This window comes from Zea mays, chromosome 9 (genome assembly GCF_902167145.1).
Source record: "Zea mays cultivar B73 chromosome 9, Zm-B73-REFERENCE-NAM-5.0, whole genome shotgun sequence".
In the NCBI taxonomy this organism is placed as follows: domain Eukaryota; kingdom Viridiplantae; phylum Streptophyta; class Magnoliopsida; order Poales; family Poaceae; genus Zea; species Zea mays.
Genome location: NC_050104.1, coordinates 127020734 through 127092822, shown reverse-complemented (window position 1 = coordinate 127092822; position 72089 = coordinate 127020734). Strand labels below are relative to the sequence as shown.

Below are 72089 nucleotides of genomic sequence, written 5' to 3'. Positions count from 1 at the left end.
TCAGTGCCATGGGGTATGAGAATGGCGATGTTAGTCTTGATGGGCAAGTGGTACCCAAGAAAGACACTTTTCGTTACTTAGGATCAACGCTTCAGAAGGAGGGAGACATCGATGAGGATGTCAGTCATAGAATTAAAGCTGGATGGTTGAAGTGGCGGCAAGCTGCGGGTGTCTTATACGACCCCAGGTGCCACACAAACTAAAAGGCAAATTCTACAGGACAGCAATCCGACCGGCTATGTTGTATGGAGCAGAATGTTGGCCCACTAAAAGACGACATGTCCAACAACTAAGTGTGGCAGAGATGCGTATGTTGCGCTGGATATGTGGCCACACAAGGAGAGATCGAGTCTGGAATGATGATATACGAGAGAGAGTAGGAGTGGCGCCAATTGAGGAGAAGCTTATGCAACATCGTTTGAGATGGTTTGGACATATCCAACGAAGACCTGAAGAGGCACCAGTGCATATCGGAATAATTAGGTGTCCCGAGAATGTGAAGAGAGGTAGAGGTCGACCAACCTTGACATGGACAGAGGCTGTGAAGAGGGACCTGAAGGAGTGGAATATTGATAAAGAGCTCGACGTGGATAGGAAGGTGTGGAAGTGTGCAATTCACATGCCAGAACCCTGATTTGTAGTTTTGCTTTTCCTCCTTAATCGTTTGACCTTTTCTTGTGCCCCTTTAGATCTTGCTGGTTCTTGTGGGTTTTATCTCTTTTTATGTGTTTCCCTTTGCCTTTGTCTCCCTTTTCTTTTCTTTGGGGGTTGAGCTCTGGGGTTTTTATATGGGGTTTCATCTCTAGCCTACCCCAACGTGCTTGGGACAAAAAGGCTTTGTTGTTGTTCACTACAAGAAACGCCTAAATTTTCGTGGGCCTAGATATTTTCGTTGGTCGGCCCACAAAAATACATAGTTATTTTCGTCGGCCCTTGGAACCGACGAAAATACACCTTATTTTCGTGGGCCAGTACATATTTTCGTCGGCCTGCCCACGAAAATAGGAACGATATTTTCGTGGGCCCCGAGACCGACGAAAATAAAGTTTATTTTCGTCGGCCTTCTCCCGGCCGACGAAAATAAGGCATTAACTGACCACTATTTTCGTCGGCCTCACTGAGGCCGACGAAAATAGAGGCCCGTTAATCGGCCTCAGCGCGCAGTTTCTCTCTCTCGCTCGTCAATCTCATTTTGCACCGCCGCCCGCCCGCCCTCCGTCGCCGCGCCGCCGTCGGCGCCCGCCCCCCGTCCTCCCTCGCCGCAACGCCGCCCGTCCTCACGCGCCCTCGCCGCTGCGCGCCCGCCTCGCGCCCTCGCCGCTGCGCGCCCGCCGCGCGCCCTTCCCTCCACTGGCGATCAGGCGGCCTGCCCCATCGCGCCCCGGCCCCCTGCAGCTCCGGCGACACGGGCCCCCACTGCGCGGCAGCCTCGCCCCCACCACCGCCCTCGGCCCGAGAGCCTCGGACACCGGCTCTCTCCACCGCCGTCCCCCGCCGCAGCCGCATCGAGCTCCGCCTCGCCTCCTAGTTCGACAGGTAAAATTTTAAATGTTTTTAGTTACTTAGCACATGGTAAAGTATATTGTTTAACATAGCATTATGTTAAACTAACCATATAGTGATTATATAGTTAGGAAATTGTTAGTATATTTGATGAAGGAAAGTTAGTGAGTATATAGTTAGCATATACTTGTAGCATATTGTTTAGCATATACTTGTAGCATATTGTTAAGCTTATACTGGTCAACATATTGTTTATTATGTAGCTATCGTGTAGTTTTCTGTGTTGGCAACCATCGTGTTGTCGTTTATTTGCAGGTTTTAGAAACATCAGTTTATAGGGGAGGTGCTGCCGAATTTTTTATTGACAATAATATTTTTTGTACATAGGTGTTCTTCCGACTTGACCTTCTCCACCGTTAGCTAGACTCGTACATTATTCTCAGGTATACATTGTTTTCGTAATTTCTCAGGTATACATTTATTCTCAGTTTTAATCGTTAACCGTAGCGAACCGTATGCGTCACCCGTTCGGGAACGCGCGAACGTCACATTGGCTTGTGAGGTTCGCCGTTCCGGAATTGTCCACGTATTTTGGACAGCCTGAGAGTGTAAGCCGATGCTTGTGATTTGTGACATGTGCCTTACGATTGACGCAGAATTTCGGTTGTGTAACCCAGTTGTTCTCCAACACACCATGTTCAGGCGTGTGCTTGGAGAGCAGCGGGGTTATGCTGCCGAAATTTAGCGACAATCGTAGGCTACACGTCATAAATCACAAGCATCAGCCTACACTCTTGGGTGGGTTTAGGGCCTTTACCTAATAGGGAGTTCACCTAATTAAGCCACGGACGATCGTTGATGTTCTTTGACTTTTGTTTAGCCTTTAAAATGGACGGTGATCGGAGGGTGATGTATGACGGGTGGAGAAAGGATGGGGCACATTCGAATGAATGGATGGGTGTAACAAAGGCTTTTCTTGAGCACGCTTTCAAAGATGCAACTGGTCGTCTAGTGAAGTGTCCTTGCAATCGCTGCGAGAACAAGTGGCCTCAGAAGAAGGAAGAAATGGAGAAACACCTTTGCAAAAGTGGGTTTATGCCGAACTACCTTGTATGGTACCGGCATGGAGAGTCTATTAGACATGTTGACGCGGAGGTGGAGCTTGATGACGATCATCATAGGATGGACGATATGTTGCATGATCTTGGTAGGGAGGTTGAAATGAACGCTGAGGAGCCGGGGCAGCTTCCACGCGATGCTCAAGAATTCTTCCGGCTACTCGCCGCGGGAGAAGAGAGACTGCACGAGCACACTCAGATGTCAGTTCTTGGGACTCTCACAAGACTAATGGCGATAAAGTCAAAGCACAACATTTCAAACAGTGCTTACAATGACATCGTCCAACTTATGGGCGAGGTTCTCCCGGAGAATCATAAGTTGCCAAAGAATATGTACTTCGCAAAGAATATGTTGGCTGGTCTTGGGATGACATATGAGAAGATCGATGTGTGTCCCAACAGTTGCATGCTATTCTTTGAGGAGGATGACAAGCTGGACCGTTGTAAGCATTGTGAAGCTTCTAGATATGTCGAGGTGACAAATGATGAGGGTGAATTGGTAGTTACGAAGGTCGCAGCTAAGCAACTTCGTCGGTTGCCCATCATTCCTCGGCTTTCAAGGTTGTTCCTCAACAAGGAAATAGCTCTGCATATGACGTGGCCAAAGAATGGTGTACGTCTCGTCACTGATCCAGACATAATGGTCCATCCGTCGGACGGTGATGCGTGGAAGGCATTTGACGAGTTTGATCCCGAATTTGCAAACGACCCTAGGAGTGTATGGCTTGGTCTATCGACGGACGGATTCACACCTTTCAATACCAGTGCAAGCCCTTACTCGTGTTGGCCTGTCTTCATTGTGCCATATAATCTTCCTCCTGAGTTGGTCAATAAAGAAGAGTTCATGTTCCTTGCACTAGTCATCCCAGGCCCCGAGCATCCAGGGCCAAAGCTGAATATGTTTGTTCGCCCTTTAATTGAAGAGCTGAAACAATTGTGGAGAGGTGTGAAGGCTTATGACAGCCATACTGAAAAGGAGTTTACCATGCGCGCTGCTTATTTGTGGTCAGTGCATGATCTGCTGGCGTATGGAGATTGGTCTGGATGGTGTGTCCATGGTCGGTTGTGCTGTCCCATATGTATGAATGATACGGATGCATTCAGATTGAAGCATGGTGGGAAAGTGTCATTCTTTGATGCTCATCGACGTTGGACTCCATTCAAGCATGATTTCAGGAATTCGCTTACTGCATTCAGAGGTGGAGCCAAAATCAGAAATGGGCCACCAAAGAGGCAAACTGCACCGCAGATAATGGCATGGCATGCTTGTCTGAAGCAAGGAGAAAATGATAGGTTCCAAGGCTACGGGGAGGACCATAACTGGACCCATATTTCATCAATATGGGAGCTTCCGTATGCAAAAGCCTTGATCATGCCGCACAACATAGACTTGATGCACCAAGAGCGTAACGTTGCTGAAAGCATCATAAGCACATGTTTCGATGTGACTGATAAAACGAAAGATAATATGAAGGCAAGAAAAGACATGGCTGAAATTTGTAAGAGGCCGATGCTCGAGTTGAAAGTAAGCGATAAAGGGCATGAAAGTAGGCCGCGAGCTGATTACTGCCTCAAGCCGGATGAAAGGAAAGAAATATTTAAGTGGTTGAAGAATCTGAAATTTCCAGATCGGTATGCGGCAAATCTGAAACGGGCAGTCAATCTGAAGACCGGTAAATTGATCGGTTTGAAAAGCCATGACTACCATATTATTATGGAGAGGCTGATGCCCGTGATGTTTCGAGGCTATTTTAAGGATGAGCTTTGGAGCATATTTGCAGAGTTGAGTTACTTCTATAGGGAAGTATGCGCAAAGACGGTATTGAAGAGGTTGATGCAGAAATTTGAGAAAGAAATTCCAATTCTTATTTGTAAATTTGAAAAGGTTTTCCCGCCAGGATTCTTCAATGTGATGCAACATCTAATTGTGCATTTGCCTTGGGAAGCTTTGGTAGGCGGACCAGTGCAATTCAGGTGGATGTATCCTATAGAAAGGGCGTTGAAAAAGCTCAGGGCGTCTGTTCGGAACAAGGCTAGAGTCGAAGGGTGTATTGCGGAGGCTTTTGCCCTTAAGGAGATATCTCAATTCTCAACCAGGTATTTCGCTCGAGCCAACAATGTGTTTGCGCCTTCAGTGCGACTTCATGTCGAAAATGAATCACCCCAAAGCACCCTTCAAATTTTTGCGAATCCGGGTAAAGCAGTTGGAAAAGGGAGTGTACGTCACATTGAAGCATCATATTTGAACACGCTAATGCTATATATGTATAGCAATATTGACAGCACACAGGAGGCGTTCGAGTAAGTTTTCCTCATAGTTACGTCCATTTTCTCATCTCATAATTTCTATAGTGTGTAATCTCCATGTTTGTAATATGTCCAGCATGTTTGATGAAGAATGTTGGAAATCTACTAGTAAACCTACGACCATCCAATTAGAAAATCTTCGACGTGATGGGTTGAAAGGTGGACCAAACTTCGTGCAGTGGTTTCGTAATTATGTTAGTAATTGTCGTTCTCTCATTGTCCATACTTAATCTTTGAATTTTGGACTTGGAAGATATAATGCATATACTAATTACTTGTATAGGTTTCCAAAAACTCTGTGCACCCGGACTTGCAGCAAATGGCACATACCTCTGTGTCCGTCCGAAACTATACTCGCTATGATGTAAATGGATATCGCTTCCGAACCGCGAAATTGGAGAAGAGTCGACCATTGGCAGCCACCACCAATAGTGGTGTGTTGGCAAGTTCATATGTTGACGATGACAAAGTAGTGGACTATTACGGTGTTCTTCAAAACATTGTAGAGTTGATTTTCGATGGCCCCAAAGAACTTAAAGTCGTGTTTTTCGAGTGCGACTGGTTTGATGCTCATAGTGGGACTCGTGTCGACAAGTATGGTAATGTCGAGGTGAAGCATAGCTCTAGGATTCCGAGCAGTATGAGCAATGTTGTCCTTGCAAATCAGGCAAAACAGGTGTACTACCTGCCATATCCTCACCCAAGCCTTAGGGCTTGGTGGGTTGCAATCAAAGTCAACCCACAAGTCGTCGCTCCAGAGAGTGCTGACTACGTGAGTACGAGCAGGGACAACGATGATGCTGTTTTTCAACCAGAAGCGGCGTCGAATCAAGACATAGCTCACCGATTCCATGTGACCAATGGAGAAGGACTTGAAAATCTCTGTTGCAATTCAAGCGACTTAATTGAAGAACCTAGGTCAAAGCGCAAACGACCTGTCGTCGTTAGAAGATCAGTAAGGATCCAACGAAATCAAGAGCGTATGAATAAACAACGAGCCGAAGAAGCACCATCGGATGCAGATGACTTTTAATTAGTATGTTTCTTTTAGTTAATCAATTAAGCTATGTATTCCAATTTCCACATTATTAATTTTCATATTATTTGTTTCATATACTGTGGTTTGACATTAATTTATCTACAGTTGAACATGTTCAAGCATAGGAGATCGAGGAGGAGTGGGGGCAGCGCGGCCAGCGAGGACAGCTCAGGCAGTGGGCTTTTTCAGGGCACCTCACAGAGCCGACAGAGGCAGCAGCAACTTCTCGACTATCTAGACGAAGTGCAGGGTGAGGAGGGTGAGCAGGAGACTCCTCAGCAGGATGCTCATGTGCAGGGTGAGGAGGGTGAGCAGGATGAGGAGGTTGACCCAATGGGGGCAGGCAGCGCGGGCGACGCGTCAGATGGTTCTACGTCCTTCAGGTATTATTATGCATATTAGTTTAATTGATATTAGTTTCTAATCATTTCATCATATTGAATTTACTTGTATACTTAGGTATAAGAAGAGCAATGCGCTTGGTCCGAGACCTGCCGAGAGGAGGCTCATCCGGCCGCATGGAGAATGGTGGGGCTTATTTCTGTTGTGTTAATTTTTTAATGTGAACGTGATTGCACTAGTTTACTTGTTTTATTAATTTTTGTAGGTCATGGGAAGACTTGACTTGGGACGGTACAGGCAGACGTCCCAAGGTGAACGCGGTGTTGGGTAGCCTCTGTCGCTTCTACTACCCTGGCATGGTGGAGCTAAATGGCGAGAGGTTCGCGGCTATGCAGTGGGCTGACTGGGGTCTAAAGGACTATGTTGAGCCAGGGGAGTCAGAGGAAAGCAGTAGCGGAGGGGGAAGTTCGGAAAAAAAACGAAGGACTTGTCAGGTGGCTGTGTGGGACGAGTTCTGGGTGAGTTTACTTTCGTATATAAGCAATTCATTGAATTATTGCTTCTCCTAATCTTACTTTAACTTAACTTCTACATTGATATGTAGGGGAGGTTCCAATTGCCGGATGACATCGAGGAGGATCAGGCTCAGTGGACACGTGTGAAGAGGCACTTTTGGAAGTGTGCTGATAAGATAATCAAGGATGCCATGTACAATGCTCGCATCGCAGCCGTCAACTACTACTACAAGAAGATAAAGGGGCAGAAAATGAGCAAAGCATTAGGGGCCAATGAGATCTACCTCACAGAGGAGCAGTACCTGCAGAGCGTTGTGGATTGGCTGGCGAAGGACATGGAAGCCTGGAGGTGGTTGGCTAAGAGATGGGCGTCGCCTGAGTGGATTGCAGAGTCCAACAAGCACCGTGCCAACCGTGGCACTGAAGGACCGGGGCACAGGTACGGCGCCGATGGACACTGATAGTCGCCTAGAGGGGGGGTGAATAGGGCGAAACTGAAATTTACAAATATAAACACAACTACAAGCCGGGTTAGCGTTAGAAATATAAACGAGTCCGAGAGAGAGGGCGCAAAATAAATCCCAAGCAAATAAGCAAGTGAGACACGGAGATTTGTTTTACCGAGGTTCGGTTCTTGCAAACCTACTCCCCGTTGAGGAGGCCACAAAGGCCGGGTCTCTTTCAACCCTTCCCTCTCTCAAACGGTCCCTCGGACCGAGTGAGCTTCTCTTCTCTAATCAAAGCCGGGAACAAAACTTCCCCGCAAGGGCCACCACACAATTGGTGCCTCTTGCCTTGATTACAATGGAGTTGTGATCTCAAGAACAAGTGAGAAAGAAAAGAAGCAATCCAAGCGCAAGAGTTCAAATGAACACGGCAAATCACTCTCACTAGTCACTAGGGCTTTGTGTGGAATTGGAGAGGATTTGATCTCTTTAGTGTGTCTAGAATTGAATGCTAGAGCTCTTGTAGTAGTTGAGAAGTGGAAAACTTGGATGCAATGAATGGTGGGGTGGTTGGGGTATTTATAGCCCCAACCACCAAACTTGACCGTTGGCTGGAGGCGTCTGCTTGATGGCGCACCGGACAGTCCGGTGCACACCGGACAGTCCGGTGCCCCTGCCACGTCATCACTGCCGTTGGATTCTGACCGTTGGAGCTTCTGACTTGTGGGCCCGCCTGGGTGTCCGGTGCACACCGGACATGTACTGTTTGAAGTCCGGTGCACCGGTATGGGCGATTCTGACTTCTGCGCGCGCTGTGCGCGCATTAAATGTTCCGCAGGGAGCCGTTGGCGCCGAAAAGAGCCGTTGCTCCGCTGGTACACCGGACAGTCCGGTGCACACCGGACAGTCCGGTGAATTTTAGCGGAGCGGCTGCCGCGCGAACCCGAGGCTGGCGAGTTCCGGAGACCGCGCTTCCTTGGAGCACCGGACATGTCCGGTGCACACCGGACAGTCCGGTGAATTATAGCGCGTCGGCTTCCGAGAAATCCCGAGGGCGAAGAGTTTGAGTCTGAGTCCCCTGGTGCACCGGACAGGTACTGTTCACTGTCCGGTGGCACACCGGACAGTCCGGTGCGCCAGACCAGGGGTGCCTTCGGTTGCCCCTTTGCTCCTTTATTGAATCCAAAACTTGGTCTTTTTATTGGCTGAGTGTGAACCTTGTACACCTGTATAATCTATACACTTGGGCAAACTAGTTAGTCCAAAGATTTGTGTTGGACAATTCAACCACCAAAATTATATAGGAACTAGGTGTAAGCCTAATTCCCTTTCAATCTCCCCCTTTTTGGTGATTGATGCCAACACAAACCAAAGCAAATAGAGAAGTGCATAATTTAACTAGTTTGCATAAAGTAAGTGTAAAGGTTGCTTGGAATTGAGCCAATATAACTACTTTACAAGATATGCATGGAATGTTTCTTTCTTTATTTAGCATTTTGGACCACGTTTGCACCACGAGTTTTGTTTTTGCAAATTCTTTTGTAAATCCTTTTCAAAGATCTTTTGCAAGTAGTCAAAGGTAAATGAATAAGAGTTTGTAGAGCATTTTCAAGATTTGAAATTTTCTCCCCCTGTTTCAAATGCTTTTCCTTTGACTAAACAAAACTCCCCCTAAAAGAGATCCACCTCTTAGTGTTCAAGAGGGTTTTGATATACCATTTTTGAAATACTACTTTCTCCCCCTTTTGAACACAATAGGATACCAAATGATAAATACTTTTGGAAAGCACTAAGTTTTTGAATTTGGTGGTGGTGGTGCGGTCCTTTTGCTTTGGGCTCATTTCTCCCCCTTTTTGGCATGAATCGCCAAAAACGGAATCATTAGAGCCCTCGAAGTAATTTCTTCCTCTTTGGTCATAAATGAATGAGTTAAGATTATACCAAAGACGAAGTCCGGTCCTTTTGCTTTTGAGCTTTTACTCTCTCCCCCAAGGATGAAGTCCTTTTCTTTGATGCTCATTTCTCCCCCAAAGAATAGAGAGTTGCTCGGAGTGATGGCGAAGTATGAGTTACGGAGTGGAAGCCTTTTTCTTCGCCGAAGACTCCAATTCCCTTTCAATATACCTATGACTTGGTTTGAAATAGACTTGAAAACACATTAGTCATAGCATATAAAAGAGATATGATCAAAGGTATTCAAATGAGCTATGTGTGCAAGCTAGCAAAAGAAATTTCTAGAATCAAGAATATTGAGCTCATGCCTAAGTCTGGTAAAAGATTGTTCATCAAGAGGCTTGGTAAAGATATCGGCTAATTGATCTTTAGTATTAATGTAAGAAATCTCGATATCCCCCTTTTGTTGGTGATCCCTAAGAAAATGATACCGAATGGCTATGTGCTTAGTGCGGCTATGCTCGACGGGATTGTCGGCCATTTTGATTGCACTCTCATTATCACATAGCAAAGGGACTTTGGTTAATTTGTAACCATAGTCCCGCAGGGTTTGCCTCATCCAAAGCAATTGCGCGCAACAATGACCTGCGGCAATGTACTCGGCTTCGGCGGTGGAAAGAGCGACCGAATTTTGCTTCTTTGAAGCCCAAGACACCAAGGATCTTCCCAAGAACTGACAAGTCCCCGATGTGCTCTTCCTATTAATTTTACACCCCGCCCAATCGGCATCCGAATAACCAATCAAATCAAATGTGGATCCCCGAGGGTACCAAAGCCCAAACTTAGGTGTGAAAGCCAAATATCTCAAGATTCGTTTTACGGCCGTAAGGTGGGATTCCTTAGGGTCGGATTGGAATCTTGCACACATGCAAACGGAAAGCATAATGTCCGGTCGAGATGCACATAAATAAAGCAATGAACCAATCATCGACCGATATACCTTTTGATCGACGGATTTACCTCCCGTGTCGAGGTCGAGATGCCCATTGGTTCCCATGGGTGTCTTGATGGGTTTGGCATCCTTCATCCCAAACTTGGTTAGAATGTCTTGAGTGTACTTCGTTTGGCTAATGAAGGTGCCCTCTTGGAGTTGCTTGACTTGGAATCCTAGAAAATACTTCAACTCCCCCATCATTGACATCTCGAATTTCTGTGTCATGATCCTACTAAACTCTTCACATGTAGACTCGTTAGTAGACCCAAATATAATATCATCAACATAAATTTGGCATACAAACAAGTCATTTTCAAGAGTTTTAGTAAAGAGTGTAGGATCGGCCTTGCCAACTTTGAAGCCATTAGCAATAAGGAAATCTCTTAGGCATTCATACCATGCTCTTGGGGCTTGCTTGAGCCCATAAAGCGCCTTAGAGAGCCTATAGACATGGTTAGGGTACTCACTGTCTTCAAAGCCGGGAGGTTGCTCAACGTAGACCTCTTCCTTGATTGGTCCGTTGAGGAAGGCACTTTTCACGTCCATTTGATAGAGCTTAAAGCCATGGTAAGTAGCATAGGCCAATAATATGCGAATTGACTCAAGCCTAGCTACGGGTGCATAGGTTTCACCGAAATCCAAACCTTCGACTTGTGAATACCCTTTGGCCACGAGTCGAGCTTTGTTCCTTGTCACCACACCATGCTCATCTTGCTTGTTGCGGAAGACCCATTTGGTTCCTACAACATTTTGGTTAGGACGTGGAACTAAATGCCATACCTCATTTCTCGTGAAATTGTTGAGCTCCTCTTGCATCGCCACCACCCAATCCGAATCTTGAAGTGCTTCCTCCACCCTGTGTGGCTCAATAGAGGAAATGAAAGAGTAATGTTCACAAAAATGTGCAACACGAGATCGAGTGGTTACCCCCTTATGAATGTCGCCGAGGATGGTGTCGACGGGGTGATCTCGTTGGATTGCTTGGTGGACTCTTGGGTGAGGCGGTCTTGGCTCTTCCTCATCCTCCTTTTCTTGATTATTTTCATCTCCCCCTTGATCATTGCCATTATCTTGAGGTGGCTCATCTTCTTGATTTTGCCCTTCATCAATTTGAGCCTCATCCTCATTTTGAGTTGGTGGAGATGCTTGCATGGAGGAGGATGGTTGATCTTGTGCATTTGGAGGCTCTTCGGATTCTTTAGGACACACATCCCCAATGGACATGTTCCTTAGCGCGATGCATGGAGCCTCTTCATTACCTATCTCATCAAGATCAACTTGCTCTACTTGAGAGCCGTTAGTTTCATCAAACACAACGTCACATGAGACTTCAACTAGTCCAGTGGACTTGTTAAAGACCCTATATGCCCTTGTGTTTGAGTCATAACCAAGTAAAAAGCCTTCTACAGTTTTAGGAGCAAATTTAGATTTTCTACCTCTTTTAACAAGAATAAAGCATTTGCTACCAAAAACTCTAAAGTATGAAATGTTGGGCTTTTTACCGGTTAGGAGTTCATATGATGTCTTCTTGAGGATTCGGTGAAGATATAACCGGTTGATGGCGTAGCAGGCGGTGTTGACCGCTTCGGCCCAAAACCGGTCCGGTGTCTTGTACTCATCAAGCATGGTTCTTGCCATGTCCAATAGAGTTCGATTCTTCCTCTCCACTACACCATTTTGTTGTGGCGTGTAGGGAGAGGAGAACTCATGCTTGATGCCCTCCTCCTCAAGGAAGCCTTCAATTTGAGAGTTCTTGAACTCCGTCCCGTTGTCGCTTCTTATTTTCTTGATCCTTAAGGCGAACTCATTTTGAGCCCGTCTCAAGAATCCCTTTAGGGTCTCTTGGGTTTGAGATTTTTCCTGTAAAAAGAATACCCAAGTGAAGCGAGAATAATCATCCACTATTACAAGACAATACTTACTCCCGCCGATGCTTATGTAAGCAATCGGGCCGAATAGATCCATGTGGAGTAGCTCAAGCGGCCTGTCGGTCGTCATGATGTTCTTGTGTGGATGATGGACTCCAACTTGCTTCCCCGCCTGGCATGCGCTACAAATCCTGTCTTTCTCAAAATGAACATTTGTTAATCCTAAAATGTGCTCTCCCTTTAGAAGCTTGTGAAGATTCTTCATCCCAACATGGGCTAGTCGGCGGTGCCAGAGCCAACCCATGTTAGTCTTAGCAATTAAGCAAGTGTCGAATTCAGCTCTATCAAAATCTACCAAGTATAGCTGACCCTCTAACACTCCCTAAAAAGCTATTGAATCATCACATCTTCTAAAGACAGTGACACCTATATCAGTAAAAAGACAGTTGTAGCCCATTTGACATAATTGGGAAACAGAAAGCAAGTTGTAATCTAAAGAATCTACAAGAAAAACATTGGAAATAGAATGGTCAGGAGATATAGCAATTTTACCCAATCCTTTGACCAAACCTTGATTTCCATCCCCGAATGTGATAGCTCGTTGGGGATCTTGGTTTTTCTCATATGAGGAGAACATCCTTTTCTCCCCTGTCATGTGGTTTGTGCACCCGCTGTCGAGTATCCAACTTGAGCCCCCGGATGCATAAACCTACAAAACAAATTTAGTTCTTGACTTTAGGTACCCAAACTGTTTTGGGTCCTTTGGCATTAGATACAAGAACTTTGGGTACCCAAACACAAGTCTTGGAACCCTTGTGTTTGCCCCCAACAAACTTGGCAACTACCTTGCCAGATTTGTTAGTAAGCACATAAGAAGCATCAAAAGTTTTAAATGAAATGGCATGATCATTTGATGCATTAGGAGTTTTCTTTCTAGGCAACTTGGCATGGGTTGGTTGCCTAGAGCTAGATGTCTCACCCCTATACATAAAAGCATGGTTAGGGCCAGAGTGAGACTTCCTAGAGTGAATCTTTCTAATTTTGCTCTCAGGATAACCAGCAGGGTACAAAATGTAGCCCTCGTTATCCTGAGGCATGGGAGCCTTGCCCTTAACAAAGTTAGACAAGTTCTTAGGAGGGGCATTAAGTTTGACATTGTCTCCCCTTTGGAAGCCAATGCCATCCTTAATGCCAGGGCGTCTCCCATTATAAAGCATGCTACGAGCAAATTTAAATTTCTCATTCTCTAGGTTGTGCTCGGCAATTTTAGCATCTAATTTTGCTATATGATCATTTTGTTGTTTAATTAAAGCCATATGATCAAGAATAGCATTAACATCAACATCTCTACATCTAGTGCAAATAGAAACATGCTCAACATTAGATGTAGAGGGTTTGCAAGATTTAAGTTCTACAACCTTAGCATGCAACATTTCATTCTTAGTTCTAAGGTCGGAAATGGTAGTATTGCAAACATCAAAATCTCTAGCCTTAGCAATCAAATTTTCATTCTCTAATCTAAGACTAGTAAGAGAAATGTTTAATTCTTCAATCCTAGCAAGCAAATCATCATTATTATTTCTAGGATTGGGAATTGAAACATTACAAACATGAGTATCAACCTTAGCACTTAAAATAGCATTTTCATTTCTAAGGTTGTCAATCATCTCACGGCATGTGCTTAGCTCACTAGACAATTTTTCACATTTTTCTACTTCTAGAGCATAAGCCTTTTTAACCTTAACATGTTTCTTGTTTTCTTTAATTAGACAATCCTCTTGGGAGTCCAAAAGGTCATCCTTTTCATGAATAGCACTAATTAATTCATTTAGTTTTTCTTTTTGCTCCATGTTAAGATTGGCAAAGAGAATACGCAAATTATCCTCCTCATCACTAGCATTATCATCACTAGAAGATTCATATTTAGTGGAGGAGTTAGATTTAACCTTTTTCCGTTTGCCGTCCTTTGCCATGAGGCACTTGTGGCCGACGTTGGGGAAGAGGAGTCCCTTGGTGACGGCGATGTTGGCGGCGTCCTCGTCGTCGGAGGAGTCGCTTGAGCTTTCGTCGGAATCCCATTCTCGACAAACATGGGCATCGCCGCCCTTCTTCCTGTAGTACCTCTTCTTCTCCTTTCTTCTTCCCTTCTTGTCGTCGCCTCGGTCACTGTCACTAGACATAGGACATTTAGCAATAAAATGACCGGGCTTACCACATTTGTAGCAAACCTTCTTGGAGCGGGACTTGTAGTCTTTCCCCCTCCTTTGTTTGAGGATTTGGCGGAAGCTCTTGATGACGAGCGCCATCTCCTCATTGTCAAGCTTGGAGGCGTCGATTGGTTGTCGACTTGGTGTAGACTCCTCCTTCTTCTCTTCCGTCGCCTTGAATGCAACGGGTTGAGCTTCGGATGGGTCGCCAAGCTCGTTGATTTTCCTCGAGCCTTCTATCATGCACTCAAAACTTACAAAATGCCCGATAACTTCCTCGGGGGTCATTTTAGTATATCTAGGATTACCACGAATCAATTGAACTTGAGTGGGATTTAGAAAAATGAGAGATCTTAAAATAACATTTACCACTTCGTGGTCATCCCACTTCTTGCTCCCGAGGTTGCGCACTTGGTTTACCAAAGTTTTGAGCCGGTTGTACATGTGTTGTGGCTCCTCCCCTTTGTGAAGCCGGAACCGACCGAGCTCCCCCTCGATCGTTTCCCGCTTGGTGATCTTGGTGAGTTCATCTCCCTCGTGCGCGGTTTTGAGTACATCCCAAACCTCCTTGGCGTTCTTCAACCCTTGTACTTTGTTATATTCCTCTTTACTTAGTGAGGCGAGGAGAATTGTTGTGGCTTGTGAGTTGAAGTGCTTGATTTGGGCTACCTCATCCTCATCATAGTTCTCATCCCCTACGGATGGTACCTGCGCACCAAACTCAACAACATCCCATATGCTTTTGTGGAGCGAGATTAGATGAAATCGCATTAAATCGCTCCACCTAGCGTAATCTTCACCATCAAAAGTTGGTGGTTTGCCTAGTGGGACGGAAAGTAAAGGTGTATGTTTGGAAATGCGAGGGTAGCGTAGGGGGATCTTACTATACTTCTTGCGCTCTTGGCGCTTAGAAGTGACGGAGGGCGCATCGGAGTCGGAGGTAGAAGTTGATGAAGTGTCGGTCTCGTAGTAGACCACCTTCCTCATCCTCTTGTGCTTGTCGCCTTTCCGATGCGGCTTGTGGGAAGAAGATTTTTCCTTCTTCTCTTTGTGGTGAGAAGAAGATTTCTTCTCCTTCCCTTTGTTGGAGGAGCTCTTCTTCTTCTCCCTCCTTTTGGTGCGGGACTCTTCCGATGAAGTGCTCCCGTAGCTTGTAGTGGGCTTTTCGCCGGTCTCCATCTCCTTCTTGGCGTGATCTCCCGACATCACTTCGAGCGGTTAGGCTCTAATGAAGCACCGGGCTCTGATACCAATTGATAGTCGCCTAGAGGGGGGGTGAATAGGGCGAAACTGAAATTTACAAATATAAACACAACTACAAGCCGGGTTAGCGTTAGAAATATAAACGAGTCCGAGAGAGAGGGCGCAAAATAAATCCCAAGCAAATAAGCAAGTGAGACACGGAGATTTGTTTTACCGAGGTTCGGTTCTTGCAAACCTACTCCCCGTTGAGGAGGCCACAAAGGCCGGGTCTCTTTCAACCCTTCCCTCTCTCAAACGGTCCCTCGGACCGAGTGAGCTTCTCTTCTCTAATCAAAGCCGGGAACAAAACTTCCCCGCAAGGGCCACCACACAATTGGTGCCTCTTGCCTTGATTACAATGGAGTTGTGATCTCAAGAACAAGTGAGAAAGAAAAGAAGCAATCCAAGCGCAAGAGTTCAAATGAACACGGCAAATCACTCTCACTAGTCACTAGGGCTTTGTGTGGAATTGGAGAGGATTTGATCTCTTTAGTGTGTCTAGAATTGAATGCTAGAGCTCTTGTAGTAGTTGAGAAGTGGAAAACTTGGATGCAATGAATGGTGGGGTGGTTGGGGTATTTATAGCCCCAACCACCAAACTTGACCGTTGGCTGGAGGCGTCTGCTTGATGGCGCACCGGACAGTCCGGTGCACACCGGACAGTCCGGTGCCCCTGCCATGTCATCACTGCCGTTGGATTCTGACCGTTGGAGCTTCTGACTTGTGGGCCCGCCTGGGTGTCCGGTGCACACCGGACATGTACTGTTTGAAGTCCGGTGCACCGGTATGGGCGATTCTGACTTCTGCGCGCGCTGTGCGCGCATTAAATGTTCCGCAGGGAGCCGTTGGCGCCGAAAAGAGCCGTTGCTCCGCTGGTACACCGGACAGTCCGGTGCACACCGGACAGTCCGGTGAATTTTAGCGGAGCGGCTGCCGCGCGAACCCGAGGCTGGCGAGTTCCGGAGACCGCGCTTCCTTGGAGCACCGGACATGTCCGGTGCACACCGGACAGTCCGGTGAATTATAGCGCGTCGGCTTCCGAGAAATCCCGAGGGCGAAGAGTTTGAGTCTGAGTCCCCTGGTGCACCGGACAGGTACTGTTCACTGTCCGGTGGCACACCGGACAGTCCGGTGCGCCAGACCAGGGGTGCCTTCGGTTGCCCCTTTGCTCCTTTATTGAATCCAAAACTTGGTCTTTTTATTGGCTGAGTGTGAACCTTGTACACCTGTATAATCTATACACTTGGGCAAACTAGTTAGTCCAAAGATTTGTGTTGGACAATTCAACCACCAAAATTATATAGGAACTAGGTGTAAGCCTAATTCCCTTTCAGACACCTTGGTACCGCACGCCGCATGGTAAGTATATAAATCAAACTTGTATGTTACATCTATGAAAATTATATGGTTTAACTCTTCTTTTTCATGCAGGAAGCTGAAAGTGGAGTTGCTCCAAGTTTTATGGAGGTTTACGTCCGTGGTCACCGTGGCCCTGATCCGGCGAACCCTGATGTGCTATGCAGCGAGGCGGCAAGGGAGAAAATGGTAAACAAGTTTGTATTTACGAATCAAATTGCATGTTTTGTGTCTAACTCCAACTTTCTTTGCAGAATGCATATGGGGAGGAAATGACTCAACGCCATGGGCCTGACTTCGACTGGATGCATTCAGACTTAGATGCCTCGGCGTTGTACCACAGTGGTGGGGGTAGAAAGCATGGCAGGTGAGGTGTTTGTGTTTGATTCGACGATTTCATTAACAAGAATGTGTCCACTTAATGGCTCAACTATGTGTATCATGCAGGTTTGCCTTTGGCACCGGCGTTGTGGAATATAACAGGACAATAGGTCAAGGGAAGGCATCGTCTTCGGGAGGGAGTTCTCGCTCCTCCAGGTCTGCTCGAGAGGCTCAGCTGGAGGAGGAGACTCGGGCAGCACAGGAGCAGGCTCGAGCAGCACAGGAGCAGGCTCGAGCAGCGCAGGAGCAGGTTGGACAGCTGACGCAATATATGGCTTCTTATTTTCAGGTAATCCGTCTATCTCATCATGTGTCGTCATTGAATTCAAAGTATAATGTTGTGATTCTAACGTTGCATCCATTTGCAGGAAATGACTACTCGACTCGGCCCTGATATGAACTTGCCCGCTTTTCGCCCTCCCTAGGTAACACTATCTGAACACTTCAATTCCATAGCAACTCTTTTTTTATTATCAAAAATGGCTCGCAGGCACAAGGATGGGGACAGTGGCCAGGACAAGCTCCAGCGTTGCAGCCACAGTGGACCGGTGTTGGGTGGACGCAGGCACCTCCAGGCACTTGGACGCCTCCACCCCAAGGATCGCAGCCAGTCCCGGGATGGGTGCCACCGGTCTCCCAGCCACCGGCGGGCTCTCAGCCATTTCAAGCGTGGATGGCACCGCCACCGACGGGGTGGGTGCCACCACCTCTGGGGTGGCCAGCACAACAGTACCCGTGGATGCATGCACAACCTCCTCCTCACCATGGATCACAGGTGACGTTCCATGTTTAGTTTTATGCAAATATTGACCAAACACAGCAATGTATAGGTATAGTGATAGTAAAATACAGCCTTATTTGAATGATTGATGAATTGCAGGGTTCAGCGTCACATGCTCATGGATCGGAGGGTGGTGTCAATGTCCAAGACTTCCTCGTCCATGGTGCTGGAGGGAGTGGCCACCTTCCTGGTGGCGGAGGAGGGAGTGGCCAAAACTCCCACAGCCCGCCGGAGTGAGGAGTGAGTAGTGAGTAGCTTATGGACTTATGGACTCTATAGACTTATGGACTAGAGTTTTGTGAATTGTGTATTTGAATGGACAATGGACTTATGGACTTATGGACTCTAGACTTATTTGAATGGACTATGGACTATTTATGAATATGTGAATGTGTTTTGTGAATTATGTATTAGGCTTGTGAATCTGTATATGTGAATTGTGATATTGTGTATATTGCTGTGAATTATTAATAGGTGCAGAAAAATCTGTTTTGGGGGGGAACCATCAATTTTCGTCGGCCTCGGTGATGGCCGACGAAAATATGTTCCCAGGCTATTTTCGTCGGCCACCACCGAGGCCGACGAAAATAGCGTGGACGTATTTTCGTCGGCCATCACCGAGGCCGACGAAAATAGCCTGGCACGTATTTTCGTCGGCCATCACCGGGCCGACGAAAATAGTCAGCCGACCATTGATTTTCGTCGGCCTTGGGAAAGCCGACAAAAATAGGTGCCTATTTTCGTCGAACTTATTTTCGGCGGCTATTTTCGTCGGGCTGCCGACGAAAATACTCTATTTTCGTCGGTTTAGGCTTATTTTCGTGGGTTTTTGGCCCACGAAAATTTAGGCGTTTCCTGTAGTGGTTGTTGTGATGAGTTATACCAATTTATAGTTGATTTTTTATTTGAATTAATTTTCTGCTTCAAAATGCGATTTTTAAATTGTCTTTGCCTAATGTTAAAAAAAATACTCGGTAAAGAAGCCCTTTGCTGAGTGTCAAAAAACACTTGGCAAAAAAAACCCTTTGCCGAGTGTTTGTTTTTACCCGGTGTTTGTTGTTAGGCACTCGGCATTTCTTTCCGAGTGTCCAAAAAATACGCTCGGAGAATTATTTGGCGCTCGACAAAGAGCCTGTAGTGATTATTAGAGTTGTAGGGAGGAGATAACACATGCATCATTCACATATATGCTGAACCTGATGAGCAGATTCGGGCTATACACATCCAAGAGCTTGCTGTCCATGTTCAGTGAACCTTGCTAGGCACATGCACTTGGCACCGCTACGGCTATTTAGTAATATATAATCAAGCTTTGTACACCGGATCCTTTAAGTTTTTTTTTTATTTCTATCTTACTCTTTCAATTGTCAAGATCCAATCCAGCTGGTTTAATTTTACATAATAAAGAAATAAAATAGCATAAAACAGACACACAATTGCAGAAAATTATTGGAACAACGTAACCAATTCAAATAGGTTTACAGAACTGAAAAAACACCGATACAACAATTAACACGAAATGATCGAACCGCCAAAATGATAAAAAATGATACAAAGAAACAACAAAAAATATCGAGAAAAAAATACATGGTACAACACACTACATACATGCAATAACAACGGCATGTCTGCTGTCTGCTGATGCTGCACACACAACTTATTAGAGCTTCCTCCCGAGTCCTTTCTCGTTGATGAAGGCATGCCCTATGCCCGGGCTGTGACCTGGATTGGAGGGACGGACATCATCCGCGCCGACCATGCTGCCGTTGTCACCATGGATCTCTGATGACGGAGACACGGTTCCCGCCAGCATCCCCTTGGACACAGATCCAGTACCATGCAATACCAAGTTTCTCCCATGCACTGGCCTCCCTTGAGAAGCCAAGAATTGGGAGAATAATATAGCCAGAGAAAGCAGCAGTAGTGCACTGGTGTTCTTGTTAAGTGCCATTTCTCTCTTGATATGCACTGATGTATAGCTTACAGCTACGTGTGGAGAGCCTTTGTGTTACAAGAAGAAATGTGAACAAGAGGGCCGGGCTATATATAGGGCCGGATCACAAAGGCGACAGTAGTTCATGCATGGCTGTTAGCAAATGCTTCTAGATATAATAGTAATTTGTAGTACTGATGCTACATTGTGGGCCAAAAATCTCGTAATCAGATGCATCTCGACAAGTATATATTACAATGATCATGTAAATAAGGTATCACACACAAGTATATATTTGGAGGTAGCTTATTAATTTCATTACATTTTAGTTGAGCTAAGGCTTGAAGCATTTATTACGATTGTCTTCCCTCAACATGTGGAACAAAATTGTTTCCTCCAAATTCCCCAAACGACCAACACGTTCCTTATGGTATTCTGATAGATGAAAAGCAAGAACTACAAGTTATTTCTCTACAAGTTGTATATGCATGTGATAGATATCAAAGCTCTGTGTCAGACATCTGGTTCTACTTTGATCTCTTGAGTAACATAATTTTACAATATATACTTTTCTTTTACCGAGGGTTTTTTGTTTGACACTTGGCAAAGAGCTTCTTAATTTGCCGAGTGCCCGAAAGAAAACACTCGGCAAAACATTTGGCACTCGGCAAAGAGCCGAATTTCGATAGTGACTTAACTCGTCCTATAATTATTAATCAGTTCTAGGCCAATGGGAAGCGGCACAAGAACAGCTACTCCATGACTACCACTTAATTAACTACTCTTTCAAAAAGAACAGAGTGCATGTGTAGTCCAATATACAGAGTGCACCCTTTGAGAATACAGGATGTACTGTCCACTTGTATTGTTGCACGTCACAGCTAGCTAACTGAAAAATTATATCCTTCCTATGGCACATCAATCCAGTTTTGCTTGGTCCCGAAACAGAATTCCTTTTTTCTCTTTTTTGTTCCTTATCTATAGGAAAATTACATGTTATTCAAGGCATGGGAAAATCCAAGTTAATGATTAATAAGATAAAGAATTTAGGAATGATATTCTCATATTGACGTAATACAAAGATAAGTATATGCAAAATCGATCCCTTTTTAGTTAAAGGAATTTAATTGGTTAGCATAAAATAATATCTAATAAATAGAAAATCGAATAGTGGATAATCCGTTATGAAAGAAACGGAATACATTCTTTGAATAATCAAGATTCGTAATCAATCCTTGTCTTGTTTGTTGGATTAGGTCTAATTTTCTTGACCAAACAACAAGAATGGAACTTTACAAGAAGAACTTAAAAGAAAAGGATAATTGAAGTAACTTTGAATCAACTTTTGTTGGGGTTCAAAAAACGAATACAAATAAATAAATAAAGTAAATTTAAGGAATAATAGAAGGTCATCCTAGGTAGAGATGTAGCACAGATCCACGGAGCGGGAGAAGCTCGGGAAGAGGAAAAGAAAAGAATACCACCATAAAAGAAAATTGTGCCCTCTTGAGCCCTAAACATAGGAGTCACTACTGGAATCCGAGGCTTTGCCGAGTGTTGTATTCTTTGCCGAGTGCCTTTTGTTGGGCACTCGGCAAAGAAGGCTTTGCCAAGTGCCGCACTCGGTAAAGTTAGGCTCTCGGCAAATAGGCTCTTTACCGAGTGCTGGACAATCGGCAAAGGACGGCACTCGGCAAAGACTAGTTTGCCGAGTGTCAAACACTCGGCAAAGGGGGCTCTCGGCAAAGGGCCGTCAACGGCCGTCCCAAAGCTAACGGCCGTCAGTATTTGCCGAGAGCCAAAGTATGGCACTCGGCAAAGAAGCCTCTTTGCCGAGTGCCACACATCTAGCACTCGGCAAAGGACTCTTTGCCGAGTGTCATCTCTAGACACTCAGCAAAGTATATTTTTATTTTTTTGATTTTGTCTCCCAAACTTGTTGTGGTATGTTCCTACACTATGTAGACCTACATGTATCATTTGTGGACAATTATAACAGAGTTTCAATCGTTAGTAGATTTAGTTCGTTTATTTGAATTTCTTCGGAAAATTCAAATTTGAACTGTAGGTCACTCGAAACTTGGAAAACCGTGCATGAAAAAATGATATTCATGGTACTTAGCATAAGTTACGACCGATTTCAGAAGCGTACCGGAAACTTCGAGCAACATGCTCACTAAACATGGATGTGAACGTGGCATCCACATGTTTAAAAATTGTATAAAACACGAACATAGTCAGAAAATCATGAAACTTGTCCCCGTGTCATGATATCATATGTATAGGCTGTGATAAAAATTTTAGAATGTTTGGAGAAAGTTGTGAGACACTATGTGTAGAAACCTAAGAGGACTACACATGAAATCATAGAGTTTCAATGTGGATCTCTTAGGTTTCTACACATAGTGTCTCACAACTTTCTCCAAATATTCTAAAATTTTTATCACAGCCTATACATATGATATCATGACACGTGGACAAGTTTCATGATTTTCTGACTTTGTTTGTGTTTTATACAATTTTTAAACATGTGGATGCCAAGTTCACGACCATGTTTAGTGAGCATGTTGCTCGAAGTTTTCGGTACGCTTCTGAAATCGGTCGTAACTTATGCTAAGTACCATGAATATCATTTTTTCATGCACGGTTTTCCAAGTTTTGAGTGACCTGCAGTTCAAATTTGAATTTTCCGAAGAAATTCAAATAAACGAACTAAATCTATTAGATATTGCAAAAACTGTTATAATTGTCCCAAAATGATACATGTAGGTCTATATAGTTTAGAAACATACCACAAAAAGTTTGGTGCTCAAAACAAAAAAAATACAAATGTACTTTGCCGAGTGTCAACTGGTTGACACTCGGCAAAGTATGCTTTGCCGAGTGTCCCGGGGTGGCACTCGGCAAAGCAGTGGAAATTAATCTTTGCCGAGAGCCCCTGGGTGGCACTCGGCAAAGAAGGCGCCTTTGCCGAGTGCCGCCGATCTGGCACTAGGCAAACCATATTTTAAAAATAAAAAAAAAACTTTGCCGAGTGCCGCATCGCGGGCACTCGGCAAAGAACATCAACTTAGCCAAACCGACGGCTTCTCCTTCTTCTCTCTCTCACTCACGCTCACTCGCTCACGCCACCGTTGCCCACGCTCGCCGCCGACCCCGCGCCCGCGCCCACCCTCGCCGCCGGCCATGGGCCGTCCTCGCCGCCGGCCACGCGCCGCCCCCGGCCCTGCGCCCGCGCGCCCGCGCCGCCCGCGCGCCGCTCGTGCTCACCGCGTGCTTGCTGCGCTGCCGACGACCGCCGACGACCCCGCGCCGACGACCGCTCACGACCTCCACGCCGTCGACCACTCACGACCTCCACGCCGTCACGCCCGTTCGCCATCGTGCACCGTCCACGCCGAGCAAATAGGTATAAACTAATTTTCAAATTTTAGTTGCTAAATATTGTAAAATAAATGTTTGATTGTTGTGAAATAGAATTAGTTTTTTGTGTGTGATTGTGTATTGTGAAATAGAGTTAGGTTTTTAGTCCTCACTTTGCATGCATTAGGTAAGTCTTCTAATTGTTTATGTGGTTATTTAGGCATTAATGTATATGTGTGGATATGTATATGTGTGGATGTCAGCCATCGTGCTGCTACTTATATTTACAGGCTTTGAAAACCTCCCCGTGCAGGGGAGGTGCTGCCGGATTTTTTTGTTGATAGGCTTTGGTTAAATATGTTATAGGATGGAGGACCGTGAGTGGATGTACACGGGCCGCAGAGGAAGGAACGATGTCAGTACTGAATGGATTAGAAAGACCGATGATTTCGTGGAATGGGCATATGGCAAAGCTGCTAAAGGAGCGAGTCTAGTCCCATGCCCGTGCAACAAATGTGACAACCGGAAAAGAAAACCAAAGAAGACCATGGTAGAACATATTTGGAAGAATGGATTTACGCCGGGCTATACTCGGTGGATATTTCATGGTGAAGCGCATCGTATGAGAGAGGAGGTGCTGAGACAACGTGTCGAGGATTATGACGCGGATGCGGGGGTAGCGGATATGTTGAACGACTATCAGGAGGCACAGTACACGGGAGGATATATGGATGACGAGCCAGAGCCGACTGCAAAGGCGTTCTACGACATGTTCGACGCGGCACAGAAGCCCCTTCACGGCCAGACAAAGGTTTCTCAACTGGATGCCATTGGGCGTGTAATGGTGTTCAAGTCGCAGTACAACATGAGTAGAGACGCATTCGATGGCTTGTTGACGGTTATTGGGAGTCTGCTTCCGGATGATCACGTTCTGCCAAAGAGCATGTACGAGGCACAGAAACTACTTTGTGCACTCAAGATGACGTATGAGCAGATTCATGCTTGTCCGAAGGGCTGCGTGCTATTTAGGAAAGAATACGCGGAGGCAAAGTACTGTCCCAAGTGTAATTCGTCTAGGTTTATGGAGGTAGACTCTGGTGATGGACAGAAGAGGCAGCTCGACATCCCCTTGACAATCCTACGACACCTTCCGTTCATACCGAGGATCCAGCGTCTGTACATGACAGAGGAATCCGCGAAACAGATGACATGGCACAAAAATGGAAAACGATACAATCCTGACAAGATGGTGCACGCATCAGATGGTGAAGCATGGAAACACTTTGATGACATTCACCGTGAGAAAGCCGAAGAGGCTCGCAATGTACGTGTTGCGTTGGCCACAGATGGGTTCAATCCCTATGGAATGAGCGCTGCCCCGTACACATGTTGGCCCGTGTTTGTTATCCCAATCAATCTCCCCCCTGGTGTGTGCTTTCAAAGGCAGAATATATTCGTGTCGTTGATAATTCCCGGAAACCCGGGGAACAAAATGGGCGTGTACATGGAGCCTTTGATCGATGAATTGGTACGTGCCTGGGAGGAAGGGGTATGGACGTATGACCGAGCTACGAAGACAAACTTCAGAATGCATGTTTGGTACCAGTACTCCATGCATGACTTACCGGCGTATGGGCTATTCTGTGCCTGCTGTGTTCACGGTAAGTTCCCATGCCCAGTTTGCAAGGAAGCTCCCAGGTTCATTTGGTTGAAAAAGGGTGGCAAATATTCGTCCTTCGATAAACATCGACAATTTCTTCCTGATGACCATCCATTCCACCTAGACATCAAGAACTTTACGAAAGGTGTCGTAGTGACAGACCGCCCACCTGCAACGATGACTGGTGCCGAAATTCGTCAACAGATAGATGGCCTCATGGCCAATACAGAAGGTGGTTTTGTGGGATATGGTGAGCAGCATATGTGGACACATAACTCTGGCTTGACTCGGCTCCCCTATTATGACGACCTGCTCCTTCCACACAACATTGACGTGATGCACACTGAAAAGAATATTGTTGAGGCACTGTGGGCAACAATTATGGACATTCCTGATAAGTCAAAGGATAATGTGAAGGCAAGAGTGGATCTGGCAGCGTTATGTGATAGACCAAAACTAGAGATGAAGCCGCCAAGTGGCGGAAAGACGTGGAGAAGGCCTAAGGCCGATTTCGTCCTAAGCAGGGCCCAGAGGAAGGAAGTACTTCAGTGGATCAAGATGTTGATGTTCCCTGATGGGTATGCATCTAACCTGAGTAGGGGGGTGAACTTATCTACTATGCGAGTCTTAGGGATGAAGAGTCATGACTTCCACATATGGACTGAACGGATTCTTCCTGCGATGGTTCGAGGCTATGTCCCTGAGCATGTCTGGCTAGCGCTTTCAGAGTTGAGCTATTTCTTCCGTCAGCTTTGTGCAAAAGAGTTATCTCGGACCGTTGTTGCAGACTTGGAAAGATTGGCCCCTGTGTTACTGTGTAAGCTTGAGAAGATATTTCCACCCGGCTTCTTCAATCCAATGCAGCATTTGATTCTTCATCTCCCCTATGAGGCACGAATGGGGGGCCCCGCGCAGGGACGTTGGTGCTATCCAATCGAGAGATGTCTAAAGACTATTCGAACGTCACGAGATGGAGGCGAGGATGATGGCGGAGCGGGAGGCGGATCGCCAGGCAGATCATCAGAGGATGGCAGAGATGTTCCAGTACATGCAGAGCCTTGGCGCCGCACAAGGCATCGCTCCACCACCTCCATTGTTCCCTCCAGTTGACCCTGCTCTCTTCCACACTCCTGTGAGTATCAAAATTGTAGTTAGATGTTTGTAATGCATCTGGTATAACACATGCAATCTCTTCTCTGTGCAGGGCCAATCTGGAGCGGCATCCAACAACCCTCCGGAAGGGTTCAGCCCAACGCAGCCCCCGTCAAAGTGTTGTGTTTTCATTGTTTAGACTTCAGAACTCCATGTCCGTGTTTCATACTTATGTGAGACCTTGCGACGTTTGAGACTTATGTTTGTGGTTAATACTTGTGTTGAACACTTATGTTTGTGATGGATATTTATGTTTGTGGTGACGGTTTTATGTTTGTGTTGGCTATTTATGTCTGTGATGATATCTGTGATGTATATATGTGATATATATGTGATATCTTCTGTTTGTGTGGATTGAATACAAAAAACAAATAAAAAAGGTATATACTGGTCACTTTGCCGAGTGTCTGGGTCATCACACTCGGCAAAGAGTACAGACCTGGGCACCGGCTTAGGTTCTTTGCCGAGTGTTATGTCTCTGGCACTCGGCAAAGACAACCTCTTTGCCGAGTGTCGCACAGAACACTCGGCAAAGAGCCTGACATGGGGACCCTCCCTGGCGGGCTCTTTGCCGAGTGTCTCCTTTGGCACTCGGCAAAGATAGCTTCTTTGCCGAGTGCTGCCTGGAAGACACTCGGCAAAGATATCTTCTTTGCAGCAAAGCCGCCGTCTCCGTTACCCGGCGCCGTAACGGCCGCTTTTCTTTGCCGAGTGCCAGAGAGCACTCGGCAAAGAGGTTTGCCGAGTGCCCGAGATAAAGCACTCGGCAAAGAAGCCTTTGCCGATGCAGTCTTTGCCGAGACTTCTTTGTCGAGTGTCACACTCGGCAAAGCCTTTGCCGAGTGTTTTTAAGGCGTCGCCGAGTGCTTCAGGCACTCGGCAAAGCGATTGATTCCGGTAGTGAGTAATGGTTTCTCTCCTTCCCAAACTGTAACCGCAACCAGTTCTAATTCAAACAGTGTGGTGGAGTTCAATCAGAAACTCTCCTTCATCCCTCTTCAAATGCATTCCTCACTACAAGATTGAATATGTTTTCCTAGCCTCCCATCAGTAGGCGAATCCTTCCAACCAATGACTACACTACCTTGGTTATCCGCTTTAATTTCATGTCTTCGATTGAGCTTTCTAACTCTTATTATAGTTGGGTGGGCAGAAAAAAGGACAAGATTCCTGCTTCGTTCAAAGTCCTAGTCCTGTCTCCTGATATCTCGCCCACTATTTCTATCTCCGCTAAACCTAGTCACTTGGCTAGCTATACTTTTATAGGAACTATCTAAGCTATACTTTACTTGACATGACTGCCTATCCTGGAACTCAAAGTCTTAAATACGTCTCTCTTGGCTACCCGTGACTTGTGTTGACCTATCCCTACTACTTGGTTATTAGCTTACCCTTTTATACCTATTAGAAACCCTAGCTAGCTTGTAAACACCTATCTCGTGCTTTACTTCTATACTGACCTAAACGTGAACTGAACAATATGCCTACCTTTTTTATGTTTCTCAACAATAAGCATCTCGTGGTGACAACAAACCATATGCCAAGAAACAATTCCTTAAAATGCTTATATGTATACAGCTTGGCCTTGCTATTCACAAATGTCTATCAGCTTCTCCTACTACTATACTTGCCTATCTGTGACATGACCTATTTCTACTTGCTTTGTCAACTACTTTACGATACTTAACTTAACTTTACGATACTTTACTTTATCCCTAGACCTATAAACAATGGGTCTCAATTCGGAAGGAAGAACCGATAAATTGTACATATGAATGTCAATCTTCATTTAATACACTAGTAGGGATCGATCAGGCAAATCCCAAAGCCCTGAACTGCTCTACTGATCTTCTCTCTCTTCAGACTCACTTAACCTTCTCAAAGACTCCTTTTGCACTGAGAACACAATTAAGAACCCTCCTTCTCACAAGAAGGCAAACCTTGTACGTTGATCGAATCTCTCTTTATTCAGTACCGCTCTCTCTCTCTGAAGAGAAAGCAATGTAAGGTCTGACCCTTAGGATATAAAAGGGAAGGACTCTCTTCCTCTCAGGGGAGGCACATAAGCACAACTGTTGTAACACGCCTCACAACAATATTACGATCAGCATTACACTGGATTAGGATGAAAGACTGAACCAGTATAACCATAGTGTCTCAGTTCCTTGTTCGAATCCCAACGATTCATCATTAAGAGTGAGTCCACACTAGCACCCTGCTGAACACAAATTTTACTGCCCACGATTTTCGGAACCACGACACATAGTTACTAACTTACGGTAATATATAATCAGGTCCTACATGTCCGTTTTCTCATTGCGTCGCAAACTGTTTACATTACACGACTAAAAAATGTTGCATCAATTTTGTTAAATATTCTCCGTCCATGTGCAAGACAGACTGTAATGAATCTTTAATTTATGCTATAGTACATGCTCCGTCGATGCTCTTTGCCTTCAGACCCCTATAAATAGCTAGCTAGGAGCGCAGGAGGTTGCAGCCATCGACCAAGCTAGTTAGCTAGAGGCAATAAGGTAGCTGCTTGAAGTAAACCGGCTTTGTTGATTCTTCAGCTAGCTAGTTTCATCACCTTGTCCTAGCTTGGAGCTAGCTAGCAGCAATGGCCGCCATTGAAATGCCATGCAACCGTATGAGCACAGTGGCTCTAGTGGTAGTAGTCCTGCTTGTCGTAGCCTGTCAAATCGCTCCAGCTCATTGCACTGCTCCTACCACGGTAGCAAGTACTCCTAGAAGCAGATACCCGCTGGTGGTGCAGTCGTCAGCGACCACTGCTACTGTCTATTCCACCACAAAAGCAGGCATGATCGAGGGCACAGTCACTCCCTCAGAAGGCGGCGCTCCTGGGGCGACCGAGGACGTTCGCCCTACCAACCCAAGCCACAGCCCGGGCATCGGCCATGCATTCACCCACAACAAGATCGGGAGGAAGCTGCTTGCTGCGATCAGTCAATGAGAGGGTTCGTTCGACAGCAGGCATGCAGCAGGCTGCAGTTGCAAGTAGCTTAGTTGTTTATTTGTTCGTTTATCCCAGCTCTTTCGTACGTCTTAGCTTGTTTGTGGCTCTTCCTCCTTGATCGATCGTCCTTCTTCTTATTAGTTACCCTCTGTAATACTAGTAATTTGGCATATCTATATCATTATCATGTGAAAATTTGTCATTTTCTGTCCTTCGTCGCTTTGCAAATTATTCAGCCAAACACCTCCATGGGACTACTCTATGCATGGTAGATTGCCATTATATACGTATTTTCTAGCTCCGCACGACGTTTGACCAGTACGTACGTAGTAGAGGCTGTGGCACGCGTACGTACACGGTTATATATTGACTTGATACCCAGCTCGTCTTATTACACATTTACACGTGTGTGCGTTTGAACTATGATTACCGGGCGGCGTTTTTTTTTATTTTCAAACTGAAATATAGTGCTGATGGCGATCCATTTACTTCCTCTTGGTTCTCCAACATTTAAGACTTTGTTTCCATCCTATCCTAGAACTCTTCCTGGCCCGGAACCTGTCCTGGGCTAGCTGCCGAACGGCCAGACCTGTCTGCATAGGCCATAGCACACTGTATTGTCACATGATAATCATCAACGCTAATGGAAATGGAAATGAGGTTTATTCCGAATGGAAACAAATCTTTATTACTCTAACATCTATATAAGCTGTGTCATTGACGACTCCACTAGTACACAGAAGCTTTATAACGGTGATCGTAGAGCTATTTGCATTTGTGGTTCCTTAAGTCGGTCCCACATGTTTTTTGAGTGACGTTTGATGACTGAAATACCAGTGAAAATTTGAACATACCGACAGCTTTAAGCTCTTTTCTACTAATGCTCTATGCATGCTGTCTTCACCGAGCTGTTCCGTGAGGCCGGCCGGGACCTAGCTCTTTAAGGCCTTTGAGGTGAGTACGTCCTAAGACGCAGGGCCGTGCAATATAATCAGTTTCTAGAAAACTGTTGGTTTGTTTATCATAAGTTAAACCATTGCTCAGCCATATATGTAACCCTTCCTTGTTATTATATTACAAATTAAAGCTAGGAATTCTGCCTTCTCCGCCGGCGAGCAGTCAAACTAACAGCATTCTGCAAGCTGATGAGAGATAACTACTCTTCCATTCTCGTATCGCACTATACAACACTTGTTCAGTTATATTAACCACCATGCATCCTGTTTGAGGGGTCCACATATAGGTCAGATGATTCATTTGTTTTTTTTTTGTGTCCGATGATTATATATACTATTTCCTGAACAAAGTTAAAGGTTCAATGCCAGCGTCCTATATAATATTCTGGTAAATTAATTAATTAAGAAGATACCGGCCGGCATCTAGTACAGTTTGCATGCTTAGGGGGTGTTTGGTTACTAGGGACTAATTTTTAGTCCCTCTATTTTATTCTACTTTAGTCTATAAATTGCAAAATATGGAAACTACAACTCTATTTTAGTTTCCATATTTGATAATTTAGTGACTAAACTAGAATAAATTGGAGGGACTAAAAATTAGTCTCTAAAACCAAACACCCCCTTAGTTAATCATCAAAAACTGGAAACAGCAACCGTCCAACGCTCCAACTACAGAACTGAATACTATATGTGCTGATGTGTCTCTGCATGTAACTGAATCGATCAAGACACACACCTAACCGCAGCTAGTAGTGGAGGGGCGCATGCGCGCGTGTGGACGACATTTCAAAACATGGAATATCACTGCTTTGCGCCTAAAGATGTTTTAACTATCAAAAGCTAGAGTATATTTTGTAATTTAGGGATGGAGGTAGAGTAAGTACGTGAGCTTTTGCATCTGTGGTCGCCAGATCGAGTTACCTGTCCTCTCCTTCGTCCTGGGAACTCACTAGAAAAATTTATTTGGGGCCCAATCGGACATAGAATATCCGTGCTTTGTGCCTTCGATCACACTGTAGACTGTAGACTATTCTCCGACTAGCATATTTCATTAAGAGAGACATAATTATTTGAGAGAAGACGCCATATAGAATTTATATTTATCGTTGGTCCATTAATACTTGTTTCCTTTCGAACTAGCTGAGGCTGATCGTGCATATATAACAATGTTTTATAATGTAGACTGCTGAGTGAAGTTTGAAATAGATGGAATATGAGATAGTATACAGGGGCGAAGCCAGGATCCGAAGACAGCGGGGTCAGGCTTAGCCTCCAAGCGACCAAACCAGCAATGACACAATATAAAAATGGCAAGGGAACCAACCACAATGCATATATTGATATATAATCTTCATTACAAAAACAGTATAATAAAAGAGCATCTATTTTGTCAAACAAATTAAAATTACATCTTAGTTATTTTGAATTTAGCTCTACATGTATTAGCTAGATCATAGGCCTTGATAATATCATCAGAACTAATCATTGTCGCTAATTCTCTTTCCATATAAACGACCAGATAATCCCGTAAATAGGCATGTCTTCACAAATTTCATAGTTGAAAAGGCTCACTCTGTGGTCGCAGTTGACATAGGGAGAGTCAAGAGTAATCTCAATAATTTATCTACCGTCGGATAAGAAGAATCTTTATCTAATTTAACTAATCCACTTGTTAAATCAGCCAAAGATGATAAACCCTTTAGTTCTGGATGGTTGCAAATATCAAGTTGAAAATGTGGCAATTGACACTTTAATTGCATTCTTTCTTGATTTGAGAAATCTGCAGGATAATACTTTTCCACTACTGAGCATACCTTTTCTATGTCAAAAGAGCCAAGTATTGGATTTAAGAAAGCACAAATTGATATACTTTTCCACTAGAGAGCATACCCGTTGGGGGTGCCAGGCCCACCCCGGCTCCCCTGGTGGCTTCGCCACTGATAGTATGAGTAACAACCTGATAGCCAAATATGTCACTAGTACAGTACAAAAGTGGTACACATATGTATGTTGGCTACTGCAGGACTATTACACGCAGCTAGCTAGCGATGGTATTGGTGAGTACTGAGTATATACGAGACCAACGTACCGGCCCCAAGAGCGCGACTGTAATAAATAAAGACATCAACAAGCATAAACGAATGTATAAATAAAGACATCAACAAGCAGAAAGGGGAGAATGAGACAGTAGCTGTCACATGCAATGCAAAAAGCCGACGGACGTGTGTGCGCTCGCAAACTCTTTGGAGAACGTGCATGGCATCGCATGCAACGCACGTACGTATCGTATATATATATGTGATACCTGGATCGGTTTGTCGTTACCGCCGTCAGGATGACCCCGGCTAGTTCCAAGTTGTCCATCAATAGAATATGCGCGGTCCCTTGGGAATATTCAGCCGGCGGCGCCGACATATATACGTAGTACGCCTGCAACTAATGACAAGTACATAAAATTTACACCGTGCATGCATGTATCAGTAGTATTAACGAACATCCAACGACTCATATTAGACGAGTGTCAATGGTGAGATTATTCTAGCATTGTTTTCAAGACTATCATGGCAAGAGAGTTTTATCTCCACGAATTTTCACTTGTCCTCCGTTGATGGAGGAGCTCTAATATTCCACCAAGGGCGGAGCTACAGGGTATGCCGGGTGGGTGAAAGGGAATTAGGCTTACACCTAGTTCCTAAATAATTTTGGTGATTGAATTGCACAACACAAATCCGTGGACTAACTAAGTTTGCCCAAGTGTATAGATTATACAGGTGTAAAAGGTTCACACTCAGCCAATAAAAAGACCAAGTTTTGGATTCAATAAAGGAGCAAAGGGGCAACCGAAGGCACCCCTGGTCTGGCGCACCGGACTGTCCGGTGTGCCACCGGACAGTGAACAGTACCTGTCCGGTGCACCAGGGGACTCAGACTCCAACTCTTCACCCTCGGGATTTCTCGGAAGCCGGCACGCTATAATTCACCGGACTGTCCGGTGTGCACCGGACATGTCCGGTGCTCCAAGGAAGCGCGGTCTCCAGAACTCGCCAGCCTCGGGTTCGCGCGGCAGCCGCTCCGCTAAAATTCACCGGACTGTCCGGTGTGCACCGGACTGTCCGGTGTACCAGCGGAGCAACGGCTCTTTTCGGCGCCAACGGCTCCCTGCGGAGCATTTAATGCGCACACAGCGCGCGCAGAAGTCAGAATCGCCCATGCCGGTGCACCGGACATCAAACAGTACATGTCCGGTGTGCACCGGACACCCAGGCGGGCCCACAAGTCAGAAGCTCCAACGGTCAGAATCCAACGGCAGTGATGACGTGGCAGGGGCACCGGACTGTCCGGTGTGCACCGGACTGTCCGGTGCGCCATCGAGCAGACGCCTCCAGCCAACGGTCAAGTTTGGTGGTTGGGGCTATAAATACCCCAACCACCCCACCATTCATTGCATCCAAGTTTTCCACTTCTCAACTACTACAAGAGCTCTAGCATTCAATTCTAGACACACTAAAGAGATCAAATCCTCTCCAATTCCACACAAAGCCCTAGTGACTAGTGAGAGTGATTTGCCGTGTTCATTTGAGCTCTTGCGCTTGGATTGCTTCTTTTCTTTCTCACTTGTTCTTGAGATCACAACTCCATTGTAATCAAGGCAAGAGGCACCAATTGTGTGGTGGCCCTTGCGGGGAAGTTTTGTTCCCGGCTTTGATTTGAGAAGAGAAGCTCACTCGGTCCGAGGGACCGTTTGAGAGAGGGAAGGGTTGAAAGAGACCCGGCCTTTGTGGCCTCCTCAACGGGGAGTAGGTTTGCAAGAACCGAACCTCGGTAAAACAAATCTCCGTGTCTCACTTGCCTTTTCGCTTGGGATTTGTTTTGCGCCCTCTCTTGCGGACTCGTTCATTATTACTAACGCTAACCCCGGCTTGTAGTTGTGTTTATATTTGTAAATTTCAGTTTCGCCCTATTCACCCCCCCCTCTAGGCGACTATCAATTGGTATCAGAGCCCGGTGCTTCATTAGAGCCTAACCGCTCGAAGTGATGTCGGGAGATCACGCCAAGAAGGAGATGGAGACCGGCGAAAAGCCCACTACAAGCCACGGGAGCACTTCATCGGAAGAGTCCCGCACCAAAAGGAGGGAGAAGAAGAAGAGCTCCTCCAACAAAGGGAAGGAGAAGAAATCTTCTTCTCATCACAAAGAGAAGAAGGAAAAATCTTCTTCCCACAAGCCGCATCGGAAAGGCGACAAGCACAAGAGGATGAGGAAGGTGGTCTACTACGAGACCGACACTTCATCAACATCGACCTCCGACTCCGATGCGCCCTCCGTCACTTCTAAGCGCCAAGAGCGCAAGAAGTATAGTAAGATCCCCCTACGCTACCCTCGCATTTCCAAACATACACCTTTACTTTCCGTCCCACTAGGCAAACCACCAACTTTTGATGGTGAAGATTACGCTAGGTGGAGCGATTTAATGCGATTTCATCTAATCTCGCTCCACAAAAGCATATGGGATGTTGTTGAGTTTGGTGCGCAGGTACCATCCGTAGGGGATGAGAACTATGATGAGGATGAGGTAGCCCAAATCGAGCACTTCAACTCACAAGCCACAACAATTCTCCTCGCCTCACTAAGTAAAGAGGAATATAACAAAGTACAAGGGTTGAAGAACGCCAAGGAGGTTTGGGATGTACTCAAAACCGCGCACGAGGGAGATGAGCTCACCAAGATCACCAAGCGGGAAACGATCGAGGGGGAGCTCGGTCGGTTCCGGCTTCACAAAGGGGAGGAGCCACAACACATGTACAACCGGCTCAAGACTTTGGTGAACCAAGTGCGCAACCTCGGGAGCAAGAAGTGGGACGACCACGAAGTGGTAAATGTTATTTTAAGATCTCTCATTTTTCTAAATCCCACTCAAGTTCAATTGATTCGTGGTAATCCTAGATATACTAAAATGACCCCCGAGGAAGTTATCGGGCATTTTGTAAGTTTTGAGTGCATGATAGAAGGCTCGAGGAAAATCAACGAGCTTGGCGACCCATCCGAAGCTCAACCCGTTGCATTCAAGGCGACGGAAGAAAAGAAGGAGGAGTCTACACCAAGTCGACAACCAATAGACGCCTCCAAGCTTGACAATGAGGAGATGGCGCTCGTCATCAAGAGCTTCCGCCAAATCCTCAAACAAAGGAGGGGGAAAGACTACAAGTCCCGCTCCAAGAAGGTTTGCTACAAATGTGGTAAGCCCGGTCATTTTATTGCTAAATGTCCTATGTCTAGTGACAGTGACCGAGGCGACGACAAGAAGGGGAGAAGAAAGGAGAAGAAAAGGTACTACAGGAAGAAGGGCGGCGATGCCCATGTTTGTCGCGAGTGGGACTCCGACGAGAGCTCAAACGACTCCTCCGACGACGAGGTAGCCGCCAACATCGCCGTCACCAAGGGACTTCTCTTCCCCAACGTCGGCCACAAGTGCCTCATGGCAAAGGACGGCAAAAAGAAGAAGGTTAAATCCAACTCCTCCACTAAATATGAATCGTCTAGTGATGATAATGCTAGTGATGAGGAGGATAATTTGCGTATTCTCTTTGCCAATCTTAACATGGAGCAAAAAGAAAAACTAAATGAATTGATTAGTGCTATTCATGAAAAGGATGACCTTTTGGACTCCCAAGAGGATTGTCTAATCAAAGAAAACAAGAAACATGTTAAGGTTAAAAAGGCTTATGCTCTAGAAATAGAAAAATGTGAAAAATTGTCTAGTGAGCTAAGCACATGCCGTGAGATGATTGACAACCTTAGAAATGAAAATGCTATCTTAAATGCTAAGGTTGATTCACATGCTTGTAATGTTTCAATTCCCAATCTTAGAGATGATAATGTTGACTTGCTTGCTAAGATTGATGAATTGAATGTATCTCTTGCTAGCCTTAGATTAGAGAATGAAAATTTAATTGCTAAGGCTAAAGATCTTGATGTTTGCAATGCTACTATTTCCGACCTTAGAACTAAAAATGACATATTACAAGCTAAGGTTGTAGAATTAAAATCTTGCAAACCCTCTACATCTATTGTTGAGCATGTATCTATTTGTACTAGATGTAGAAATATTGATATTGATGCTATTCATGATCATATGGCTTTAATTAAACAACAAAATGATCATATAGCAAAATTAGATGCCAAAATTGCCGAGCACAACCTAGAGAATGAGAAATTTAAATTTGCTCGTAGCATGCTTTATAATGGGAAACGCCCTGGCATTAAGGATGGCATTGGCTTCCAAAGGGGAGACAATGTCAAACTTAATGCCCCTCCTAAAAATTTGTCTAACTTTGTTAAGGGCAAGGCTCCCATGCCTCAGGATAACGAGGGTTACATTTTGTACCCTGCCGGTTATCCCGAGAGCAAAATTAGGAGAATTCACTCTAGGAAGTCTCACTCTGGCCCTAACCATGCTTTTATGTATAAGGGTGAGACATCTAGCTCTAGGCAACCAACCCGTGCCAAGTTGCCTAGAAAGAAAACTCCTAATGCATCAAATGATCATGCCATTTCATTTAAAACCTTTGATGCATCTTATGTGCTTACTAGCAAATCCGGCAAGGTAGTTGCCAAATTTGTCGGGGGCAAACACAAGGGCTCCAAGACTTGTGTTTGGGTACCCAAAGTTCTTGTTTCTAATGCCAAAGGACCCAAAACAGTTTGGGTACCTAAAGTCAAGAACTAAATTTGTTTTGTAGGTTTATGCATCCGGGGGCTCAAGTTGGATACTCGACAGCGGGTGCACAAACCATATGACTGGGGAGAAAAGAATGTTCTCCTCATATGAGAAAAACCAAGATCCCCAACGAGCTATCACATTCGGGGATGGAAATCAAGGTTTGGTCAAAGGACTTGGTAAAATTGCTATATCTCCTGACCATTCTATTTCCAATGTTTTTCTTGTTGATTCCTTAGATTACAACTTGCTTTCTGTTTCCCAATTATGTCAAATGGGCTACAACTGTCTTTTTACTGATGTAGGTGTCACTGTCTTTAGAAGAAGTGATGATTCAATAGCATTTAAGGGTGTGTTAGAGGGTCAGCTATACTTAGTAGATTTTGATAGAGCTGAGCTCGACACATGCTTAATTGCTAAGACTAACATGGGTTGGCTCTGGCACCGCCGACTAGCCCATGTTGGGATGAAGAATCTTCATAAGCTTCTAAAGGGAGAGCACATTTTAGGATTAACAAATGTTCATTTTGAGAAAGACAGGATTTGTAGCGCATGCCAGGCGGGGAAGCAAGTTGGAGTCCATCATCCACACAAGAACATCATGACGACCGACAGGCCGCTTGAGCTACTCCACATGGATCTATTCGGCCCGATTGCCTACATAAGCATCGGCGGGAGTAAGTATTGTCTTGTAATAGTGGATGATTATTCTCGCTTCACTTGGGTATTCTTTTTACAGGAAAAATCTCAAACCCAAGAGACCTTAAAGGGATTCTTGAGACGGGCTCAAAATGAGTTCGCCTTAAGGATCAAGAAAATAAGAAGCGACAACGGGACGGAGTTCAAGAACTCTCAAATTGAAAGCTTCCTTGAGGAGGAGGGCATCAAGCATGAGTTCTCTTCTCCCTACACGCCACAACAAAACGGTGTAGTGGAGAGGAAGAGTCGAACTCTTTTGGACATGGCAAGAACCATGCTTGATGAGTACAAGACACCGGACCGGTTTTGGGCCGAAGTGGTCAACACCGCCTGCTACGCCATCAACCGGTTATATCTTCACCGAATCCTCAAGAAGACATCATATGAACTCCTAACCGGTAAAAAGCCCAACATTTCATACTTTAGAGTTTTTGGTAGCAAATGCTTTATTCTTGTTAAAAGAGGTAGAAAATCTAAATTTGCTCCTAAAACTGCAGAAGGCTTTTTACTTGGTTATGACTCAAACACAAGGGCATATAGGGTCTTTAACAAATCCACTGGACTAGTTGAAGTCTCATGTGACGTTGTGTTTGATGAAACTAACGGCTCTCAAGTAGAGCAAGTTGATCTTGATGAGATAGGTGAAGAACAGGCTCCATGCATAGCGCTAAGGAACATGTCCATTGGGGATGTGTGTCCTAGGGAATCCGAAGAGCCTTCAAATGCACAAGATCAACCGTCCTCCTCCATGCAAGCATCTCCACCAACTCAAAATGAGGATGAGGCTCAAGTTGATGAAGGGCAAAATCAAGAAGATGAGCCACCTCAAGATAATGGCAATGATCATGGGGGAGATGCAAATGATCAAGAAAAGAAGGATGAGGAAGAGCCAAGGCCGCCACACCCAAGAGTCCACCAAGCAATCCAACGAGATCACCCCGTCGACACCATCCTCGGCGATATTCATAAGGGGGTAACCACTAGATCTCGTGTTGCTCATTTTTGTGAACATTACTCTTTTGTTTCCTCTATTGAGCCACACAGGGTAGAAGAAGCACTTCAAGATTCGGATTGGGTGGTGGCGATGCAAGAGGAGCTCAACAATTTCACAAGGAACGAGGTATGGCATTTAGTTCCACGTCCTAACCAAAATGTTGTAGGAACCAAATGGGTCTTCCGCAACAAGCAAGATGAGCATGGTGTGGTGACAAGGAACAAAGCTCGACTCGTGGCCAAAGGGTATTCACAAGTCGAAGGTTTGGATTTCGGTGAAACCTATGCACCCGTAGCTAGGCTTGAGTCAATTCGCATATTATTGGCCTATGCTACTTACCATGGCTTTAAGCTCTATCAAATGGATGTGAAAAGTGCCTTCCTCAACGGACCGATCAAGGAAGAGGTCTATGTTGAGCAACCTCCCGGCTTTGAAGACAGTAAGTATCCTAACCATGTCTATAGGCTCTCTAAGGCGCTTTATGGGCTCAAGCAAGCCCCAAGAGCATGGTATGAATGCCTAAGAGATTTCCTTATTGCTAATGGCTTCAAAGTTGGCAAGGCCGATCCTACACTCTTTACTAAAACTCTTGAAAATGACTTGTTTGTATGCCAAATTTATGTTGATGATATTATATTTGGGTCTACTAACGAGTCTACATGTGAAGAGTTTAGTAGGATCATGACACAGAAATTCGAGATGTCGATGATGGGGGAGTTGAAGTATTTTCTAGGATTCCAAGTCAAGCAACTCCAAGAGGGCACCTTCATTAGCCAAACGAAGTACACTCAAGACATTCTAACCAAGTTTGGGATGAAGGATGCCAAACCCATCAAGACACCCATGGGAACTAATGGGCATCTCGACCTCGACACGGGAGGTAAATCCGTGGATCAAAAGGTATACCGGTCGATGATTGGTTCATTGCTTTATTTATGTGCATCTCGACCGGACATTATGCTTTCCGTTTGCATGTGTGCAAGATTCCAATCCGACCCTAAGGAATCACACCTTACGGCCGTAAAACGAATCTTGAGATATTTGGCTTACACACCTAAGTTTGGGCTTTGGTACCCTCGGGGATCCACATTTGATTTGATTGGTTATTCGGATGCCGATTGGGCGGGGTGCAAAATTAATAGGAAGAGCACATCGGGGACTTGCCAGTTCTTGGGAAGATCCTTGGTGTCTTGGGCTTCAAAGAAGCAAAATTCGGTCGCTCTTTCCACCGCCGAAGCCGAGTACATTGCCGCAGGACATTGTTGCGCGCAATTGCTTTGGATGAGGCAAACCCTGCGGGACTACGGTTACAAATTAACCAAAGTCCCTTTGCTATGTGATAATGAGAGTGCAATCAAAATGGCCGACAATCCCGTCGAGCATAGCCGCACTAAGCACATAGCCATTCGGTATCATTTTCTTAGGGATCACCAACAAAAGGGGGATATCGAGATTTCTTACATTAATACTAAAGATCAATTAGCCGATATCTTTACCAAGCCACTTGATGAACAATCTTTTACCAGACTTAGGCATGAGCTCAATATTCTTGATTCTAGAAATTTCTTTTGCTAGCTTGCACACATAGTTCATTTAATACCTTTGATCATATCTCTTTCATATGCTATGACTAATGTGTTTTTCAAGTCTATTTCAAACCAAGTCATAGGTGTATTGAAAGGGAATTGGAGTCTTCGGCGAAGACAAAGGCTTCCACTCCGTAACTCATACTTCGCCATCACTCCGAGCAACTCTCTATTCTTTGGAGGAGAAATGAGCATCAAAGAAAAGGACTTCATCCTTGGGGGAGAGAGTAAAAGCTCAAAAGCAAAAGGACCGGACTTCGTCTTTGGTATAATCTTAACTCATTCATTTATGACCAAAGAGGAAGAAAAACACTAAAGAGGGCTCTAATAATTCCGTTTTTGGCGATTCATGCCAAAAAGGGGGAGAAATGAGCCCAAAGCAAAAGGACCGCACCACCACCACCAAATTCAAAAACTTAGTGCTTTCCAAAAGTATTTATCATTTGGTATCCTATTGTGTTCAAAAGGGGGAGAAAGTAGTATTTCAAAAATGGTATATCAAAACCCTCTTGAACACTAAGAGGTGGATCTCTTTTAGGGGGAGTTTTATTAAGTCAAAAGAAGAGCATTTGAAACAGGGGGAGACAATTTCAAATCTTGAAAATGCTTTGCAAACTCTTATTCATTTACCTTTGACTATTTGCAAAAGAACTTTGAAAAGGATTTACAAAAGAATTTGCAAAAACAAAACTCGTGGTGCAAACGTGGTCCAAAATGTTACATAAGAAAGGAACATTCCATGCATATCTTGTAAAGTAGTTATATTGGCTAAATTCCAAGCAACCTTTACACTTACATTATGCAAACTAGTTCAATTATGCACTTCTATATTTGCTTTGGTTTGTGTTGGCATCAATCACCAAAAAGGGGGAGATTGAAAGGGAATTAGGCTTACACCTAGTTCCTAAATAATTTTGGTGATTGAATTGCACAACACAAATCCGTGGACTAACTAAGTTTGCCCAAGTGTATAGATTATACAGGTGTAAAAGGTTCACACTCAGCCAATAAAAAGACCAAGTTTTGGATTCAATAAAGGAGCAAAGGGGCAACCGAAGGCACCCCTGGTCTGGCGCACCGGACTGTCCGGTGTGCCACCGGACAGTGAACAGTACCTGTCCGGTGCACCAGGGGACTCAGACTCCAACTCTTCACCCTCGGGATTTCTCGGAAGCCGGCACGCTATAATTCACCGGACTGTCCGGTGTGCACCGGACATGTCCGGTGCTCCAAGGAAGCGCGGTCTCCAGAACTCGCCAGCCTCGGGTTCACGCGGCAGCCGCTCCGCTAAAATTCACCGGACTGTCCGGTGTGCACCGGACTGTCCGGTGTGCACCGGACTGTCCGGTGTACCAGCGGAGCAACGGCTCTTTTCGGCGCCAACGGCTCCCTGCGGAGCATTTAATGCGCGCACAGCGCGCGCAGAAGTCAGAATCGCCCATGCCGGTGCACCGGACATCAAACAGTACATGTCCGGTGTGCACCGGACACCCAGGCGGGCCCACAAGTCAGAAGCTCCAACGGTCAGAATCCAACGGCAGTGATGACGTGGCAGGGGCACCGGACTGTCCGGTGTGCACCGGACTGTCCGGTGCGCCATCGAGCAGACGCCTCCAGCCAACGGTCAAGTTTGGTGGTTGGGGCTATAAATACCCCAACCACCCCACCATTCATTGCATCCAAGTTTTCCACTTCTCAACTACTACAAGAGCTCTAGCATTCAATTCTAGACACACTAAAGAGATCAAATCCTCTCCAATTCCACACAAAGCCCTAGTGACTAGTGAGAGTGATTTGCCGTGTTCATTTGAGCTCTTGCGCTTGGATTGCTTCTTTTCTTTCTCACTTGTTCTTGAGATCACAACTCCATTGTAATCAAGGCAAGAGGCACCAATTGTGTGGTGGCCCTTGCGGGGAAGTTTTGTTCCCGGCTTTGATTTGAGAAGAGAAGCTCACTCGGTCCGAGGGACCGTTTGAGAGAGGGAAGGGTTGAAAGAGACCCGGCCTTTGTGGCCTCCTCAACGGGGAGTAGGTTTGCAAGAACCGAACCTCGGTAAAACAAATCTCCGTGTCTCACTTGCCTTTTCGCTTGGGATTTGTTTTGCGCCCTCTCTTGCGGACTCGTTCATTATTACTAACGCTAACCCCGGCTTGTAGTTGTGTTTATATTTGTAAATTTCAGTTTCGCCCTATTCACCCCCCCCTCTAGGCGACTATCAGTGGGCCACCATAAAGAACAATAAATTATCCCTTAAAAAGTTGGTATTCCTATACAGTTAATGAGATAAATTATGAAGAGGACAGGAGATATCGCTTCTTCCAGAAACATGCAGCAAAGAAAGCTCTTGCTAGTGTTGCTACGCCATCTCCTTCCCCATGTCCAGTTGCAGCTGAGACAGAAGAGCAACCTCAAGAGCGACAAATTGAAGAACAATCGTCTATCCGATCAGTGTTATTCACACTAGCACCACCTTCAGGCTATGACATCAATCGTCTCCAACTTGATCCAGGTGAAAGGCAACCCATTCAAAGTTATCATGTTAATGATCAAGATTCAATTCGAAGAACATATATACTTAAAGGTCCATTCAAATGTTATGGGCATGATTTTCCAAAAAGGAAGATCGGAGATAGAGATCGTCACTTTAATGTGGTATGGTTTTATAATTATCATTGGCTTGAATATAGTGTCAAAAAGGATGCTGTATTTTGTCTTGTATGCTACTTGTTTAAGAAAGGCAGTGGGGCAGATACATTTACTACAAGTGGTTGGAGAAATTGGAATATAGGTCAGGCGAGACTCGTTGGGGATCTCACTACAAAACTGTTGTCAACATTATTGGTATGTATCCCACAATACGTGATGTACTCATCTCTCTTGGTAATGATACTTCACAAAAGAGTGATTGGCCAAAAATACATACTATGGTTGGAGTATTGGAGTCATTTGATTATATTTTTAGTGCACACTTGATGTTTATCATTTTGGGATACACTAATGAATTATCAGAGTGCTTGCAAAGAAGGGAGCAAGATATTATAAATGCAGTCTCACTTATTAGAGTGGCAAAGGATAGAATGCAAGAATTAAGGTCCAGTGGATGGATTCAATTCCTTGAAAAGGTCACTTTATTTTGCAACAAACATGATGTCCATGTTCCTATCATGGAGAATAATTATGTGCCTTATGGAAGATCAGCTCGGTTTGCCAAAAACCAAACAAATGATGATCACTTCAGAAGAGAAGTATATATTGGGGTTATTGATGAAATTAGTCAAGAGCTTGATAGTCGCTTTGATGAGGTTAATATGGAGTTACTGTCTTGTATGTCGGCATTCAATCCTAAAGACTCATTTGCTGTTTTGATGCACAGAAGTTACACAGACTTGCTGATTTTTATCCAAAGGACATATTTGGTACCGATTTACTAAAGCTTGAATTGCAGTTGGGTAACTTTATTGCTGACATAAAAAAAAAGATGTTTTGTTTGAAGGCCTAGAAAATCTTGTTGATCTCTCATTGAAGCGTGTTCAAACGAAGAGACATAAAGTTTATGACTTAGTATACACGCTTCTCAAATTAGTATTACTTCTACCTGTGGCAACAACAGGTGTTGAGAGGGCATTTTCTGCGATGACATTCATCAAAAGTAAGTTGAGAAATAAGATGGGTGATAGCCTTTTGGATGATTGTCTACTCACATATATTGAGCGAGATGTTTTCTTTCAACTGAATGAAGAAGATGTAATCAAGACTTCTTTTACCATTAGAAACCGCAGGCCAAAGAAAAACAAGTAATCTTCTAGTACATACTCCCATGAGTAAGTGAAATTTATGCATATGTTGAACTGAATTAATATATTATCATGATTATAAAAATATTATATCGGAACCAATTATATATATTTGTAACTATTTAGTTAGGCAAATTTTATTATTTCTATATGGTGCCACCAAATTATTGGTTCGGCATACCCAGAGATAAATTCCTAGATCCGCCACTGTATCCCACCATCTGTTAATCACTACGTTTTGTTGCGAAATAAACCAGTTTAAAGCTCTACAGTTTAATAATAATGTGTATTATTATAGTACTATAAATATGGTAGTATTTTTAAAAACTCTAAAACTGATGTAAAAAAGGTCAAATAACTCAATTAAAGAGTAAAGGAGGCTAAATATAGGGAATGGTCGGAGAGAAGATAAAATGGAGGGAAGAATAGTTGAGGGAAAGGTATTTAAGTGTAAATAGAAAGTATGAAGGGAGCTAGGGATTTAGGAGGGAGAATGGTTAGAGTAAGTCTAACGACTCCCAGAATTGCCCGTATATACTATCACCGTATGTTGAGGGAGAGCTGATTTGCCTGAACATGTAAGGAGAAACCGTACTCCCTGGAAAGGCCTGCCGTGTCCACTCGACCGCGTTTGGAGACTGGAGGCTGACCAGCGCCGACGAGATGATGGATTTTTTTTATTCTTTTTTCCCGGTATATATATAGTGGAGATAGATAGAGGGCATTGTTGGAGATACACTGTATATAGAGAGAATCTTTTAGAGTATCATGGCAAATTTTAATTTGTTGTGCTGCTCTTTTATGATATTGTGATGGAACAAAAAGTTTCGCAAATGGATCTGGGTTTGGCAAATTATGTTGCTGACTTGACATCATCGTTTTCTGTTTTCTTGGAGGATCACTACAAAATCCCTTCTCCAGTTGAAACTGTAAAGCTGCAAGTGAGGAGTTTGGGTAAAGATGCCACATTGTACGCACAACAAAGAAGCATTTTATACTAGTTTAGGCAGAATATATCATCCTATAGTAGATGTTTAGACTTATATTTTAGCATAATGTGCATTAAATAAGTGTCTCTATGTTAATCGTGACATATATATATATATATATATATATATATATATATTAAATGAATTTTACGACACTTTTTTTGCGTTTTAAGCAAATTTAAGACACTTCTTGATGTGTCATCAATTTACGACACTTTTTGATGCATTTTACGACATATTCTGATTTTTTAGATCTGGATCTTGTGTTGCCTTCTTTCAAGTTGTTACACAACAAATGGTCCGAATTTTTTATATTTTAGCCCTTCCTCAGAAAAAAATTCACGTTTGGACCTTAGAAAATTTTAATGTCATTTTTGGACCCTTTACTCGGCGCCATAGCCAATGGCGCCGAGGTAACACAGCTCGGCGCCATAGGCTATGGCGCCGAGGTGCGTGCTACGCTGGCCCAACCTGAACGACGTGGCGCCAACGTGGTATCGAGCTCGGCGCCAAGATCTATGGCGCCGAGCTCGGATATGTAACAGCAAAGTATGTCTAGCTCAGTCGGTAGAGTGCAAGACTTTTAACTTTGAGGTTGTGGGTTCAAGCTTCATCGTGGACGTATTTTTTTATCACTAATTTGTTTTTTTGTTGTCTATATTTTTCGTTTATGTCGCTGATTTGTCCGTCTAGATTTATTTTTCATCTAGTTTTTTTGTTTTTGTGACCGATTTATTTATTCATCTAGATATTTTTTTTTGTTTTTGTTTTTGTTTATTCAAACTGCGTGACGCAAGTACCATGCACATAAGTAACCCACCCTATGGAAGTACAAAGTACTTTATAAAATCATCAAGTCACTGTTTATTTATACCGGACTCTAATTATAATCTTTTTGTTTATTAAATATATTTATATTTTGGACTCTAAAACTCCAATAATCTAATGTATTCGAAATTATACTTTTTAATATTAATTAAAATTTATCATTGTACATCACTACTAATGTAAGATTAACACAATCATTTGTTTATGATATAAATATTTTTAACATTTTAAATGGTGTACTTCTGTTTTTAGTATATTATTTAATGTTTAAAATCACTTGTAATTAGCGAGAGGACAGAATCAAGCTTAAGCATGTGGGGTTTACAATGCACCAAGGGCCAGACGGATTATTCAGTACTATTAAACAAAATGTAATAAATAAATCAGTCGCAAAAGCAAAAACAAATCAAGATGAGAAATAAATTTGGACGGACAAATCAGCGGCATAAACGAAAAAACCACGATGCACCATAGCTAAACCGGTGGCCGCTAACCAATGTAAGTACGTTTCCTTAAGCTTAATAAACGAAAAAAATATGCACGGATAAATAAATCAGTCACAAAAACAAAAAATCTGGATAAGAAATAAATCTAGACGGACAAATCAGCGACATAAACGAAAAATCTGGACAACAAAAAAAATCAGTGGCAAAGACAAAAAAAAGTATGAAAACATGCCTATCATGGGGCTTGAACCCACAACCACAAGGTTAAAAGCCTTGAGCTCTACCAACTGAGCTAGACAAGTTTTGTGTACATAATAGAGCTCGGCGCCAAGATCTATGGCGCCGAGCTCGGTTCCATGTCGGTGCCACGTCGGTGCCACGATGTCCGTTTGTGCCAGCGTAACACGCACCTCGGCGCCATAGCCTATGGCGCCGAGCTGTGTTACCTCGGCGCCATTGGCTATGGCGCCGAGCAAAAGGTCCAAAAATGACATTAAAAATTTTTAAGGTCCAAACGTGAATTTTTTTCCAAAAAAGGACTAAAATATAAAAAATTCGGACAAATGGTCTAGTTTTATGATGCGTTTTACATTCAAAAACTTCTACGCAACATGTATTGAAACTAACGCTAAACGTGTGCGATCTTCACGTCGTAATTCAGACCCCATTTGCCGTTACGAAACATATCGACGATTTACGCTAAATTTTGTACTCATTTACGGTGTTTTAGTTCACGTTTTACATTTAAATCTGCTTGAGCCAGAACCCGCGCACGATCGGACACACGCGATTTTCACGTCGTAATTTGGGCCCCATTCGCTGTTACGAAACATATCAACAATTTACGTTAAAATTTGTACCCATTTATATTGTTTTGGTTCACGTTTAATTTTATGCTTAAATCCGCCTGAGCCAGAACCTGCGCACGATCGGATGCACACGATTTTCACGCTGTAATTTGAGCCCCATTTACCATTACAAAATTGATCGACGATTTACACTAAATTTCATACTCATTTACACTGTTTTGGTTCACATTTTACGCTAAAATCTGTCCAAGCTAGAACCAACGTATGATCGACGCACGCGGACCCTGCCCGCATACACCGCGGGGTCTAAAGGGGTGAGGCTTCTCGATACTAATAGTAGATCTGGGCTTCCATTACCTCCTTCCTCTATAACGATACCTAGCTAATATTAGTTTCAGTTTCCTTATGTTTAATTATGTCGCACACTATGCCAACAACTCGGCTAATCCTTTTGCGTCCATATCTTAAAAAAAACTTAGTACCACCAAGCTAAGAAAACCTATCTAGATCTAGCTATATTCTCCAACAGGGCAGCAGCCCTTTACAGCAACTACTAGCTTGTTCAACTCCATCTTCCGATATATATATATATATATATATATATATATATATATATATATACTATCTATTAAGTCAATAGTGTAGACCACGGCACTACCATGACTTCACCCTCCCAGACCCCACCAGCAGATATGCGGCCCGTCGCGGCCTCTATTGGCCATTCATCGGAGGCCCAAGCCCAACACAACTAGCTTCAGTTTGGTACACTTGGTAGCTCGACAGCACGGCAACCATTAGCAACAACGACATACACGTAGAAGCCGCAGTTGAGTTTAAGTGCAGAAACAACCCAGTCCCAGTAGTGTGTAGCTGTCAGCAAGTCTCTCGAGCAGTGCGATAGATTTTTTTTATTGCCTCTCACTTACCAGTACAGTTGTAGTATCTGTTCATCACTCACATCAAAACGCACACCAACTCTCCCCTATCGTACACAAGCAGACCATGACTCCACTCTCCCCCAGGCCCGCGCACGCTCGCCAACACCCGTGTCGCCTCCCACACCCTCCGCACGACACGCCCCAGCCAGCCTATCGCTTCTCGTGTTTACTCTGATTGGCTCTCGCAACGAACTACCTCCGCCCGCAAACCATGACCTCCACGCCAGTCACAAGTCTTCACGCCAGCCGCAAGTCTTCACGCCATCTGCAACCTCCATGCCATGTCAGTTGTCACGTCCCACCCGCCCACTCCACAACGTACTCCAGCCCGCTTCTCCACCCGCACCAAAACACACACCAACTCACCTCTATCGTACACAAGCAGACCATGACTCCACACCCCAGGCTCGTGCACGCTCGCCAACACCCGTGTCGCCTCCCGCACCCTCCGCACGACACGCCCCAGCCAGCCTCCCGCTTCTCGCGTTCGTACCGATTGGCTCTCACAACGAACTTCCTCCGTCAGCAAACCATGACCTCCACGCCAGTCGCCAGTCTTCACGCCATCTGCAACCTCCATGCCATGTCAGTCGTCGCGTCCCACTCGCCCACTCCACAACAACTCCCGCCCGCTTCTCCACCCGCAAGAAGGAGGGCGCTCGCCTAGATAAGGTTGCATCGGCTTCTCCTGTAGCTGCCACTTCCGAATGGCGATTGGTTCCAATAATTGGTGGGAGCTTTCCTCACTAACCTAACCATCCAACAACTCACGATCGAGTATTCGAGTGTCATCCCGCCAGACAGCCGTCTACAAGCTCGATGACGCCTAGATGAAGCTGACGCTGAGGCCGGTTCCGCCTCGCCGCCACCCCGCAACGCCGGCATCGGCCTCAGGTCCAGATTTGGACCCGCAATAGTAGGAGCAGCCACCGTCGTTCCCGACCACGAGGCACCATCACTAGCGATGGCGTCGTCGACCAGCGGCGAGTCTCCCCGTGACGTCTAGATGAGGTTGACGCCGAGGTTCCACCTTACCACCCAAGTGATGTTTGTTATTTTATATATATGTTTCATACTAATTTTTTACTTCCGTGGCAACGCACGGGCAAGAACCTAGTGTGTGTTTTATATATATATATATATATATATATATATATATATATATATATATATATATATATATATATATATATATATATATATATATATATATATATATATATATATATATACACACTGAATGAGAGCCTGGGTGGCATATGAATCTTTCGACGATACAAGAGTTTTGTCCAGAACTAACAGCTAGCATGTCTAGCTATCACATGTATATAACAGTTAACTCAAACTCAAAACAAAAATAAATTAGTAAGAAGTTAGATCAGTAGAGACATGGAGCAACATGAAGTTTTTTTTTTGGCAGCAGGGCGAAATGCATGCCTTGGTGTCTCCCTTGTTATTATCACAGAATCGCATAAATCATACAAATGTAAAGTTACCCTACTTCTTATCTCAATTTCTATTTCAAAATTCATTCGTATAGTGTACGATACTGTTCGAACCGGAATTGAGCCGGCGGACTGTCCGGCCCTGAGGCCAGACGGTCCGCGGTCCGGACAGTCCGCGCCTGTGGGCCGGACGGTCCGCGCGTGCGCAGAACAGATTAGGGTTCCGAGTTTGGTGCTACGGTTGTTAGCTATATTCGCGGGATTAGCTCGGAATCAGTTGTGTAAAGGGTCCAGCCCCCCTCCTCTATAAATAGAGAGGTCTACGGCCGATTTGTAATCATCAACAATCGAATCAATACAACTTTTATTCGCATTTTATCCTAGGAGTAGTTCTAGTCTAGTTTAGGTTTAGCCTCTCAATCCCCAAATTCTTCGCCTCTCTTCGACTCTACGCCGATTGGAGGAGTCTAGGTCGGCCGGCCCGAGCCTAGACAACCCCTAGGATCTCTCCTCCCCGACGGGGTCCCTCCCGGGAGCGAGATCCAGGCCGCCGCCGGCGACTTCCGCCGCCCCTGCGCACGCGCGGACCGTCCGGCCTCAGGGCGCGGACCGTCCGGCCGTCAGGCAGAGGACCCAAGCTCCTGCACCAGGTCGCGGACCGTCCAGCCCCAGGCCGCGGACCGTCCGCGCCTGACTAGAGAGCACCGCCGCCTCGCGCCAGGTCGCGGACCGTCCGGCTCCGTGCCGCGGACCGTCCGCGCCTGACCAGAGAGCACCGCCGCCGGTTCTTCTTGAGTATTTGGCGCTCCGAAAAGGCGTCAACATACTTTTTGGCGACTCCGCTGGGGAAAACATATCTAAGCTTATCAAATCGGCCCTCAATGGCCGGTTCAAGGGATAGCTCTGATATTTCTCCAAGCAACATCATAGAGCCGACTTGGGAAACCTTGCCGGCTGACGAGCAGCTCCAGTTTGAGGAGCACAAGGAGCGGATGATCCAGGAGGCGAAAGCAAAGTTCTTGGCCAACTTCAAAGTGGACAGGAACAACAAGGTCGTCCGACATCGGGCGACGGATCCGGCCTCGCTCCAACCCACGCCAGATATCCCCAATGTAAGTAATACCAACGATCTGCAATCTCTTAGAAATTATGTAGAAGATCAGCGTGAACAAATGCAGAATATCATAGGGGGTATGCAAAGCGATCTTAAGAGACTAGTACGTGCATTTGATAAATCTAGTACCGCAAATTTTCCTTCGCACGAGGTTGAGTTAGGAGATAACGCGTGTAACACATCGGCTACAGGTTGTCACGACCAGTCACAACCCCTTTATGGGATGCCGATGGACACATACCCTAAGCAACCGCAAATCGGCAGCAAACCAGCCGATCTGCACATGCCCGGACCGTCCGCACGTGAGCGCGGACCGTCCGGGCCAGCAACAGTCGGGCCTATTTTTAATGAGTTACCTAGATATGCGCCCGAGCCACCACACACGGCACAGAACCCAAACTACCCAGTCGGACGGTCCGCATACAACGACGGACGGTCCGCATATAACCACGGACGGTCCGGGTACGTATCCGGACAGTCAGCGCATGAGTCTTTTGAGGAGGATTATTACATGAATCCTCGCCCGTCCCAGCAACACTTCCCATCACACTATGCGATGCACCAGCCCATTAATTCGGGATCCAAAGCCCAGGAAAGCTTTCCGGCCCCACCTAGAAGGCCGGAAAGAAACAATCAAACCTATGACCCATATAAGGCAAATGAAAATACACCACGTAACTCAAACCAATGGGGGGAAAGACAACATGCTAATGTCCAGCCAACCCCACCTATGTTTGACCAGAGAGCCGGTGGTCTCGCACCGGCTGCCATTGATATAGTAAGGGAAGAAATAGCCGGGGCGTTCCGAGATAAGCTCGGAGTAAGCATGATCCCTGGGGGGCAATCATATCGGAAACCTTATGACAACCGATTTGATCACCACCCATACCCACAGGGAACCAGGATACCTGAATTCGCAAAATTTTCGGGTGATCAAGGGAAAAACACACGTGAACATATAGGCCAGTTCTTAACACAATTGGGAGAATTGGCCGACACAGAGGCATTTCGCGTACGTTTATTTTCATTATCGCTAACAGGAACCGCGTTTGCATGGTATGCCACGTTACCTCCTAATTCCATTTCATCATGGGGGGGATCTAGAACAAAAATTTCATGATCATTTTTTCTCCGGTGACTATGAGTTGGATTTGGTAGATTTAGTGTCGTTACGACAGACAAAAGATGAATCGGTTAATGATTACATCCGGAGATTCCAAGATACGAGAAACCGATGCTTTCAAATTCATTTAGCAGAGAAACAGCTAGTAGGATTAGCCTTTAATGGTCTGCGATATTATTTAAAAGAAAGATTAGAAGGCATCCAATTCTTTACACTAGCACAATTACACCAGAGAGCTTTGGCTTGTGAAAGCCGAAGCAAAGAAACTGCTAAAACAATTCGTCACAACGTACATGTAGTAGAATGCGACCAAAGTAGCTCAGAAGACGAATCAGCAGAGGTGTATGCTGCTGAAATGGTTTGGCCAAAGCAGGCTAAATCTTCGGCTTGTGCCTCCTTACAGCCGGTTCAAAAGAAACGGCAAGAGGAGGTTAAGTTTACATTTAATGTTGGTAAGTGTGATAGAATATTTGATGAATTACTTAAAAATGGCAACATTAAAATAAATCACACTGTTCCATCCGCAGACGAGCTAAAACGTCGTGCATATTGCAAGTGGCATAACTCATTTTCTCATGCCACTAATGATTGTAATGTATTCCGTCGACAGATTCAATCGGCCATTAACGAAGGACGATTGAAATTTCAGGAAATGCAGGTGGATACAGAGCCCTTTCTGATGAACATGATTGACTTCGAGGGCAAGAAAGTCCTAGTTCGGTCAAACACAACCGATAAAGACAAAGGCAAAGAGACAATCATCGGCAATGCTAAAGAGGCCGATGGGGATCGTAAAGTTTCTTGCAGGAAAGTGGTGGCCGAGAAGACTCCCGATGGAGGGGAGACCCTAAAGGTGACCATCACAGCCTCCAGTACTGGGGGGCAAGCGCAGACAGGGAGACAGATGCAGGAGCCCGTGCTGCGTATCCCGGACGGTCCAGCACGTAGGCGCGGACGGTCCGGGACCCCACCGGACGGTCCGGAGAGCTCCGGCGGACGGTCCGGCCGTACTCAGGATTCACAACGTCCACGTACTTTCAAACCACGACGACCAGAGATAGGTACGTGGAAAACAAATACATTCAAAGCAGCTGGTCGGTTGGTTAAAGCCGGCCCAACTTTTGATCAATTATTGTCTAAATACGTAAAAAAGAAGGCCGGCACCAGTGACCGGCCATCAAAGCGACCCCGCTCACCCATTCATGAGCAGCGTCAGGTCAGGCCGATTGGACCACCCCACCAATCGGAAGAAATGAAAGGTCATACTATACAAGTGAGACCTAACGTACCTGCATGGACACCTCCACCTCCATATCCACCCATGCCATATCCATACACATATTTACCTCCGCCATATGTCCCAAATCAAATGTGGGGCATGCCACCATATCCATTTGGGATGCCACAGTACCCCGCCTGGGGGGCACCCCAAACATCTGTTTTCAACAGGTTGACGCCACTAGTACAAGACCGATTGAGCACTGCTCAATCCGGTCACCAGGCACAAACCCAACAGGATTGCCGGACTACTCGGCCTTCAAGGCCGACCAATCCGGCAGGGGGGCACATGCCTGCAGCAACTCAAAAAACAACGAAAGGGGACATCATCAAAATAGGCACCGCAGATGTTGTCATACAGGGAGACAATAAAGGGCCGATGATTTTCGGCGAATCGGCCAACGCAACCGAAAAGGATACGGCTACCATCAAAACAGCCGATCCAAAATACTCCATGCCTCGATGGTGCCCAGCGGGATTGACACGATCCCAAAAGAGAAAATTACAGCGCCTAAGAGCAAAGGAGAGCCAGGAGAAGGAGGCGGAAAAGACATTTAATGACACACATCCATTATACCCGCCACCGCAAAAGAAATGGAGACCGAAGGCCGTTGAGAAAAAACAAACAGCCACAGAAATAGAAAGTCAATCTGCACCAAGCGCGGACCGTCCGGCCCCTACGCGCGGACCGTCCGCCGTTCACCAGGAAGTCTCTGGACAACCTGCACCAGGCGCGGACCGTCCGGCCACCGCACGCGGACCGTCCGCCGTTCACCAGGAAGCCTCCAACGACACAACAACATCAATGGAAGAGGACGACCTGCTGGGAGAAGACCTAGTTGACTACGAGGCTTCTCCAGAACGCCCAGGTATGGATGTAAATATTATTACATTTTCTGCCGATTGTACTATTATCGGCGACGATGAACCTGTTGTTGCCCAGTTTGATTTTGGTCCTAAAGAAGCCGCCTTTACTAAACCAAAAGAATCGGTAAATCATTTAAAGCCGCTCTTCGTGCGCGGCCACATTGATGGGATACCGATTGCTAAGATGTTGGTAGATGGAGGGGCGGCTGTAAATCTAATGCCTTATTCGTTATACAGAAAATTAGGTAAACAAGATGACGAACTTGTCAAGACCAACATGACCCTCAGCGGTGTTGGAACTGATAGTTCGATCAAAGCCAGGGGAGTCACGTCCGTTGAATTAACCATCGGGACTAAGACCCTTGCTGCTGCATTCTTCGTCGCTGATGTAGAAGGAAATTACAGTTTAATCCTAGGCAGAGATTGGATTCACGCCAATCAATGTATACCTTCTACATTACATCAAATGCTGATACAATGGGTAGACGATGACATAGAACAAGTACATGCTGATGTATCGGCCTGCATCGCTGTGGCCGATGCCCCTGTACTCTGGACGTATGAGACTGCTACATGTCTCACAGGAGTAGACTTTTCTAATTATCAATTCATAAGTATAGATAAGAAAGGTTTCATTCCTGTAATGCTAGAGCCGATGGAAAATCGGCTAAATCCTAAATAAAGTTAAATGATGAATACACACAAAGTTCATGAGTCTTTGGTCACGGACAGTTCGGCCGCCAAGGCCGGATGGTCTGGTCTTTCACAAAAGAGTTCGGACTTTAAGACCGAACATCTACCACAACGAAAAGACAGTATTATGGATGATCCGGTCCCCGAGACCGGAAAGTCCGCCATCACACAAAGATCATCTGATTCCTCTGTGGGGGACATGATAGAGGAATTCAGAGATCTTGATAAACTAGGACAGGGGTTTACATCGGCCGATCCTTTGGAGGAGATTGACATAGGAGATGGTAAAACTCCAAGGCCAACTTTTGTAAACAAGACCCTAGAGACCGATTCTAGAAATGAGATGATCGGTCTATTAAAGGAATATTCAGATTGCTTTGCTTGGAATTATACTGAGATGCCTGGATTAAGCCGAGAGATCGTAGAGCATCGGCTGCCTATTAAATCTGGTTTCAGACCTTTCAAGCAAAGAGCTAGAACATTTCGTCTGGATCTTCTCCCACGCATCAAGGACGAAATCCACCGGCTGCTAGAAGCTGATTTTATCAGACCTTGCAGATACGCAGAGTGGGTCTCCAATATTGTGCCGGTGGAGAAGAAGGAGACATGTAAACTTAGAGTATGCATTGATTTTCGCAATTTAAATAGAGCAACTCCTAAAGACGAATATCCCATGCCCATAGCCGACACATTAATCAATAATGCATCAGGAAATAGAATTATTAGCTTCCTTGATGGTAATGCCGGATATAATCAGATTTTCATGGCCGAAGAAGATGCGTCTAAAACGGCCTTTATATGTCCAGGCTTCATTGGTTTTATTTGAGTGGGTTGTCATGACATTTGGTCTAAAAAATGCTGGTGCTACTTATCAGAGGGCTATGAATTTGATCTTCCATGAATTGTTAGGAAACACTGTGGAAGTTTACATTGATGATATTGTAGTCAAATCGGCTGAGTTTAGTTCTCATATAGCTGATTTGCGCAAGGCCTTTGATAAAATGCGTCGGTATGGTTTGAAAATGAACCCACGTAAATGTGCTTTTGGAGTGTCGGCTGGTAAGTTTTTAGGATTTGTCATACATGAACATGGTATAGAGATAGACCCTGACCGAATCAAGTCTATTCGGAATGTGGGGCCTCCGACCTGTAAAGTCGAGGTACAGAGGTTCCTCGGCAAGGTGAATTATTTACGAAGATTTATTTCTAACCTAGCCGGGAAGATTGATGCGTTTACCCCTATTCTTCGGCTTAAGAATGATGCCGAATTCACTTGGGGGGCAGGACAGCAGGAGGCATTTGATCTCATCAAAAAATACTTATCCTCGGCTCCCGTATTAAAAGCACCACAAGCAGGAGTGCCATTTCGGTTATACATTGCAGCTGAGGATAAGGTCATTGGGGCTGTTTTGACACAAGAAACTGAGGGGAAGGAGCATGTTGTGACATATCTAAGCCGAAGGTTGGTGGATGCTGAAACAAGGTACACTTTTATTGAAAAGTTATGCTTATGCTTGTTTTACGCATGCACCAAATGTAGATGTTATTTAATGTCTAGTCATTGCACTGTTTCTGGTCAAGCCGATGTGATCAAATACATGTTGCATAACCCAATTATGAGTGGTAGAATTGGTAAGTGGGCTTATGCACTAATAGAATATGACTTGGCCTATGAACCATTGAAATCTATGAAAGGCCAAGTTGTAGCGGATTTCATTGTAGAACATCGGGTTAATGATATTCATGAGCTAGACATGTCATACCTCACTATTACTCCTTGGACTTTATATTTTGATGGATCGGTTTGCAATGAAGGGCAAGGAATTGGCATTGTGCTTGTTTCACCAAGTAATGTCTCCTTTGACTTCTCTAGCCGATTGAAAACGTATTGCACTAATAATCAAGCTGAATATGAGGCCCTCCTATTCGGTTTAGAACTGTTAAATGGTATGAGAGTAAAACATGTGAAGGTATTTGGTGATTCTCAGCTGGTTGTCCAACAAGTGTTAGAAGAATATCAATGTCTTGATGGTACTCTAAATAGTTATCTTGAGAAATGTTGGAGCATAATCCATTCTTTTGACGAATTCAGTATTCGGCATATCTCTAGAGTTGAGAATCATAGAGCTAACAACTTGGCACAAGATGCATCGGGTTATCGGATAAAGAGAGGGAAATTTCAGAAAACTGAAAATCTGATAACCAGTGCAGAGCCAAATTCCCAGGTCGCGGACCGTCCGCGTGTTGACGCCGGACCGTCCGCGGTTACCAGAAAGGTTCTCTTAATCGATTCGGCTGATGATGAAGCCGATACAAGTGATTGGAGGACACCTATACTTAATTATTTGCAAAATCCTAATATCAGGACAGATAAGAACATTCGGCGAACAACTTTCAAGTATGTTTTGATGAGTGATGAACTTTACCGCCGAACGGTTAATGATGTCCTGCTTAAGTGCTTGGGCCGAGATGATGCTATATTAGCCATGGACGAAGTACATGAAGGAATTTGTGGCACCCATCAATCAGCTCCAAAGATGAAGTGGTTGTTGCGAAGGTCTGGTTTTTATTGGCCTAGTATGACAGCTGATTGTTTCAAGTACTACAAGGGGTGCCAAGTGTGTCAAAAATTCGGCGACCTACAGTTGGTCCCTGCAGCCGAATTACATCCTATCATCAAGCCTTGGCCATTCAGAGGATGGGGATTAGACTTTATTGGAGAAATTCATCCTTCATCATCAAGGGGGCATCGGTTTGTGTTAGTTGCCACTGACTATTTCACCAAATGGACTGAAGCCGTTGCTCTAAAGAACATGACGCATAAGGAGGTGATTGAGTTCATAACTGAGCATATTATTCATAGATTCGGCATTCCCCAGACCTTGACTACAGATCAAGGTACTTCTTTTATGTCAAAGGAGGTACGTGAATTTGCTGAATTATACAGAATTAAGCTGCTTAATTCGTCTCCATATTATGCTCAGGCCAATGGACAGGCCGAGTCTAGTAATAGGACGTTGATTAATTTGATAAAGAAGAAGGTATCTGATAATCCTAAACATTGGCATAAGATTTTGTCTGAAGCTTTATGGGCTCATAGAATATCTAAACATAGTGCTACTAAAGTATCTCCTTTTGAGCTTGTCTATGGGCAGGAAGCAGTGTTACCTGTGGAAATAAGTTTGAATGCTGTCAGGTTTGCCAAACAAAATGATCTAACTGCTACTGATTATTATAATTCAATGATGGATAATATTGATGAGGTAACCGACAAGAGGATGATAGCTTTGGGAGCAATAGAAAAGGACAAGATCATGGTAGCCAGGGCCTACAACAAGAAGGTCAAAGCAAAATCATTCCAAGTAGGAGACTTGGTGTGGAAGACCATTCTACCTCTAAGGAATAAAGACCGAAAGTTCGGGAAATGGTCGCCAAGCTGGGAGGGTCCTTATAAAGTGAAGCAAGTGATGTCTGGTAACGCTTATTTACTGCAAACATTACAAGGCAAGGATTTACCTAAGGCTTTGAATGGGCGTTTCCTCAAACAGTACCATCCTAGTATGTGGCAAGATGCCTAAGAAAACCGATGTGATCACATCGAGTTAGTTGCTTTTGGTTCGCCCAGCTCCACCAAAAGGCAGGGGGGCATATGTTCGAACCGGAATTGAGCCGGCGGACTGTCCGGCCCTGAGACCGGACGGTCCGCGGTCCGGACAGTCCGCGCCTGTGGGCCGGACGGTCCGCGCGTGCGCAGAACAGATTAGGGTTCCGAGTTTGGTGCTACGGTTGTTAGCTATATTCGCGGGATTAGCTCGGAATCAGTTGTGTAAAGGGTCCAGCCCCCCTCCTCTATAAATAGAGAGGTCTACGGCCGATTTGTAATCATCAACAATCGAATCAATACAACTTTTATTCGCATTTTATCCTAGGAGTAGTTCTAGTCTAGTTTAGGTTTAGCCTCTCAATCCCCAAATTCTTCGCCTCTCTTTGACTCTACGCCGATTGGAGGAGTCTAGGTCGGCCGGCCCGAGCCTAGACAACCCCTAGGATCTCTCCTCCCCGACGGGGTCCCTCCCGGGAGCGAGATCCAGGCCGCCGCCGGCGACTTCCGCCGCCCCTGCGCACGCGCGGACCATCCGGCCTCAGGGCGCGGACCGTCCGGCCGTCAGGCAGAGGACCCAAGCTCCTGCACCAGGTCGCGGACCGTCCGGCCCCAGGCCGCGGACCGTCCGCGCCTGACTAGAGAGCACCGCCGCCTCGCGCCAGGTCGCGGACCGTCCGGCTCCGTGCCGCGGACCGTCCGCGCCTGACCAGAGAGCACCGCCGCCGGTTCTTCTTGAGTATTTGGCGCTCCGAAAAGGCGTCAACAGATACAAAACAACGTTTTGCACGGGCATATGTATGCTAAGGTGTGCATAAGATGCAAAATTACATGGTAGCACATGGAAAGAAGGCCAGATCGACATGGGTCAGCAGTGGTGAAAAGAATCTTGCGCGTGATGCAATGGAATCTCTTCCTAAGGTGGAGGGTCAAGGTGAATCTGTAGCTAGAGATTCTTCTCCATACATGGGCCACTGCCATTGGAGTTAATAATATATATAGTGTTAACAATAATACATATATAGTACACATGACAGGCAGTCGTACTTTCTTTACGTCCACTTCTTCACATACCAAACGCAAGATCACATGCATGGCAACATCCAGCACTATTGTTCTTTATTACAAGATTTCATGCGCCGTTTTGGGGCTACCTAGCTAGAATATATATAAAACGCAATGGCGGCTACCTCTGGTGGCCTTTAGAGTGTAGTTAGGGCCAGGGCCGTCATTAGGCTATAAATGGCGATACTAAAACCGTTGTTCTAACGCTTCATGTTGTCGTTGGCTGCACGCGAAGAGAATATACGCGCGTATAAAGCGAGATGCATGGCTGCGCAGGCGGCCGTCGCTCAGATTGTCTGTACGCAGGAAGCTAATTAGTGGCGGCAATCACGCCAGACATAGCTGGCATGCAATAGTTTTCCTAACAAGTGTACTTTGATAAGCCTAAAAAATAGATTAGCTTCGCGCGCGGCAGAGATTCGATCTGGCACTACGACGGCATGAACTTGACCTCCTTGACTGTTTAGATTGACTAAAGAACTGTGTCTGAGTGCTGCCAGCTAGCTCGCTAGTCTAGACGAGAGGGACAGGGGTCAAGGGGCATAGGCAGCGTGCGTTCATGTTACTTAGGTACAAATCGCCAGTTCGATCTACGTATTTTTTATTTATTATTAGTTCATGTCGTCGTTATATATTTTTTTAAAAAAAATTTGTATATATGCACAACATCTCGACCCACCTCTTGTCGGATTGAACCAAAATGAATATAATAGATGGCACAAGAGCTTAGCCTACAACTAACAGTGTGTATATATATATATATATATATATATATATATATATATATATATATATATATATATATATATATATATATATATATATATATATATATATATATATATATATATATACTTAGAGCATCCCTAAAATTAATTTAGGATATTAATAATCAAAAATCATGTTCCAACAGTTTCTTAAATGAGGTTATTGGGGGCCTTCGTCTTCCGAAGGTCCTCAAAAACATGATTTAACAATGTTTGTCAAGTGTAATATATGTACAGGTACCTTCGGACTCGGGTTAAAACTGTACACAATATGAAAAGCATGGTCAAGACAAAAGTTGATGCGGCTCCAAAGCTACGCGCAAGGGAGCTTCGGCTCAGCGGCAGAAAAAAGGAACCGGCTTAAAGGGGAAAATGCTATCTAGTCCTCGTTGGATTGTCCTTAAGTCAATAGTAACCATAATGGGCATGAATGTAATTTTACACAGGCTGCGCCCTGTGCCTATAAATAGATGAACAGTACCCCCGTACTGTTCACGCTGACTTGTATTCGCTCGTGCGTCACGCTCGGACTTTTTGCCTTCTATCAAGCCTAAGGTACAAATGTAATTCAATATTGTTCTTGTTCATCCATAATGATATAAAAAAAGATATATTAATAATGTCATATGATTATTCATGTTGTCTTTCATATTTCATATGCTTCTTATTCATTAATATATGCTGCAATGATGAAGGTACGTCCTTCATGACCTTCGTCTGAAGATCATTATATCCTAAGGAAGATAATGCTTCGGAGGACGAAGGGCATTAACCTTTAACATTTTGTATTGCCTTGTTCTTAACTCATAGCATTTGAGAACAAGTCCCCAATATTGGCGCCCACCTCCGGTGTACTCACACTACCGGAATCCGAGGCTTTGCCGAGTGTTGTATTCTTTGTCGAGTGCCTTTTGTCGGGCACTCGGCAAAGAAGGCTTTGCCGAGTGCCGCACTCGGTAAAGTTAGGCTCTCGGCAAAGAGCCCCTTTACCGAGTGCTAAACACTCGGCACAGGTAGGCACTCGGCAAAGACAAGTTTGCCGAGTGTCACGCACTCGGCAAACGGGGCTCTCGGCAAAGGGCCGTCAGCGGCCGTCCCAGAGCTGACGGCCGTCAGTCTTTGCCGAGAGCCAACGGCTGGCACTCGGCAAAGAGGCTTCTTTGCCGAGTGCTACGTAGTAGACACTCGGCAAAGCCCTCTTTGCCGAGTGTCATCTCCAGACACTCGACAAAGTGTATTTTCATTTTTTTTATTTTGTCTCCCAAACTTTTTGTGGTATGTTCCTACACTATGTAGACCTACATGTATCATTTGTGGAAAATTATAACATAGTTTCGATAGTTAGTAGATTTAGTTCGTGTATTTGAATTTCTTCGGAGAATTCAAATTTGAACTGCAGGTCACTCGAAACTTGGAAAACCGTGCATGAAAAAATGATATTCATGTTACTTAGCATAAGTTACGACCGATTGCAGAAGCGTACCGGAAACTTCGAGCAACATGCTCACTAAACATGGCCGTGAACTTGGCATCCACATGTTTAAAAATTGTATAAAACACAAACAAAGTCAGAAAAATCATGAAACTTGTCCACGTGTCATGATATCATATGTATAGGCTGTGATAAAAATTTTAGAATGTTTGGAGAAAGTTGTGAGACACTATGTGTAGAAACCTAAGAGATCCACATGAAATAACTCTTAGATTTCATGTGGATCTCTTAGGTTTCTACACATAGTGTCTCATACCTTTCTCCAAACATTCTAAAAATTTTATCACAGCCTGTACATATGATATCATGACACGTGGACAAGTTTCATGATTTTCTGACTTTGTTTGTGTTTTATACAATTTTTAAACATGTGGATGCCAAGTTCACGACCATGTTTAGTGAGCATGTTGCTCGAAGTTTCCGGTACGCTTCTGCATTCGGTCGTAACTTATGCTAAGTAACATGAATATCATTTTTTCATGCACAGTTTTCCAAGTTTCGAGTGACCTGCAGTTCAAATTTGAATTTTCCGAAGAAATTCAAATACACGAACTAAATCTACTAACTATCGAAACTATGTTATAATTTTCCACAAATGATACATGTAGGTCTACATAGTGTAGGAACATACCACAAAAAGTTTGGGAGACAAAATAAAAAAAATGAAAATACACTTTGCCGAGTGTCTGGAGATGACACTCGGTAAAGAGGGCTTTGCCGAGTGCTAGATGTGTGGCACTCGGCAAAGAGGTAGTAAAAACTCTTTGCCGAGTGCCGCAACGGGGGACACTTGGCAAAGAACTCTTTGCCGAGTACCGCCGATCTGGCACTCGGCAAAGAATATTTTACAATTTTAAAAAAACTTTGCCGAGTGCCAGATCGCTGGCACTCGGCAAAGAAGAAAAATAACTATGCCGGTCGTTCTTCTTTCTCCTTTCTCTTCTCTCACGCGCTTCTTCACTTCTCTGCCCGCGCCGCCGCGCCGCCTTATAGCCCGCCGCCGCGCCGCCCGCCGTCTGCCCGCCGCGGAGGTCGCGCCGCCCGCTGTCTGCCCGCTGCGGAGGCCGCGCCGCCCGCCCGCCGTCTGCCCTTGCCGCGGCCGTGCGCCGTGCCCGCCGCGCCGCCCGCCTCCGCGGCCGTGTGTCGTGCGCCGTGCGCCGTGCCCGCCGTGTGCCGTGCGGTCGTGCTCTCCGCGGCCGTGTGCCGTGCGCCGTCTGCCCGCCCCCTCCCCGCGGCCGTCCCCGCCGCACCCGCTCGCTCGTCGCCACGCCGCCTCTCCGAAGGTATAAATTATGCGTGTTTTTATTATTTATATGCGTGTTTATATGCGTGTTTATATGTGTGTTCATGAATTTATGCATGTTTATATGTTGTGTGTTTATTAGTTAATAAACAATATTATTTATATGAATGCTTTACTGCTTTGGTCATTTGTTGATAACGAACTGGTATTAGTTAATAAACAATATTATTTACCATGATTTAATTTGAACAAACACATGTTTATATTAATGTAATCAAAGTAGACACAGTCACATTTTTAATGAGAAGGAGAATGAGGGTATTTGTGCGTAGGTTGAATGTCCTTATCATTTTATGCATGGATTTCCGGCCATCGTGCCGTTGAATTATGCGTGGAAGACAGCCATCGTGCTGATAGTTTTATTTGCAGGATTTCGAAACCTCCCCGTGCAGGGGAGGTGCTGCCGAAATTTTCTGTTGCTAGGCACCTGTTAGGGGATGGAGGACCGTGAGTGGATGTACACGAGCCGTAGAGGAAGGAACGATGTCACCACTGAATGGATTAGAAAGACCGATGATTTCGTGGAACGGGCATATGGCGAAGCTGCTAAAGGAGCTAGTCTAGTCCCATGCCCGTGCAGCAAATGTGACAACCGGAAAAGAAAACCAAAGAAGACCATGGTAGAACATATTTGGAAGAATGGATTTACGTCGGGCTATACTCGGTGGATATTTCATGGTGAAGCGCATCGTACGAGAGAGGAGGTGCTGAGACAACGTGTCGAGGATTATGACGCGGATGCGGGGGTAGCGGATATGTTGAACGACTATCAGGAGGCACAGTACACGGGAGGATGTATGGATGACGAGCTAGAGCCGACTGCAAAGGCGTTCTACGACATGTTCGACGCGACACAGAAGCCCCTTCACGGCCAGACAAAGGTTTCTCAACTGGATGCCATTGGGCGTGTAATGGCGTTCAAGTCGCAGTACAGCATGAGTAGAGACGCATTCGATGGCTTGTTGACGGTTATTGGGAGTCTGCTTCCGGATGATCACGTTCTGCCAAAGAGCATGTACGAGGCACAGAAACTACTTCGTGCACTCAAGATGACGTATGAGCAGATTCATGCTTGTCCGAAGGGCTGCGTGCTATTTAGGAAAGAATACGCGGAGGCAAAGTACTGTCCCAAGTGTAATTCGTCTAGGTTTATGGAGGTAGACTCTGGTGATGGACAAAAGAGGCAGCTCGACATCCCCTTGACAATCCTACGACACCTTCCGTTTGTACCGAGGATCCAGCGTCTGTACATGACAGAGGAATCCGCGAAACAGATGACTTGGCACAAAAATGGAAAACGATACAATCCTGACAAGATGGTGCACGCATCAGATGGTGAAGCATGGAAACACTTTGATGACATTCACCGTGAGAAAGCCGAAGAGGCTCGTAATGTACGTGTTGCGTTGGCCACAGATGGGTTCAATCCCTATGGAATGAGCGCTGCCCCGTACACATGTTGGCCCGTGTTTGTTATCCTAATCAATCTCCCCCTGGTGTGTGCTTTCAAAGGCAGAATATATTCGTGTCGTTGATAATTCCCGGACACCCGGGGAACAAAATGGGCGTGTACATGGAGCCTTTGATCGATGAATTGGTACGTGCCTGGGAGGAAGGGGTATGGACGTTTGACCGAGCTACGAAGACAAACTTCAGAATGCATGTTTGGTACCAGTACTCCATGCATGACTTACCGGCCTATGGGCTATTCTGTGCCTGGTGTGTTCACGGTAAGTTCCCATGCCCAGTTTGCAAGGAAGCTCTCAGGTTCATTTGGTTGAAAAAGGGTGGCAAATATTCGTCCTTCGATAAACATCGACAATTTCTTCCTGCTGACCATCCATTCCGCCTAGACATCAAGAACTTTACGAAAGGTGTCGTAGTGACAGACCGTCCACCTGCAACGATGACTGGTGCCGAAATTCGTCAACAGATAGATGGGCTCGTGGCCAATACAGAAGGTGGTTTTGTGGGATATGGTGAGCAGCATATGTGGACACATAAGTCTGGCTTGACTCGGCTCCCCTATTATGACGACCTGCTCCTTCCACACAACATTGACGTGATGCACACTGAAAAAAATGTTGCCGAGGCACTGTGGGCAACAATTATGGACATTCCTGATAAGTCAAAGGATAATGTGAAGGCAAGAGTGGATCTGGCAGCGTTATGTGATAGACCAAAACTAGAGATGAAGCCGCCAAGTGGCGGAAAGACATGGAGAAGGCCTAAGGCCGATTTCGTCCTAAGCAGGGCCCAGAGGAAGGAAGTACTTCAGTGGATCAAGATGTTGATGTTCCCTGATGGGTATGCAGCTAACCTGAGTAGGGGGGTGAACTTATCTACTATGCGAGTCTTAGGGATGAAGAGTCATGACTTCCACATATGGATTGAACGGATTCTTCCTGCGATGGTTCGAGGCTATGTCCCTGAGCATGTCTGGCTAACGCTTTCAGAGTTGAGCTATTTCTTCCGTCAGCTTTGTGCAAAAGAGTTATCTCGGACCGTGGTTACAGACTTGGAAAGATTGGCCCCCGTGTTACTGTGTGAGCTTGAGAAGATATTTCCACCCGGCTTCTTCAATCCAATGCAGCATTTGATTCTTCATCTCCCCTATGAGGCACGAATGGGGGGCCCCGTGCATGGACGTTGGTGCTATCCAATCGAGAGATGTCTAAAGACTATTCGAAAGAAATGTAGAAATAAATGCAAAATCGAGGCTTCCATTGCAGAGGCATACATTCTAGAGGAGGTCTCAAACTTCACAACAACTTATTATGGTGACAAACTGCCGAGCGTGCATAATCCACCCCCTCGTTACAATGATGGCGACAATGAATCGAACCTTTGCATATTTCGAGGCCAACTCGGAAGCGCAAGTGGCTCGACCACGAAGACCCTGACACATGAAGAGTGGCGACATATCATGCTATACGTATTGACCAACCTTGAAGAGGTGACGCCATACATGGAACAATTTCTTCATGAATTCTGGCGTCGATCAAGGGACCCCACTCCACAGGAATATGACGCTCTTCTTAGAAAGGGTGCGAGAAATGGGTTGCCCGATTTCATTTCCTGGTTGAAACGTAAGGTACGTGCTTAGTTTGTAAAAGAGATACGTCTTTGAACTCAATTTAGCGTCTTTTAACTTGCGAATACTTGCAGGGCCAAAGAGATCCGTCTATGAGTGCCGAGTTGAGACAAGTAGCCAACGGCTTTGCTTATAGGGTCAAGAAATATTCTGGGTATGACGTCAATGGATACCGTTTTCGCACAACACACTACGACCAAAGTCGGCCCAATCGGAAAACAACGTGTTCTGGAGTCTTTACGCCGGGCCTTGACAATGTCGATTATTTTGGACGAATTGAAGAAATATATGAGCTCAATTTTTATGGTTCCAAACCTCTTACTCCAGTGATATTCAAATGTCATTGGTTTGACCCTCAAGTGACGAGACGGACACATTCTAATCTTGGGATAGTCGAAATTCGACAAGATTCCACCTTAGCAGGAGACGATGTCTATATCGTGGCCCAACAGGCCACACAAGTGTATTATCTCCCATATGCGTGTCAAACGAAAGAACATCTTAAGGGTTGGGATGTTGTGTGTAAGGTATCGCCGCATGGGAGATTACCTGTTCCTAACGATGAAGATTACAACTTAGACCCGGACACATATGATGGAGAGTTCTTCCAAGAAGATGGGCTAGAAGGGCGATTTGAGATAGACTTAACTGAAGCTATCGGAATGGACGTAGATATTGAAATGGTTGTTGATGAGGAGGATGATGAGGTGCAAAATGATAATGACTTAGTAATCCTTGAAGGCAATGATGAGGTTGCGTCTTCCGATGGTGTTGAGATTGAAATGCTTGATAGTGATGATGAGAGTTATGATCCGGCTAACCCCGACACATATGAAGATTATTTTTAATCGATGTAATGCTATATGACTTTTTATTTCGCACCTGTTTTTAAATACATCTTTTTATATGTGCTTATTTGTTTACTCTTAATTGCAGGTTGTTGAACAAATATGGTGGGCGGTTTCCTGAGGAGGAGGAGGGGGAGGAGGAGTAGGACGGCGGACGATGCAGAGCAGGCAGCGCAGCAGCAGGCGGCGCCTCAGGACGACGACGACCAGCAGCAGGACGACGACGACCAGCAGCAGGACGCCTCAGGTTCAGGCGGCTCTAGTTCGAGGAGCATCTACCTGCGAGGCCCCGCGAGTCTCCCGCCGCGTCCCATACTTCGGGACAGACGGCCGTTGATTCGGCCGGAAGGGGAGAGGTATGTAACTTTATGTTCTTCATTCTTGTTCATATTATGTGTTCAAAATCATAATATAAACTAATACTTTTTATTTATCACTTGGACAGGTCTTGGACGGTTTTGGATTATGCTGGGGGTCATCGTCGCCCCCCCAACAACATCCTCGGCCTGCTGTGCAGGGAACACTTCCCTGGACTTGTGGAGTACGCCGGAGTGACGGGCCCAGCCTTCACATTCGACCACTACGCCGTCGCTCCCGATGCAGTAGACCGGGACGGCAGGGAATTCAATAACAAGGCGGAGCGGGTGAAGCAAGAGCTGTGGGTAAGTCTTAGTATAATATAAAATATGTTGCATTCGTTGCAAATTCTTGAAATAATGTATGGATACATCGTTTTTGTATGCAGGATTTCTTCAGATGCGATGCTGGATACGAGGCTAGGGCGGATGTGGTGGCCACCACGTGCTGTAAGAAGCTCGTCGTGGACATGCACTATGAGGCCCGCATCCAGGCCATCATCACCTACCACGGCTCCGTCCTTGGGGAGAAGGTGACCAAACCTCAAGCCCGAACCATGTCGTTGACCAGGGAGCAGTACCTGCAGGTAAAGTCATGCATGTTTGGTACCAGTACTCCATGCATGAATGTTATTTTATCTTCTGATATGCACTTTATGTGTTTACTTTGCAGGTGATTCCACATTGGTGCGCCGCACATCCTCTGTGCTGGGAGCAGATGGTGGATAGGTGGCGTTCGGCTGAGTGGGACGAGGTGCACATAGCTAGCCGGGAACGGCGTTTGCAGATGCAAGGCCCCTCGCACCACCAAGGCAGCCGGAGCCTGGGCCAATATGCCGAAGCATGGGTACGCCACCTTTTTTATTTAGATATATAGCACTAAGTTAGATATTATTTCTAACTATCTCGTTGGTTTTCGTTGCAGTCGGCGTCACATGGTGGCAGGCCTTGTTCCACCTTCTCGGCCTATGCTATGGCCCATAAGGGTAAGGCGACGTCCGACGTCACCTACAACCTGGATGACGGGCCCGAGGCCTACACCAACCCCGCCGTCTACAGCCGCCTCCATGACTACACCGCCATGGCGCAGGAGGTCCATGGCCCAGACTATGATCCGAGCACCGAGCCTATCGACCCCGAGGTGCTCATGAGGGTCGGAGGAGGCAAGAGACATGGGCGGTACTGGATTGCCGACGGGGCAATCGACTCGTCCTCCACTCCCACTCTGTCTCAGGTGAGAGCAAGGAGCACGGGCTCGAGCCCAGCCATTCGACCTCGGCACGACAGCTCACAGCATCGCATACAGCAACTCGAGGTTAGTGCTTCTGTAACTCGTCCTTCCTTTAGTTATATACCTAGTCTTTGAGTTACTATAACGTTGGCTTGTAATATTACAGACCCAACTAGAAGAGATGGAGGCGAGGATAATGGCGGAGCGGGCGGCGGCTGATCAGAGGATGGCGGAGATGTTCCAGTACATGCAGAGCCTTGGCGCCGCACAGGGCATCGCTCCGCCACCTCCATTGTTCCCCCCAGTTGACCCTACTCTCTTCCACACTCCTGTGAGTATCAATATTGTAGCTAGATGTTTGTAATGCATCTGGTATAACACATGCTATCTCTTCTCTGTGCAGGGCCAATCTGGGGCGGCATCCAACAACCCTCCGGAAGGGTTCAGCCCAACGCAACCCCGGCCAAACCGCCCACCTCCATGAGTCATTGTTTTAGACTTCAGAACTTATGTATAATACTTATGTTTCTGTTTGATACTTATGTGAGAGCTTGCGACGTTTGAGACTTATGTTTGTGTTTAATACTTGTGTTGAACACTTATGTTTGTGATGGATATTTATGTTTGTGGTCACGGTTTTATGTTTGTGTTGGCTATTTATGTCTGTGATGATATCTGTGATGTATATATGTGATATATATGTGATATCTTCTGTTTGTGTGGATGGAAAACAAAAAACAAATAAAAAAGGTACATACTGGTCACTTTGCCGAGTGTAACACTCGGCAAAGAGGCTCTTTGCCGAGTGTCTGGGTCATAACACTCGGCAAAGAGTGTAGACCTGGGCACCGGCTTAGGTTCTTTGCCGAGTGTTATGTCGCTAGCACTCGGCAAAGAGGTCGTCTTTGTCGAGTGCCAATTGGGACACTCGGCAAAGAGCCTGACATGGGGACCCTCCCTGGCGGGCTCTTTGCCGAGTGTCCCAAATGGCACTCGGCAAAGAAGGCGGCTTTGCCGAGTGCTGCCAGGAGGACACTCGGCAAAGATATCTTCGTTGCCGAGTGTCACCGTTGACACTCGGCAAAGCCGCCGTCTCCGTCAACCGGCGCCGTAACGGTCGCTTTTCTTTGCTGAGTGCTCCCTGACACTCGGCAAAGATCTTTGCCGAGTGCCCGAGAAAAAGTACTCGGCAAAGAAGTCTTTGCCGATGCACTGTTTGCCGAGCCTTCTTTGCCGAGTGTTACACTCGGCAAAGCCTTTGCCGAGTGTTTTTAAGGCTTCGCCGAGTGCTTCCGGCACTCGGCGAAGAGGTTGATTCCGGTAGTGTCACTTCCACAATCTTCGGCAAAGCATCAACCTTCGTCATGCCGCCAAAGAAGATAACAGCGCCAGGGGCTGCACTGCAGCCACTGGACACAAACCAGGAGACTCTCTGTCTCTGAGAGGCCAGAAGCCAAAAGAGAAAGGCCACCAGTCCAACACTTCAGGAGGACGAGTTGGACCAGGAGATCAGGGACCTATAGATCATTCACCAGCAGGTGCAAAGGAAAAAGGAGAAGATGGCTCGACTGGCCGACCTTCAAAAGAAGATCGATGAAGCTACTGAGGAAGTGCGTCATCTTTCTCAAGATGATCATGACCAAAGGCCCCAACACAGGGAGCTTCGTTAAGAGGGCTCATTCAACAAAGATGAATGGTACGATGATTTTAATCATGGTACCTTTACTTTTGATGATGCTTCTCCCCTGGCAGCAGAATTGCAGGCTATCCCATGGCCACAATCCTACAAGCCACCCCAGCTACCCATGTACGATGGGCACTCGGACCCAAAGCAATTATTGATGAGCTATGAGGCAACAATATCCTCATATGGAGGCAACACAACTGTCATGGCAAAGTCCTTCGTCATGGCAGTCCGAAACGTGGCCCAGACATGGTACTCTTCTCTCCGGCCAGGGACAATCATGTCATGGCAGAAGCTCAAGGACATGCTGGTTACCAGTTTTCAAGGCTTTCAGACAAAGCTAGTCACAGCTCAAGCCTTGTTCCAGTGCACACAAGACCATGAGGAATACCTTCAGGCGTATGTCTGAAGGTTCTTGCGACTGATAGCACAAGCGCTCACAGTGCCCAATGAAATCGTCATTGAGGCTATTATCAAGGGTCTTTGGCCAGGACCAACGACCCAATACTTTGCCAGGAAACCCCCCAGACTCTGGAGAAGCTGCTTCAGAAAATGGATGAGTACATCCGGGCTGATAATGACTTCCGACGGAGAAGGGAGGAAGCTTACAGATTTTCTGAGATGACTAGGGGCTTCGGAGGGAGAATCCACCCTAGGCATGTCAGATCAATCCACAGCTCCAGTCAGAATGATGACAAAGGAAGCCAGCTTCAGAGGACACATCACACTTCACAGTCATCGGGACAGCAACAAAGCTCCTTCAGGCCACCAGGTCCAAGGGGCAGAGGCGGCAGGGGCTTTGGAGGAAGATATGGGGATCAGCCAAGAAAATCTATTGCTTATTCTGTGGTGAGGACAAGGGCCACACTACAAGAACGTGCCAAATCACTATTCTGAAGCAAAAAGAGATTGCCGAAGCAGAAGCTCGGTAGAATCAGCCGAAGCAGGTTTTACACACTGCTTCGTGTCACTCTCCTTACATACCAGAGTATGTGGGCAACCAACATGCAGCTTCTATTGCTTCGGCAAGCCATTCACAAGCTTCTTGGCCTCAGCTCCCACCGCCACCACCACTGCAACCTACCTATTCTCGAAGCCAGCAGCCAGAAGGGCATCAACATTCCTAACAACAACGAGACTTCAGGGAGTAGTCCGAAGCTCATACAGTCAATAGTACTGTACCAGAATCAAAACACATATACTGAGTGATATCCTGATTCTGAAATACTTTTACCTTCTAGGCTATTTTACTTTTTGAATAAGGAACAAGCAATGAAAACTTAGTTTTAATTTCTTGTAATGATTTTGATTCTATCAGAATGAAATATATCTTCTTCACAGATTTACGAAGCTCAAAAGTCATTCCTAAGGGAATGCAGAGCCAACATAAACGAAGCTACAAAAGTCGTTCCTAAGGGAGCGCAACGTAAGTTTCGTGCTCAAAAGACGTTCCTAAGGGAATGCAGAGCCAAATTCGACGAAGATACAAAAAGTCATTCCTAAGGGAGCGCAGCGTAAGTTTTCTGCTCAAAAGTTGTTCCAAAGGGAATGCAGAGCCAAATACCGCTGAAATATAAGGTGAAGAAGTTCAAAAGTCGTTCCTAAGGGGATGCAGAACTTATACCGCCGAAATAGAAGGCGAAGAAGTTCAAAAGACGTTCCTAAGGGGATGCAGAACTTATATCACCGAAATAGAAGGTGAAGAAGCTCAAAAGTCGTTCCTAAGGGGATGCAGAGCTTGTGTGTTCCAGTGTGGGCGTGTGGGTGTGTGTCTTCGGTATCCTCATCATTTTGCATCATATCATCGCATCATTTCGCATAACATCACATCATACATCATATTGCATCAATGACACGAGAATTAAATACAGAGCTGATCTTTGGCAAATGCTTCGTCAAAATGAAAATGTGCTAAGGCACGAAGTAAGCTTCGGAAAATACAGATTTATCAGCTTTGTCACAAGAAGGGATCTCTCTTTGCGAAACATGTATATCTTTCTTTACGAAGCATGGATCTCTTTCTTTACGAAGCATGAAAAGAAGGGAAGGTTTTTTTCGCCGAAGGCTCAAAAACGATATGTATGTAAGTTTCATGCATCGCAAAGAAATAAATTACAATAATTTACATATTCGATTCAAAGTTACACACATCAAATATTACAGTCTTGTTACAATAGAAGCATAATGTCCATTCTAGTGTCTCATACATCGACCATTTTGAAATGTTTTTACAATAGAGTTTATTCTTCTCTGAGAACTTTTTCTGCAACTTCGTTTAAAAGTTTGTCGACAA

General features: G+C 45.3%; 1 non-coding gene across 1 annotated transcript; it reads right to left on the bottom strand.

The window, feature by feature from the left end:
* Positions 1-46317: 46317 nt before the first annotated feature.
* TRNAK-UUU (transfer RNA lysine (anticodon UUU)) lies at positions 46318-46390 on the bottom strand. Its single transcript has one exon. It is a non-coding gene; the product is annotated as a tRNA-Lys (tRNA).
* Between the last annotated feature and the right edge of the window lie 25699 nt (positions 46391-72089).